Source organism: Hordeum vulgare, chromosome 6H (genome assembly GCF_904849725.1).
Source record: "Hordeum vulgare subsp. vulgare chromosome 6H, MorexV3_pseudomolecules_assembly, whole genome shotgun sequence".
NCBI lineage: Eukaryota > Viridiplantae > Streptophyta > Magnoliopsida > Poales > Poaceae > Hordeum > Hordeum vulgare.
Genome location: NC_058523.1, coordinates 202,705,551 through 202,777,639, shown reverse-complemented (window position 1 = coordinate 202,777,639; position 72,089 = coordinate 202,705,551). Strand labels below are relative to the sequence as shown.

Sequence of the window (72,089 nt, the reverse complement as noted above, 5' to 3'; positions counted from 1 at the left end):
GGCACACGACAAAGAGGTGCTAGCTCTTTGCCGTCCGCCGGCGGATGACAAAAAAAACCACGACAGACGACAAAGAGGTGCCCCCATGCGCTCCTAACGGCCGTTTTCTACCCCACCCCCACCTCTTTGCCGTCCGCACCCAGACGACAAAGGGCTCCCCTCCCACATGCTCCTAACGGCCGACGCTCCCCCCAATGCACCCCAACCCCTCTCTCTCTCACCCACTCCACCCCCCTCTCTCTCTCTCTCACCCACCCACCTGCGCCGCCGCTCCCTCCCACCTGCTCCCTCCCGGCCGCCGCCCAGCTCCACCTCCCTCGCGCCGGCGACCCCCTCCCCGTGTGCCCTCTGCCCAGCCCCACCTCCCTCCCGGCCGCCGCCCCCTCCCACCTGCTCCCTCCGGCCGCCGCCCTCCTCCCACCTCCCTCCCGGCCGCCGTCCCAGCCCCACCTCCCTCCCGGCCGCCGCCCCCTCCCACCTGCTCGCTCCGGCCGCCGCCCTCCTCCCACCTCCCTCCCGGCCGCCACCCCAGCCACACCTCCCTTGTCACGCCCAAAATGCGACCCTATCCTCAATTTGGCATGACGGCCTCGTCAGGGATAGAAGCGCATCTTGTCGTGTCGCAAGGATGGATATCGTTACAAGTACATGTACTAAAAAAAAGAAATATATAAAGAGTTGGCTTACACTCGCCACAAGCTACATCATAGGCACATCAATACATTACATAATCATCAAGAGTAAGAGCAGGGTCCGACTACGGACGAAAACAAACGAGAAAAACAAGAACGACGTCCATCCTTGCTATCCCAGGCTGCCGGCCTGGAACCCATCCTAGATCGATGAAGAAGAAGAAGAAGAAGCAACTCCAAATGATCAATCAACGCGCTCGCGTCAAGTAACCTTTACCTGTACCTGCAACTGGTGTTGTAGTAATCTGTGAGCCACAGGGGACTCAGCAATCTCATTTCCAAAGGTATCAAGACTAGCAAAGCTTAATGGGTGAGGCAAGGTTAAGTGGTGAGGTTGCAGCAATAGCTAAGCATATATTTGGTGGCTAAACTTGCGAGTACAAGAATAAGAGGGGGGGGGGGAAGATCTACGCATATCGGTCGTGAACTACTGGTGATCAAATGAATGATCCTGAACACCTACCTACGTCAGGCATAACCCCACCGTGTCCTCGATCGGAGAAGGAACTCACGAAAGAGACAGTCACGGTTACGCACACAGTTGGCATATTTTAATTAAGTTAACTTCAAGTTATCTAGAACTAGTGTTAAACAAAGTTTCCACGTTGCCACATAACCGCGGGTACGGCTTTCCGAAAGATTTAACCCCGCAGGGGTGCTCCAACTAGTCCATCACAAATTACCACAAGCCGCATAGAAATCCTCAATCACGAAGCTCGCGATCTCGTCGGATTCCCTAGTGAAAAACCTCAACTCTGAGATTACCCAAAGCATCATCGGAATCCCGATGCACAAGATATCTCGTCAAAGGTAAAACTAATCCAGCAAGGCCGCCCGACGTGTCGACGATCCCGATAGGAGCCGCGTATCTCGTTCTCAGGACACGACAGATAAGCACAGCGTACGGTGGCCTGATAGAAATCTCCCGAGTTGCTCCGGGTTGGCCCCGCAAACGGCTCTAGTTTTGGACCAACACTCATGAGGAGCACTGGCCCGGGGTTGATTAAAATAGTCCGCGGGTGCCGGCGGGTCCGTATGCATTTTTATTAGGTTATTAGGCAAATGTAGTACCAAGGTTGGGCCTTGCCAGACCAGTCTTAATCTAAAACGAATTATCAAGGGGGTTCCCATAACAACCCCGATCGTGTTAGGAGCGCTCATTATGGAACATAACACCGGTAGCCGAAACTAAGGGGGCAAAGGTGGAACAAAACACCAGGCTAGAAAAGCCGAGCCTTCCACCTTTTACCAAGTATATAGGTGCATTAAATTAAATAGCATTAAATATGGTGATATAACAAGGAACCCATGTTTTCACATGGAAGCAACTGCACCTGCAACTAGCAACGCTACACAGGGTTAGTAAGGAGTAACATAGCCAATCAGTGGTTTGCTAGGTCGAATAGGTTGATGGTAAACATGGCATTGTTGAGAGGCTGATATTTAACAGGTGGTAGGCAATGAGACATAAACGATAGAAGCGATAAAACTAGCATGGCAATGATAGTAATGGTATCTGGGGAAATGATTATCTTGCTTGAGATCCCACTTGGAAGAAGAATGCCTCCGTGAAGCAGACGAACCGACGTAGTCGAACGGGTCCTCACTTTCCGACACGCTTGCGGAACTCTATCGAGACGAAGCAAACTGGAAACACAAATCAACACACGATATTCACCACACGATGCACAACACATATGATGCATGAGCAGCTGAAAACATGCAAGTCACGGCATGGCAAATCACACAATCAAACACTACACATTAAGTGAAGTTCAATATGCAACGAGTTGCATATTGACGAAACTCCACATACGAGTTATTTAGTTCTATCCCGATTATCTACGCGGAAATATTAATGTTGTCAAACATGCAAGAGGTGAAGCAGAAATTAAACTACCTATCTAGACATTTTAAGTGAGGTCGGAAATGACATATAGCGCCTCCGAAACGACCTCACACGTTAATTTACAATTCTGTCCAGATCTGAATTAACACCTTTAATTAGTTGATAAACAGCAAAACAAATAGGTTCACATGATTCTACGCGTCAAGGCAAGCAATTTACACATAAAGAACATCTCCAACGGTGCTACGGTTCAAAAGATACAAGCATCGCAAGATATGATGGCATGAATGCAATATGTGTGCAACGACGGTCACGAGCACTTCAAAACTTACAAACAACAAGAGAACATGAAACTACACGAGATTCTAAGCAAGTTTCATGTAGGTCACGATCAAATCGGAGCTACGGTTCAACAACTACGAGCAAAACAAGAAATGACTACAATCTGCCAAAATCAGCCACATAACATATTCTACGGCCCACAACTACGAGCTACATAACTCCGAAATGCACAAGCAAGGCATGGCACGGAAGAGTGCAAGGAGCACTACTACGAACAACTAACAACAACTAGCATGGCAGCAAGGAGCACTAGGAAAAGAAGACACAAAATGGCATCCCACACCCTATTTCAGACTTAGTGAAAATTACACCTCATGAAAGTGCAGTTTCCGATCTGAAGCTATATTGACAGCAGCAAAACCTATAGCTACGGGGCTCCAAATGGCATGAAACTTCACGGCATGCTAGAAAAACACAAGGGATACAACTTACTCCATTGGACCAACCTCAAAAGAGCTACAGATCACAATATGCAAGCAAGACAAGACAACCACAAAATATAACAGATTCCAGACTTAGAAATATTTCAGCACGTCTAAAACAGCACTATTTCTAGCAACTTGAGGGCTATCGAAACACACCTAAACATGCATTTCTATTGCAACCAAAAAAAATAGGGGCTAGTATAAACACCCAAGATCAACTCTCTAGTTGACAACTCCGTCAAACCACACACGGAATAAATCCTACGAATTAAACAAAAGGGCATCACGGCAAAATATCTCGTGAACTAACTTCTTCAAAAGCTAAAACTAATTGCACAGAAAAATCCATGGGATTTTTCTACCCCGGAAACATATAAAATATGTGGGGTTTGCAACACAAAATAATGTCACACATTAATGCGAGATAAACACCTAGATACGGGAAAATAAACTACCGGCAAATCCCTACACGTAAAAAATGCAATGACCGCTCTATAATGCATGGAAAAAATGGTCCCTAAAACATGGGCATTTCTAAAACGGCATCCGGGCAACCCGGTCTTGCACAAAAAATAAATAAGGGTCGAAACCTATTAGGACAACACACTTATCTAGGCAAACAGCACGCTAAACAACGTCAAACAAATGTGCAAGTTTCAAATTCGGATTCTACGCGAAAAGTTACACGAGTTACATATCTAAATCTTCGCGATCCGACTTATGGATAATATTCTGCGGGCATTCTTATATAGTCTGAATACTAGAATTAATTAAATTCCTAAAATTCCTAAATGGGCCGAACAGGTGGGCGCGAGGTAACAGGCCAGTGCATGGGCGTAGAATAGCGGCTTGGGGGGGGGGTGCTCACCTCGGGCCTTGGCCCGGCTGGAGGAGCAGGCCGAGGGGCGCGCTGGGCCTGGCTCGGGCGCTGGCCAGGCGCTAGCTGGGCCGCGGCGCTCCTGGGCCTGGGGCGACGCAGCTGGATGAAGGGGCATGGGCGCGGGGAAGAGTGACTGGGCCTCGGGCCGCTCTGGGCCGGCGCGGGGCCCACGGGGCGGCGCTGGAGGGGTTGACCAGAGGAGATATGGGTCTCCTCGTTGCCCTCCTCTGGCCTGCCGCACGAGGCATGGCGGCGCCGACCTGGAACCGCCGGAGGGCGCCGACTACAGGGCGGGGACGGTCGGGACGGGGCCGGGGTCGGCCGGATCTGGCCGGCCTTCACCGGATCTGGCCGCCGGCAGGGCGAGGCAGCAAGGGTGGCGGTGCTGGCGGGGCAAGGCAGCAAGGGCTCGGCCGGCAGGGAGAGCGCGGTGCTCTGGCGGCTGCCGGTGGCCGGCGGGAGGCGGCGGGACCGAGTGTAGCAGGAGCTGCGAGGCTCCCCGGCAAGGGGCTGGCCAGCGGCGCAGGAGGTTCCGGTCAAGGAGGTGCGGCGGTGCCCTGGAGGAGGTGGCACGGGCAGGGAGCTCGAACGGGGCGGCGACGGCTCGGGCTTGCGCGACGGCGCGATGCGGGCTCGGGCGGGCTCCAGATGGGCCTGGCGGGCCCACGGCGGCTGGGGCTGGTGGGGGAGAGAGTGAGTGTGGGGAATTAGGGTTAGGTGGTGCGGATTTCGAGGAGGAGAGAGGAGTGGCTCTCTAATTAATGGCATGGGGCTATATATAGACAAACAGGGGGGGGGGCTCGGTTAACCGGAATCGCGTTCCGGATCCAACCGCGGGGTCGGATTCGGACGATTCCGAACGCGGGACGTGCTAAGTGGCCGTGTTGTGTAGATATTCGGAGACGAGAGGGGAACGGGCGGCGCAGCAACGGATTTTAAAAACACCGACAGACGTCCGACGGTGGACCGAATACGGTGCCGCTACGGACGACCGTTCGGGTACCAGACGATCTCCGATCGCGACGAAATTCATCAAGCGGCCTACCTATATATAAATAAAACCGCACGACAAATTCCAGCTCAATTGGAGAAAGTTTTATACACGCTTTAAAAACAGAGTTACGACGGTGCCGCGGGCGCGTGCATGTGCGGACAGGCTCGGAACGAACAACGACGCGAACCGACAACTAACAACGGATGCAAGTTTTGAAAACTGGCGGCAACGGAGATGCCGATGCAATGCTGATGATGCGCATGATGCGATGATGATGCGACCAATATAAATAGACACACGACGAAAACGGAAAGAGAGGGGAATCTTCTGGAACGTCGGCATCGGGCTGTCACATCCCTCCCGGCCGCCGCCCCAGCCCCACCTCCCTTCGGCCGCCGCCGCAACCCCACCTCCCCTACGCCGGTGACCCCCTCCCCGTGTGCCACCTCCCCTGCACCGGCGATCCCTCTCCCCGTGTGCCCCCTGCCCAGCGCCAGCGACCCCCTCCCCGACACCTAGGCGCCCTCCTTCGCACCGTGCCGCCCCGGCACCCCGGCGCCCTCCGGTATGTTTTTTTCTTCTTTTTTGTTTTTGTTTTATTCTGTTTGCTGTTTAATTGTTAGATTATATTATGTATGTAGTTTAGTGCTAGGTTTAGTGTTAGATAAGATTAGGTTAGTGCTAGGTTTAGTGCTAGATTAGTTTAGTGCTAGGTTTAGTGCTAGGAAGAATAAGTAGAAGGAGGATGAAGAAGATGAAGGAGAAGAAGAAAAAGTAGAATAAGTAGTGGCCGAACCCCGACGCCACTGACCCCCGACCCCCGACCCCCGATGCCCGACGCCACCGACCCCCAACCCCCGACACCCGATGCCACTGACACCCGACCCCTGACCCCCTACAACCGATGCCAATGACCCCCGACCCCCGACCCCCGACTCCCGACCCCCGACGCCACTGACCCCCGACCCCCGACGCCACTGACCCTCGACCCCCGACGCCACTGACCATCGACCCTCGACCCCCGACCCCCGACCCCCGACGCCACTGACCCTCGACCCTCAACCCCCGACCCCCGACGCCACTGACCCCCAACCCCCGACCCCCAACACCTCTTCGACCTCTTGTTGACCGAAAAGACCCCCGACCCCCGACACAAGTGACCCTCGACCCCCGACCCCCCGACACCACGGACCCTCGACCCTCAAGCCCCGACCCCCTACCCCCTACCCCCGACGCCACTGACCCCCAACCCCCGACCCCCAACACCTCTTCGACCTCTTGTTGACCGAAAAGACCCCCGACCCCGACGCTAGTGACCCTCGACCCCCGACTACCGACGCCACTAACCCCCGAGGCTGACGGGGTCATAGTTTTGTAAATTATGAGTTAGGTCACATATTTTCCCATTATGTTAATTATAAAAACATCATATTTGTGTTGATCACGTGAATTTCAATGTGCAGTTGTTCGACGACCTCCACGTGCGTTGGACAAGTTTCGCCCCTGCGTTTTTTGGTGAGCACAAATGACTTCTCCTCCTACCCCCTTAATTTGCTATGTTCCGGTCTTCGTGCCGATGAAACTTGCTAGCTATAGGTTTCTTCAATCATGAGTATGCGTGACCAGTATGAGAACGCGGAGGTACCTATCATGGTGATGTTCATCTATGAGAGGGATATCGGATCCATATACCCTTGTAGATCGCTAAGCGGGAAGTGTTAAGAAACGCGGTTGATGTAGTGGAACAGCTTCGTGATTCAAATCATCGTCGTCCCACGATCCGTTCCGATCTAGCGCCAAACGGACAACACCTCCGCGTTCAGCACACGTACAGCTCAATGACGATCTCTGCCTTCTTGATCCAGCAAGAGAGACGGGGAAGTAGATGAGTTCTCCGGCAGCATGACGGCGCGCCGGTGATGGTGATGATCTATTCCTGCAAGGCTCTGCCTGACCTCCGCAGAAAACCGATCCAAAGGAAAAAGTACGAAGTAGAGGTTTAGGGTTGCACGTGGCAAAGTTGTGTATCAAAAACCCTAAAACCTCTAGTATATATAGGAGGTGGGGAGGGGCTAGCCTTGGGGCTCAAGGGATCAGCTAGGGCACCGGCCAAGAGAGGAGGAGGAGACTCCAACTCCAATTCGGTTTGGGAATCCTTCCTTCCCACCTCCCTCTTTTTTTTTCCTTTTTTTCTTTCTCCTAGCCGACATAACCCACTTGGGCTGGCTTCACCAGCCCACTAAGGGCTGGTGCGCCACCCTTGGGCTATTAGGCTCACTCCCGGGTGGGTGGGCCCCTCCCGGTAAAAACTCGGAACCCATTCGTCACTCCCGGTACACTGCCGGTAATGCCCGAAATCTTTTCGGAGACCAAATGAAACAATCCTATATATCAACCTTCGTTTCCGGACCATTTCGAAAACCCTCATGACGTCCGTGATCTCATCCGGTACCCTGAACAACCTTCGGTCACCAACACCTATAACTCAACTATACCGAAACGTCACCGAACCTTAAGTGTACACACCCCGCGGGTTCGAGAACTATGCATACATGACCTCAGACACTTGTTGGAAACATGCCATAGAGGTAATAATAAAATGGTTATTATCATATTTCCTTGTTCATGATAATCGTCTATTGTTCATGCTATAATTGTATTAACAGGAAACGGTAATACATGTGTGAATAAATAGATCACAATGTGTCCCTAGCAAGCCTCTAGTTGGCTAGCTCATTGATCAATAGATGATCATGGTTTCCTGATCATGGACATTAGATGTCATTGATAACAGGATCACATCATTAGGAGAATGATGTGATGGACAAGACCCAATCCTAAGCATAGCACTAGATCGTGCTGTTCATATGCTAAAGCTTTTCTAATGTCAAGTGTCTTTTCCTTCGACCGTGAGATTGTGCAACTCCCGGATACCGTAGGAGTGCTTTGGGTGTATCAAACGTCACAACGTAACTGGGTGACTATAAAGGTGCACTATGGGTATCTCCAAAAGTGTGTTGGGTCGGTACGAATCGAGATCGGGATTTGTCACTCCGTGTGACGAAGAGGTATCTCTGGGCCCACTCGGTAGAACATCTTCATAATGAGGTCAGTGTGACTAAGTAGTTAGTCATGAGATGATGTGCTACGGAACGAGTAAAGAGACTTACCAGTAACGAGATTGAACAAGGTATGGGACACCGACGATCGAATCTCGGGTAAGTTCTATACCGACAGATAAAGGGAATTGTATACGGGATTGATTGAATCCTTGACATCGTGGTTCGTCCGATGAGATCATCGTGGAACATGTGGGAGACACCATGGGTATCCAGAGCCCGCTGATGCTTATTGGCCGGAGAGGTGTCTCGGTCATGTCTGCATGCCTCCCGAATCCGTAGGGTCTACACACTTAAGGTTCGATGACCCTAGGGTTATAGGGAATTGTTATACGAGATTACCGAAGGTTGTTCGGAGTCCCATATGAGATCCCGGACATCACGAGGAGCTCCGGAATGGTCCGGAGGTAAAGATTGATTTATAGGATCGATGGGTTTGGACGCCGGAAATGTTTGGGGCACCACCGGCAAAGTGCCGGGACCACCGGAAGGGTTCCGAAGGCCCACCGGGAGGGGCCACCAGCCCAAGGAGGCTACAGGGGCCAAGTGTGAGAGGGAACCAGCCCCTGGGTTGGCTGGTGCGCCCCTCACACCCAGCCCAAGGTGCCTAGAGAGGGAAGGGGGGGAACCCTAAGTCAGGTGGGCCTAAGGCCCACCAGGGGTGCGCTACCCCCTCTCCCCTCCTGGCCGCCACCTCCAGCCCCATCTAGGGCTGCCGCACCCCTTAAGGGTGGGAACCCTAGGGGGGTGCCACCCTTCCCTTCCCCCTATATATTGTGGGGTTTTTGGCCATTGGAGACACGACAATTTCTCCCTCTCTCGGTGTAGCCCTGCTCCTCTTCTTCCTCCTCTCCCATGGTGCTTGGCGAAGCCCTGTCGGGAGACCTCGTCGTTCCATCGCCACCACGCTGTCGTGCTGCCGGAGCTCTTCCCCAACCTCTCCCTCCTCCTTGCTGGATCAAGGTGCGGGAGACGTCACCGGGCTGCACGTGTGTTGAACGCGGATGTGCCGTGGTTCGGCACTAGATCGGAATCACACCGCGATCTGAATCGCCGCAAGTACGACTCCATCAACCGCGTTCTAGCAACGCTTCCGCTTAGCGATCTTCAAAGGTATGAAGATGCTCTCACCCTCTCTCGTTGCTGGTCTCTCCATAGGAAGATCTGAATATGGCGTAGGAAAATTTTGAATTTTTTCTACGTTTCCCAACAGTGGCATCCGAGCCAGGTTTTCTATGCGTAGATTCTTTGCACGAGTAGAACACAAAAAGGTTGTGGGCGCTGATTTTGTCAATTGCTTGCCGCTACTAGTATTATTCTTTTCCGGCGGGATTGTGGGATGAAGCGGCCCGGACCGACCTTAAACGTACGCTTACGTGAGACAAGTTCCACTGACTAACATGCACTAGGTGCATAAGGTGGCTAGCGGGTGTGTGTCTCTCCCACTCTAGTCGGATTGGATTTGATGAAAAGGGTCCTTATGAAGGGTAAATAGCTTTGGCATATCATCGTTGTGGATGTCACGTAGGTAAGAAGGCGTTCTTGCTAGAAACCCAAATCAACCACATAAAACTTGCAACAACAATTAGAGGACGTCTAACTTGTTTTTGCAGGGTTTGACATGTGATGTGATATGGCTAAAGGATGTGATGTTACATGTGTGATGTATGAGATGATCATGTTCTTGTAATAGGATTCACTACTTGCATGTCGATCAGTATGACAACGGGCAGGAGCCATATGAGTTGTCTTAATTTATTGTATGAGATGCAACGCCATGTGTTTACTACTTTTACTTCATTGCTAACGGTTAGCTGTAGTAGTAGTAGTAGTAGTTGGCGTGACGACTTCACGGAGACACGATGATGGAGATCATGGTGTCACGCCGGTGACGATGATGATCATACGATGCCCGAAGATGGAGATCGAAGGAGCAAAGATGACGATGGCCATATCATGTCACTATATGATTGCATGTGATGTTTATCATGTTTTTCATCTTCTTGCTTAGAACGACGGTAGCATAATAAGATGACACCTCATAAATTTTTGAAAACGTATTCCCCTAAGTGTGCACCGTTGTGAAGGATCGTTGTCTCGAAGCACCACGTGATGATCGGGTGTGATAGATTCTAACGTTCGCATACAACGGGTGTAAGCTAGATTTACACACGCGAAACACTTAGGTTGACTCGACGAGCTTAGCATGTATAGACATGACCTCGAATACTAGAGACCAAAAGGTCGAACATGAGTCATATGGTTGAATATGATTAGCATGAAGTTGCTCACCATGACGACTAGTCCGTCTCACGTGATGATCGGACACGGGTTAGTCGACATGGATCATGTATCACTTAGATGACTAGAGGGATGTCGATTTAAGTGGGAGTTCATACTTAACTTGATTAGATGAACTTAATTATCATGAACTTAGTCTAAAAGTTGTCTTTACAAATATTGTAGATCCAATGGCCAACACACCTGTCAACCTCAATTTCAACGCGTTCCTAGAGAAAAACAAGCTGAAAGATGATGGTAGCAACTATGTAGACTGGGTCCGCAACTTGAAGCTCATCCTCATTGCATCCAAGAAGGCTTATGTCCTTGATGCGCCGCTAGGTGACCCCCCTATTCCCGCGGTAGCCCAAGATGTTTAGAACGTCTAGCAAGCGCGGAGTGATGACTACTCTCTGGTTAGGTGTGGCATGCTATACAATTTAGAACCGGGGCTATTGCAAGGGAAAGGGTCACTCGAAGCGGAACTGCCCCAAGCACTTAGCGGATAAGAAGGCTGACAACGTTAAAGGTATATATAATATACATGTTATTGATGTGTACCTTACCAGCGCTCGTAGTAGCTCCTATGTATTTGATACCGGTGCCGTTGCTCACATTTGCAACTCAAAGCAGGAACTACGGAATAAACGTAGGCTGGCCAAGGACGAGGTGACGATGCGCGTCGGGAATGGCTCCAAGGTCGATGTGATCGCTGCCGGCACGCTGCCTCTACATCTACCTTCGGGATTAGTTTTAAACCTTAATAATTGTTATTTAGTTCCAGCTTTGAGCATGAATATTGTATCAGGGTCTTGCTTAATGCGAGACGGCTACTCATTTAAGTCAGAGAATAATGGTTGTTCTATTTATATGAGTGATATGTTTTATGGTCATGCTCCGCTGGTGAATGGTTTATTCTTGATGAATCTCGATCGTGATGTTACACATATTCATAGTGTGAATACCAAAAGATGCAAAGTTGATAATGATAGTCCCACATACTTGTGGCACTGCCGCCTTGGTCATATCGGTGTTAAGCGCATGAAAAAACTCCATACTGATGGACTCTTAGAGTCTCTTGACTTTGAATCATTTGACACATGCGAGCCGTGCCTCATGGGCAAGATGACTAAGACTCCATTCTCAGGAATAATGGAGAGAGCAACCGACTTATTGGAAATAATACATACTGTTGTGTGTGGTCCAATGAACGTTGAAGCTCGCGGTGGCTATCGTTATGTTCTCACTCTCACCGATGATTTGAGTAGGTATGGGTATATCTACTTGCTGAAGCACAAACCTGAAACATTTGAAAAGTTCTAGGAATTTTAGAGTGCGGTTGAGAATCAACGTGACAGAAAAATAAAATGTCTACGGTCTGATCGTGGAGGAGAATATTTGAGTCATGAGTTTGGCACACACCTAAGGAAGTGTGGAATTGTTTCACAACTGACGCCGCCTGGCAGACCGCAACGTAGCGGAGTGTTTGAATGTCGTAATCGCACTTTATTAGATATGGTACGATCTATGATGTCTCTTACCGACTTACCGCTATCATTTTGGGGATATGCATTGGAAACTGCAGTATTCACTCTAAATAGGGCTCCGTCTAAATCTGTTGAGACAACACCGTATGAACTATGGTTTGGCAAGAAACCTAAGCTGTCGTTTTTAAAAGTTTGGGGCTGCGATGCTTATGTGAAGAAACTTCAACCAGAAAAGTTTGAACCCAAAGCGAAGAAATGCGTACTCATAGGATACCCTAAGGAAACTATTGGGTATACCTTCTATCTTAGATCCGAAGGTAAAACCTTTGTTGCCAAGAACGGATCCTTTCTAGAGAAAGAGTTTCTCTTGAAAGAAGTAAGTGGAAGGAAAGTAGAACTTGATGAGGTAATTACACCCCCTCTCGAACCGTAGAGTAGCGCAGCGCGGGAAATTGTTCCTGTGGCGCCTACGCCAACTGGAGAGGAAGTTAATGATGATGATCATGAAGCTTCGGATCAAGTTGCTACTGAACCACGAAGGTCCACAAGGGCACGTTCCGCACCAGAGTGGTACGGCAACCCTGTGATGGAAATTATGTTGTTAGACAACGGTGAACCTTCAAACTATGAAGAAGCAATGGCGGGCCCGAATTCCAACAAATGGCTTGAGGCCATGAAATCCGAGATAGGATCCATGTATGAGAACAAAGTATGGACTTTGGTGGACTTGCCCGATGATCGGCGAGCCATAGAAAATAAATGGATCTTCAAGAAGAAGACTGACGCAAATGGTAACGTGACTGTTTACAAAGCTCGACTTGTCGCAAAGGGTTTTCGACAAATTCAAGGAGTTGACTACGATGAGACTTCCTCTCCCGTAGCGAAGCTAAAGTCAGTCTGAATCATGTTAGGAATTGCTGCTTTTCATGATTATGAAATTTGGCAAATGGACGTCAAAACAGTGTTCCTTAACGGGTATCTTAAGGAAGAGTTGTATATGATGCAACGAGAAGGTTTTGTCGATCCTAAGAGTGCTAACAAGGTATGCAAGCTCCAAAGCTCCATCTATGGGCTGGTGCAAGCATCTCGGAGTTGGAACATTCGCTTTAATGAGGTGATTAAAGCGTCTGGGTTCATACAGGTTTGTGGAGAAGCATGTCTGTACAAGAAAGTGAGTGGGAGCTCTGTAGCTTTTCTCATACTATATGTGGATGACATATTATTGATGGATAATAATATAGTTATTGGAGAGCATAAAGGCCTACTTGAACAAGAGTTTTTCAATGAAGGACCTTGGAGAAGCTGCATACATATTAGGCATCAAGATCTATAGAGATAGATCGAGACGCCTCATAGGTCTTTTGCAAAGTACATACCTTGACAAGATATTGAAGAAGTTCAATATGGAAAACTCAAAGAAGAGGTTCTTGCCAGTTTTGCAAGGTATGAGATTGAGTAAGACTCAGTCACTGACCACGGCAGCAGATAGACAGAAGATGAGTACTGTCCCCTATGCTTTAGCCGTGGGCTCTCTAATGTATGCCATGCTGTGTACCAGACCTGATATAAACCTTGCCATAAGTTTGGTAGGGAGGTACGAAAGTGATCCCGGTATGGAACACTGGACAACGGTCAAGAATATCCTTAAGTATCTGAAAAGGACTAAGGAGATGTTTCTCATTTATGGAGGTGACGAAGAGCTCGTCGTAACTCGTCGTAAAGGGTTACACCGATGCTAGCTTCGACACAGATCCGGATGACCCGAAGTCACAAACCGGATACGTGTATGTTTTGAATGGCGGGGCAGTGAGCTGGTGCAGCAGCAAGCAAGACCTCTTGGCAGCATCTACATGTGAAGCGGAGAACATAGCTGCTTCGGAAGCGGCTCATGAAGGGATCTAGATGAAGGAGTTCATCACCGACCTTGGAGTGGTTCCAAGCGCGTCAGGTCCGATGACACTCTTCTGGGATAACACTGGAGCCATTGCCATAGCCAAGGAGCCCAGATTTCACCGGAAGACCAAGCACATCCAACGCCGCTACAACTCCATCCTGGACCAGATCCAGAGAGGAGTCATAGATATTTGTAAAGTACACACGGTTCTGAATATTGCAGAGCCATTGACTAAACCTCTTCCTGGAGCAAAACATGATCAACATCACAATGCTATGGGTGTTTGATACATCACAATGTAACTAGATTATTGACTCTAGTGCAAGTGGGAGAGTGTTGGAAATATGCCCTTGAGGCAATAATAAAATGGTTATTATCATATTTCCTTGTTCATGATAATCATCTATTGTTCATGCTATAATTGTATTAACAGGAAACATTAATACATGTGTGAATAAATAGATCACAATGTGTTCCTAGCAAGCCTCTAGTTGGCTAGCTCGTTGATCAATAGATGATCATGGTTTCATGATGATGGACATTAGATGTCATTGATAAGGGGATCACATCATTAGGAGAATGATGTGATGGACAAGACCCAATCCTAAGCATAGCACTAGATCCTGTTGTTCGTATGCTAAAGCTTTTCTAATGTCAAGTGTCTTTTCCTTCGACCGTGAGATTGTTCAACTCCCGGATACCGTAGGAGTGCTTTGGGTGTATCAAACGTCACAACGTAACTGGGTGACTATAAAGGTGCACTACGGGTATCTCCGAAAGTGTCTGTTTGGTTGGTACGAATAGAGATCGGGATTTGTCACTCCGTGTGACGGAGAGGTATCTCTGGGCCCACTCGGTAGAACATCATCATAATGAGTTCAGTGTGACTAAGTAGTTAGTCACAATATGATGTGCTACGGAACGAGTAAAGAGACTTACGAGTAACGAGATTGAACAAGGTATGGGATACCGACGATCGATTCTCGGGCAAGTTCTATACCAACAGACAAAGGGAATTGTATACGGGATTGATTGAATCCTTGACATCGTGGTTCATCCGATGAGATCGTCGTGGAATATGTGGGAGACACCATGGGTATCCAGACTCCGCTAATGGTTATTGGCCGGAGAGGTGTCTCGGTCATGTCTGCATGCCTCCCGAACCCATAGGTTCTACACACTTAATTTTCGATGACGCTAGGGTTATAGGGAATTGCTATACGAGGTTACCGAAGGTTGTTCGAAGTTCCGAATGAGATCCTGGACGTCACGAGGAGCTCTGGAATGGTCCAGAGGTAAAGATTGATTTATAGGATGGATGGGTTTGGACGCCGGAAATGTTTCGGGCACCACCGGCAAAGTGCCGGGACCACCGGAAGGGTTCTGGAGGCCCACCGGGAGGGGCCACCAGCCCCAGGAGGCTACATGGGCCAAGTGCGAAGGGAACCAGCCCCTGGGTGGGCTGGTGCGCCCCCACACCGAGCCCAAGGCACCTAGAGAGGGAATGGGGGGGGACCCTATGTCAGGCGGGCCTAAGGCCTACCGGGGGTGCGCCACCCCCCTCTCCCCTCCTGGCCGCCACCTCCAGCCCCATCTAGGGCTGCCGCACCCCTTAGGGGTGGGAACCCTAGGGGGGCACCACTCTCCCCTTCCCCCTATATATAGTGGGGATTTTTGTCCATTGGAGACACGACAATTTCTCTCTCTCTCTCGGCGCAGCCCTGCTCCCCTTTTTCCTCCTCTCCAACGGAGCTTGGCGAAGCCTTGCCGGGAGACCTCGTCGCTCCATCACCACCACGCCGTCGTGCTGCTGGAGCTCTTCCCCAACCTCTCCCTCCTCCTTGGTGGATCAAGGTGCAAGAGACGTCACCGGGCTGCACGTGTGTTGAACGCGGAGGTGCCGTGGTTCGGCACTAGATCGGAATCACACCGCGATCTGAATCGTTGAGAGTACGACTCCATCAACCGCGTTCTAGCAATGCTTCCACTTAGCGATCTTCAAAGGTATGAAGATGCTCTCACCCCTCTCTCGTTGCTGGTCTCTCCATAGGAAGATCTGAACATGGCGTAGGAAAATTTTAAAATTTTGCTACGTTTCCCAACAACCCTCCCCGATCAATATCCAACAGCGGGACCTGTATTTTCATATTGGATCCTACATATTCCACGAAGATCTTATCGGTTGAACCTCTGTGCCAAGGATTCATATAATCCCGTATATCATTCCCTTTGTCCTTTGGTATGTTACTTGCCCGAGATTTGATCATCGGTATCCTATACCTTTTTCAATCTCGTTACGGGCAAGTCTCTTTACTCGTTCCATAATACAAGATCCCATGACTAACACATTAGCCACATTGCTTGCAAGGCTTATATGTGATGTTTTATTACCGAGTGGGCCCCGAGATACCTCTCTGTCACACGGAGTGAAAAATCCCAGTCTTGATCCATGCTAACTCAATGGACACCTTCGGAGATACCTGTAGAGCACCTTTATAGCCACCCAGTAACGTTGCGACGTTTGATACACACAAGGTATTCCTCCAGTGTCAGTGAGTTACATGATCTCATGGTCATAGGAATGAATACTTGACACGTAGAAAACAAGAGCAACAAAATGACACGATCACATGCTACGTTCATAGTTTGGGTCTTGTCCATCACATCATTCTCCTAATGATGTGATCCAGTCATCAAGTGAAAACACTTGCATATGGTCAGAAAACCTTAATCATCCTTGATCAATTGGCTAGTCAACTAGAGGCTTACTAGGGACATTGTTTTGTCTATATATCCACACATGTATCTAAGCTTTGATTCAATACAATTATAGGAGGGATGATAAACGATTATATTGAAACAGGAAATATAATAATAACTATTTTATCATTGCCTCTAGGGCATATTTCCAACAGTTTCCCACTTGCACTAGAGTCAATAATCTAGTCTCACATCGCTACGCGATTTACATTGGAATGAATCTAACACCCATACAGTTCTGGTGTTCATCATGCTTCGCTCGTGGAAGAGGTTTAGTCAACAGATCTGCAACATTCAGATCCGTGTGCACTTTGCAAATAATAACGTCCTCTCCTTTGATATAGTCGCGGATGAGGTTGAAGCGTCGTTTATATGTCTAGTCTTCTTGTGAAACCTTGGTCCCTTTGCTAGAGCAATGACACCAGTGTTGTCATAGAACAGAGTTATTGGATTTTGTGCGCTTGGCACAACTCCAAGATCCGTCATGAACTGCTTCATCCAGACACCCTCCTTAGTTGCCTCCGAGGCAGCCATGTACTCCGCCTCACATGTAGAATCTGATACGACGCTTTGGTTGGAACTGCACTAGCTTACTGCACCCCATTAAGAATAAACACGTATCCGGTTTGAGACTTTGAGTCATCCGGATCAGTGTCAAAGCTTCCATCGACGTAACCCTTTACGACGAGCTCTTCGTCACCTCCATAAATGAGAAATATTTCCTTAGTCCTTTTCACGCACTTCAGAATATTCTTGACCGCCGCCCAGTTTTCCACTCTTGGATCACTTTGAAACCCGCCTGCCATACTTACGGCTAGGCTGACGTTCATTCTTGTGCACAACATTCCATACATGATAGACCCTATGGCTGAAGCATAGGGGACGGTACTCATCTTTTCTCTATCTTCCGCAGTTACTGGACACTGAGTCTTACTCAACTTTGTACCTTGTAACACTGGCAAGAACCCCTTCCTGGACTGCTCCATTTTGAACTTCTTCAAAACTTTATCAAGGTATGTGCTTTGCGAAAGTCCTATTAGGCGCCTCGATCTATCCCTATAGATCTTAATGCCTAATATGTAAGCAACTTCTCGTAGGTGTTTCATTCAAAAACATTTCTTCAAGTAATCCTTTACGCTCACTAAAAACTCCACATTGTTTCCAATCAGCAATATGTCATCCACATATAATATTAGAAATGCTACAGAGCTCCCACTCACTTTCTTGTAAATACAAGATTCTCCAACAACTTGTATACACCAAAATGCCTTGATCACCTCATCAAAGCGCTTATTCCAACTCCGAGATGCTTGCACCAGTCCATAAATGGATCGCTGGAGATTGCATGCTTTGTTAGCATTCTTTGGATCGACAAAACCTTCAGGTTGCATCATATACAACTCTTCCTTAAGAAAACCATTAAGGAACGCCGTTTTGACATCCATCTGCCAGATTTCATAATCGAAAAATGCAGCTATTTCTAACATGATTCGGACGGACTTAAGCATCACTACCGGTGAGAACGTCTCATCGTAGTCAACTCCTTGAACTTGTGAAAAACCCTTTGCCACAAGTCGAGCTTTATAAACTGTCACATTACCGTTTGCATCCGTCTTCTTCTTAAAGATCCATTTGTTCTGAATAGCCTTGCGACCTTCAGGTAATACTTCCAAAGTCCATACTTTGTTTTTATACATAGTTCCCATCTCGAAATTCATGGCCTCTAACCATTTGTTGGAATCCGGGCCCACCATTGCTTCTTCATAATTCGCAGGCTCATTGTTGTCTAACAACATGATAAATAAGACAGGATTCCCGTACCACTCACGAGCAGTACGTGATCTTGTCGACCTGCGAGGTCCGATAGTAACTTGATCCAAAGCTTCATGATCATCATCATTACCTTCCTACACAACCGGTGTTGCCTCGACAGAGATTTCTCTCTGCCCTGCGCCACCATCCTGTTGGAGCAGAGGTTCCATAACCTCATCAAGTTCTATCTTCCTCCCACTCAATTCTTTCGAGAGAAACTCCTTCTCAAGAAAAGCTCCGTTCTTAGCTACAAACACTTTGCCCTCGGATCTGAGATAGAAGGTGTACCCAAATGTCTCTTTAGGGTAACCTATGAAGATGCACTTTTGTGCTTTGGGTTCCATCTTTTCATGCTGTAGCTTTTTGACATAAGCATCGCATCCCCAAACTTTAAGAAATGACAAGTTTGGCTTCTCGCCATGCCATAGCTCATATGGTGTCGTCTCAACGGATTTTTATGGTGCCCTATTTAAAGTGAATGCAACTGTCTCTAGTGCATAACCCCAAAATGATAATGGCAAATCGGTAAGAGACATCATAGATCGCACCATATCTAACAAAGTACGATTACAACATTCGCACACACCATTACGTTGTGGTGTTCCAGGCGGCGTCAACTGTGAAACGATTCCACATTGTCTTAAGTGAGCACGAAACTCGAAACTCATATATTCGCCCCCTTGATCAGATCGTAGGAACTTGATCTTCTTGTTACGATGATTTTCAACTTCACTCTGAAATTGCTTGAACTTTTCAAACGTTTCATACTTGTGCTTCATCAAGTATATATATCCATACCTACTCAAATCATTAGTGAAGGTGAGAAAATAACGATATCCGCCGCGTGCCTCCACACTCATTGGACCGCACACATCAGTATGTATGATCTCCAACAAGTCACTTGCACGCTCCATTGTTTCGGAGAACGGAGTCTTAGTCATCTTGCCCATGAGGCATGGTTCGCATGTGTCAAGTGACTCCAAAAGCCCATCAGCATGGAGTTTCTTCATGCGCTTTACACCAATATGACCTAAGCGGCAGTGCCACAAAAAGCTGGCGCTATCATTGTTAAGATTACATCTTTTGGTCTCAATGTTATGAATATGTGTGTCATCACAATCAAGATTCAATATGAACAAACCCCTCACATTGGGTGCATGACCATAAAAGATACTACTCATAAATATAGAACAACTATTATTCTCTGACTTAAATGAGTAACCGTGTCGCAATAAACAAGATCCAGATATAATGTTCATGCTTAACGCAGGAACTAAATAACAATTATTTAAGTTCGTAACTAATCCTAATGGTAACGGAAGTGAGACTGTGCCGACGATGATTGCATCAACCTTGGAACCATTTCCCGGCACATCGTCACTTCATCCTTCGCCAGCTTCGTTCATTCCGCAGTTCCTTCTTCGAGTTGCCAATATGAGCAACAGAACCGGTATCAAATACTCAGGCACTACTACGAGAGTTGGTTAGGTACACATCAATAACATGTATATCACATATACCTGGTTTGGCGTTGGCGCCTTCTTATCAGCCAAATACTTGAGGCAGTTGCGCTTCCAGTGACCCATCACCTTGCAATAATAGCACTCTATTTCCGGCTTAGGTCCAGCCTTGGGTTTCTTCGTCGGATTGGCAACAGTTTTGCCACTCTTCTTGGAGTTACCCTTATTGCCTTTGCCGTTTCTCTTGAAACCAGTGGTCTTATTAACCATCAACACTTGATGTTCTTTCCGGAGTTCTGACTCTGCGAATTTCAGCATCGCGAATAACTCACCGGGTGACTTGTTCATCCCTTGCATGTTATAGTTCAACACAAAGCTCTTATAGCTAGGTGGCAGTGATTGAAGAATTCTGTCAGGGATAGCCTCTTGCGGAAGTTCAACTCCCAGCTCAGCTAGACGGTTTGAGTACCCACACATTTTGAGCAGATGTTCATTGACAGACGAATTCTCCTCCATCTTGCAAGCATGGAATTTATCGGAGGTCTCATACCTCTCGATCCGAGCATTCTTCTGAAAGATAAACTTCAACTCCTGGAACATCTCATATGCTCCATGACGTTCAAAGCGTCGTTGAAGTCCTGGTTCTAAGCCATACAAGGCTGCACATTGAATTACTGAGTAGTCCTCCTTACGTGCTTGCCAAGCATTTAAAACATCTTAATTAGACGTAGCGGGTGGTTCATGTCCTAGCGCTGCATCAAGGACACAATTCTTTTTCCCAGCTTGTAGGATGAGCCTTAGAATATGATCCTAGTCTACAAAGTTGCCACCATCATCTTTCAGCTTAGCTTTCTCTAGGAACGTATTGAAATTCAGGGTTGCTACTGCGTGAACCATTGATCTACAACATAAAATATTGCAAAGTGGACTTAGACTATGTTCTTGATAATTAGAGCTTAACTAATCAAATTACGAATAAACTCCCACTCAAATAGACATCCCTCTAGTTACTTGAGTGTGGCATGATCCAAATTCACTAACTCAAGTCCGATCATCACGTGAGTTGAGTGTAGTTTTAGTGGTAAACATCTCTATGCTAATCATATCAACTATACGATTCATGCTCAACCTTTTGGTCTCTTGTGTTCCGAGGCCATGTCTGCACATGCTAGGCTCATCAAGTTTAACCCGAGTGTTCCACGTGTGGAATTATTTTGCACCCGTTGTATGTGAACGTTGAGTCTATCACACCCGATCATCACATGGTGTCTCGAAACGATGAACTATCACAGCGGTGCACAGTCGGGGAGAACAAAATTTTATCTTGAAATTTAGTGAGGGATGACCTTATAATGCTACAGTCGTTCTAAGCAAGATAAGGTGCATAAAAGGATTAACATCACATGCAATTCATAAGTGACATGATATGGCCATGATCTTGTGCTTCTTAATCTCCATCACCTAAGCACCGGCATGATCTTCATCGTCACCGGCGCCACACCATGGTCTCCATCATCGTGCCGCCATCGAGGTTGTCGTGCTATCTATGCTATTACTACTAAAGCTACAACCTAGCAATATAGTAAACGCATCTGCAAACACAAACGTTAGTTTAAAGACAACCCTATGGCTCATGCGGTTGCCGTAGCATCGACGTGCAAGTCAATATTTAACTATTACAACATGATCATCTCATACATCCAATATATCACATCATGTCTTTGGCCATATCACATCACATGCATACCCTGCAAAAACAAGTTAGACGTCCTCTAATTTGTTGTTGCATGTTTTACGTGGCTGCTATGGGTATCTAGTATGATTGTATCTTACTTACGTGGCTGCTATGGTTATCTATTTAACCTCTCTCCAAGGATCGCCTCGGTCAAATCCAATTCAACTAAAGTTGAAGAAACAGGCACCCGCCAGTCATCTTTATGCAATGAGTTGCATGTTAGTCGATGAAACCGGTCTCTCGTAAGCGTACGAGTAAGGTTGGTCCGGGCCGCTTCAATCCAACAATACCGCCGAATCGAGAAAATACTAAGGAGGGCAGCAAATAAAACATCAACACCCACAAAAACTTTTGTGTTCTACTCGAGATTACATCTACGCATGAACCTAGCTCATGATGCCCTTTTGTAGAACATTACATGGGAAACAAAAAAATTCCTACGCACACGAAGACCTATCATGGTGATGTTCATATACGAGAGGGAGATCGGATCCACATACCCTTGTAGATCGCTAAGAGGGAAGTATTAAGAAACACAGTTGATGTAGTGAAACATCTTCGTGATTCAAATCACCGTCGTCCCACGATCCGTTCCGATCTAGGGCCGAACGGACGACACCTCCGCGTTCAGCACACGTACAGCTCGATGACAATCTCCGCCTTCTTGATCCAGCAAGAGAGACGGGGAAGTAGATGAGTTCTCCGACAGCGTGACAACGCGCCGGTGATGGTGATGATCTATTCCTGCAAGGCTCCGCCCGAGCTCCACAGAAAACCGATCTAGAGGAAAACTACGAAGTAGAGGTTTAGGGTTGCACGTGGCAAAGTTGTGTCTCAAAAACCCTAAAACCTCTAGTATATATAGGAGGAGGGGAGGGGCTAGCCTTGGGGCTCAAGGGAGCACCTAGGGCGCCGACCGAGAGAGGAGGAGGAGACTCCAACTCCGATTCGGTTTGGGAATCCTTCCTTCCCACCTCCCTCTCTTTTTTTCTTTTCCTTTGTTTTTTTCTCCTAGCTGACATAGCCCACTTGGGATGGCCTCAACAGGCCACTAAGGGCTGATGCACCACCCTTGGGATATTAGGCTCATTCCCGGGTGGGTGGGCCCCTCCGGGTAAAAACTCGGAACCCATTCGTCACTCCTAGTACACTGCCGGTAATGCGTGAAATCTTTTGAGAGACCAAATGAAACAATCCTATATATCAATATTCGTTTCTGGACCATTCCAGAAACCCTTGTGACGTCCGTGATCTCATCCGGGACTACGAACAATCTTCGGTCACCAACACCTATAACTCAACTATACCGAAACGTCACCGAACATGAAGTGTGCAGACCGTGCGGGTTCGAGAACTATGCACACATGACCTGAGACACTCCCTGGTCAATATCCAACAGCGGGACCTGTATTTCCATATTGGATCCTACACATTCCACGAAGATCTTATCGGTTGAACCTCTGTGCCAAGGATTCATATAATCCCGTATATCATTCCCTTTGTCCTTTGGTATGTTACTTGCCCGAGATTTGATCATCGGTATCCTATACCTTTTTCAATCTCGTTACGGGCAAGTCTCTTTACTCGTTCCATAATACAAGATCCCATGACTAACACATTAGCCACATTGCTTGCAAGGCTTATATGTGATGTTTTATTACCGAGTGGGCCCCGAGATACCTCTCTGTCACACGGAGTGAAAAATCCCAGTCTTGATCCATGCTAACTCAATGGACACCTTCAGAGATACCTGTAGAGCACCTTTATAGCCACCCAGTAACGTTGCGACGTTTGATACACACAAGGTATTCCTCCAGTGTCAGTGAGTTACATGATCTCATGGTCATAGGAATGAATACTTGACACGTAGAAAACAAGAGCAACAAAATGACACGATCACATGCTACGTTCATAGTTTGGGTCTTGTCCATCACATCATTCTCCTAATGATGTGATCCAGTCATCAAGTGAAAACACTTGCATATGGTCAGAAAACCTTAATCATCCAGGATCAATTGGCTAGTCAACTAGAGGCTTACTAGGGACATTGTTTTTTCTAAGCTTTCATTCAATACAATTATATCATGGAGAATAAACGATTATTATATTGAAACAGGAAATATAATAATAACTATTTTATCATTGCCTCTAGGGCATATTTCCAACAGTCTCCCACTTGCACCAGAGTCAATAATATAGTCTCACATCGCTATGCGATTTACATTGGAATGAATCTAACACCCATACAGTTCTGGTGTTGATCATGCTTCACTCGTGTAAGAGGTTTAGTCAGCGGATCTGCAACATTCAGATCCGTGTGCACTTTGCAAATATTTACGTCCTCTCCTTCGACATAGTCGCGGGTGAGGTTGAAGCCTCGTTTGATGTGGCTGGTCTTCTTGTGAAACCTTGGTTCCTTTGCTAGAGCAATGGCACCAGTGTTGTCAGAGAACAAAGTTATTGGATTTAGTGCGCTTGGCACAACTCCAAGATCCGTCATGAACTGCTTCATCCAGACACCATCCTTAGTTGCCTCCGAGGCAGCCATGTACTCCGCCTCACATGTAGAATCTGCTACAACCCTTTGCTTGGAACTGCACCAACTTATCGCACCCCCATTAACAATAAATACGTATCCGCTTTGAGACTTAGAGTCATCCAGATTAGTGTCAAAGCTTGCATTGACATAACCCTTTACGACGAGCTCTTCGTCACCTCCATTAACGAGAAACATTTCCTTAGTCCTTTTGAGGTACTTCAGAATATTCTTGACCGTCGCCTAGTGTTCCACTCTTGGGTCACTTTGAAACCTGCCTGCCATACTTATGGCCAGGCTGACGTCCGGTCTTGTGCACAACATTGCATACACGATAGACCCTATGGCTAAAGCATAGGGGACGGTACTCATCTTTTCTCTATCTTCCGCAGTTACTGGACATAGAGTCTTACTGAACTTTGTACCTTGTAACACTGGCAAGAACCCCTTCTTGGACTGCTCCATTTTGAACTTCTTCAAAACTTTGTCAAGGTATGTGCTTTGTGAAAGTCCTATTAGGTGCCTCGATCTATCCCTATAGATCTTAATGCCTAATATGTAAGCAGCTTCTCCTAGGTCTTTCATTGAAAAACATTTGTTCAAGTAATCCTTTACGCTCTCTAAAAACTCCACATTGTTTCCAATCAGAAATCGCCACCTAATCTTCGCGGCATCCAAGCGGAAGAACTGGGTAGTTAGAGATGCCTTGTGGGACAATGCCTGGGTACACTAGATCAACCATTCTGTCAACCTCTCGATCAACCATAGTGTGCAGTTTGTTGATCTTTGGGTTCGTCTTGAGCAGTTTTAACTTATATCGTATGTGGAGGACGATATCTCTTGGAAGTTTGAGGCGAACGGGGAGTACTCTGTGTCCTCCGCTTACAGGATACAATTCCTGGGCTCCATGACAACCACCATGAACAAGACCATCTCGAAGGTTTGGGCCTCTCCAAAGGTCAAGTTTTTCTTCTGGTTAGCGATCCAAAACAGGATCTGGACGACGGATAGATTGGAGAAGCGAGGCTGGGAGAACTGCGGTCTGTGCACTTTGTGTAGAAGGGATAATGAAACAGCCGCACATCTATTCTATCGGTGCAGATTCATGCTGCACGTTTGGAGATTGGTAAAGGAGTGGCTTGGCCTTGAGTCCCTGGACACTCGCCAATGGTCGACAGAGCGGAACGTCAAGTATTGGTGGACAAGCATGTTGAAACCAAATACGATGAACAGGAAGGCCATTGCTTCACTGACTATGCTTGTCTGTTGGGTAATCTGGAATGAGAGAAACGCTAGAGTCTTCCGAAAAACCGATGCCACCCGTATACATCCTTAAGCTCATCCAGGACGAAGCAGAGCTTTGGGTCACGGTAGGAGCGAGGCACCTGAGCAGCATCATACCGCGAGAGTAGTTGCCGTTTACCGTGTGCTTGGACGGGCTAGGATGTAAGGCCATTCATCTATTCTGTATTACTCTCCTCCTTTATTAATATATGAGGCAAGTCTTTTGCCTCTGTTCAATTTTTTTATTACGTCCACCTTTCCTCACCACTCTTTCTCCCCTCTCTCCTTTCTTAACTCACCTATGGCGGCGACGACGTGCAGCAGATCAGAGAACAATAAGTCGACCTCCAGCCACCTTCAACGGCATCGGCGGCGCTGCACTTCAACAATGACGGTAATCAATTTTTTCCTCCTCCGCACCTACTACTTTGCATTTGATTTGAGTTTAGGTTTGATTTGCATTAGGGGAATGGAGAATCAGGGTATCATAACATCGTCATGACTACCGGTAAATAAAGAGGTTCCCGACCCGCATTGAGTACAATAGTGATGGGTATTAGGGTTCATATTACACAGTACACACATATCTTATCCTCGGGGATCCCGGAGGCGATTGGAGCACTGGGTGGCCTTGGCCTTGGTCTTGGTCTTGGTCTTCTCCGCCTCTTCTTCCTTGCCGGAGTCAAGCTCGGTGATGAGGCTTCGGTGTCCTGGCACCGCATCTTCTTCCACCTCCATAGCCACCTATTCTTGACTCTACTTCAGTGGCACCACCATAGTGTTTGTGGTGAAGTACACTGACGCACGATGGTCATGAGGACGCCGGTGCTGCGTGTACTTGGTCCACTTTTCCCTCTGTCCAGCAGCGCTGGAGTCGTCCTAATTCAAGGCCCAGCAAAGTATGTCCATTGACATAGCGCCCTTCGCTTGGTCATTAATCAGTCTCTTCAACTCCTCTGACGTGGCCTTCTTGACCATAACGTCTAACTTTTTGTGCAGCTCTTCCATGCTGCTCAAGTTTAAGCACACGTCATGGTGTTCTCAAACTTGATGCGGTTACTGTCGTGGTTTTGTCACGGCAGATGTCCTCGTGAAATGACTTAGTGTTGGAGCCATCGCACCTTGGTGGCGACTCAAAGGGGTTGAACGGGAGCGAGAGAGAGATTTACCCAGGTTCGGCCCCTCGTGAGGAGGTAAAAGCCTACGTCCTGCTTTGTGTTGTATTGATGATGTTTCGATTACAAGGAGGGCGTAACTCGCCTAACCTAGCTCTCGATGATTTCTAACCTGCCTTCTCCTTCCCCGGGACTCGCCTTTATATACAGGTCGAGCCCCTAAGGTTTACAAGAGTCCTTGCCATTACGCAAGTCATGATTCTTCCTATCTCTAAGTCGCCGTGCTTTCCAAGACTTGAAGACCTTCCCAATGATCGACTCTTCACCAAGATCTTGAACCGCCATCTAGCTCCTGGGCTTTATTGGGACAAGGCTTAAATCGCCAATGGACGAGTCGCCCGCTTGGTGACCCGGCCCAACCAGGGCAGGTCACACAACAGATAATATCCGCAACATTAGGCCCCAGATTGACTTGAACCTGTTCACGCCAATTCTTACCTAGTTAGGGGCGACTCACTCTGCTCTTTTTATGCATCATACGCTTAATCCGCCATCTTTCGTTGAAATATCCAAGTCGCTGAACCGTTTCTTGTTGACACCATCTTATCCCTTTAATCTCGGAAGAAATGATGACGCAATCTCCAACGGATCTTTCGGCACAGATATCCCGAAAATCTTGGCGCTATTAAAGTGAATCTTTTACCCTGTTTCAATTCCCACGCAAGGCGCCTTGATTCCAGCGCCCGACGCAATATATAGGCTCGGGGAAGAAGGCAGGGCGCATCCCCACCTACCCATTTCGCTGGTCTTCTTCTTCCTCGCGACCACATCGAGAGCTTCACCGCCGCCCGAGGGAAACTCCACCTCCGGCCAACTCGTCTGACGCGTCTCCAGGCCGCCCAAGGACGCTGCACTCACCGCAGATTTCTCTTGGTCGCCACCGAACACCACCATCAGGTCAGCCTTTCACCATTAGAAACAGATCTAAGCTCTTCGATGTTCATTGTCCGCCGGTTCCTTAGCGCACCTCGAATCCTTTCATTTACATACCGATTAATTTGTAGTAGTGCTAGGCGCGGTAATTTCAACCATACTCTCAACCGATTAACTCCTGCTAAGGAACTAAAAAGGCTTCTGTCAAATCAGCTTTACTGTTTTCATCCTAGCCATAGGCTGTTTTATTTATCGAGGCCTTTTTCCATTCATTTTCGCCTGCTCTGTAGATCTATGTTCTACTGTCTGCTGTATAAAACTTGTTTGTAGATCCATACTTCACCATTTTAGCTAAAATCTCTGAAGCTCTGAGTTGTCTCCCTTAAAGAGTAGGAAATTCCTAAATTGCCTTTGTATCCTGACCCGGTCCCTTGTTGGCGAGTCAACAGACTCCCTTAGTCACCTGACAAATGTTCGACAAGTTAATTGATCCTTTTAACCACTCAGTAAGCGCTCGGCGAGTTAATTTATCCGTAATCTTTTCCTTTGTAGCCATGGGTACCGTTTTCAAAGCCGATTGGCTCCCGACCAAAGTTGATGAAGCTTTTCTCAACGACTGTCTGAAGACACGAAATCTCGACCCGAAAGAGGTTATCGGATGGTTATCCGGGTTTGGAGAAGAAATTCCCAACCCGAAGGAAGGGGAAATAGTTGTCTTTGCTGAACACCTCGAACGGGGGTTTAAGCCGCGAGGGTCAAAATTACTCAGAGATGCCATGACTTTCATGAAGGTCCGCCTCCAAGACTTGGGACCCAACTCAATTAGTAACTTATGTGAGTTCCAAGTGTTCTGCGAAGCCTACTTGCGGATGGAACCTTCAGTTCCTTTGTTCTGGTATTTTTTTCATTTGAATCGCCAGACCGAATTTTCCAATGGCCCTAGCTTAGAACTTGGAGGCGTCAACGTTCAACGCCGCAGGGACAGCTCATTCCCATCACTCGCCATGCCAAGCCATCCCAAAGGCTGGGGCGAGTCTTGGTTTTATTGCCAAGAGACTTCTCCTGAGGGTGAAAACAAGCTCCTTGGCTATAGGGAAGAATGCCTTCCTACAAACTTTAAACTTCCAGACAAGCTCACTGAAGAAGAGGAGTCAGATTTTATTCCGGTGCTATCCGAGTTACGATCTTTGACAAACAATGGTCTCACTGGGATTGATTTGATCCGCTGCTGGGTAGAATGGTGCATCCTTACCTTAAGTCGCCGAGACGGCTTAATGTGTGAGTTTGATGACACCTTGGACCATCCCCAACGCTAGTTCCGTACAGCACTGACGGAAAATGATATCGTGACCATCATCAAGAAGCTGACCGGCGAGCCCTTGGCCAAGTGTAGCCAAATAGGGCTTAAGACATTATGCAAGATCAACCCGGCTCCTAAGGTAAATAACTTAACCCGCCTTTGATTTATTCTTTCCGACTTACTTGAATTCTGATCCGCATAATAAAAATTCCACTTTAGAAAGGTGACCGATTCTGGTCCAAGAGGTCGAAAAAGATGGCCCTGAAGCAAGCCAGGCCGCCTCCAAAAAATAAATCCAAGAGGAAAAGCAAAGCCGCCATCACTGAACCGTCTGATGTGGACGAATCCCAAATCGACGACGAATCTTCAGAGGTAAAATTCTCTCTTCTTTGTCTTGACACCCATTGCTATAATTTGTGTTTATACCTCTGTATCTCTTATGTATAGAATGATGGTAACGAAAGCCAAGAAGACTCCGTAGAGGTAATTTCTATTTCTTCCGACTCATCTTCTCCTCCGCCTAAGCCGGCCAGGCGAGTTTGTGGGAAGGTTCCCATGTCTCACCCAAATGCCTGTCTGGATCCTAATTTCTTTTTGAAGATAGCGCAACATGCTTCCTATCGGAAGACTCGGAGTCACTCTGGAGACTTGGTGTCCGGGTTACCAGCGAAAACTCCTACCAAGAAGAGGCAGAATGAGGTATCCGTCTAGCAGCGTCCCCCTTTGCTTCCTTTTGGATCATACTTATAACTTGCTCATATCTTGAGGTATTACTGTTGCAGAATTCTCCCCTTTCGTCAGGCGATTTAGTGATATCAGCCCTTCCACCAATGATCCGCGTTCCAGGGTAAGTCCTTATAATACTTACATTTGTCCCGATGATGATATTTGTTTTTAAGCATATCCTTTTCTCTTTTTAGAGCACAAGCGAAGAAAAAGAAAACTGGCGGATCAACTTCCACTACAGCTCCGGAACCTATTGAAAAACCAGCGCCGACTAAGGCTAACCCGGCAAAGGATAAACCTGATGACCAAGCGGACCTCCCAAGTTCTCCCAAGGAAGGCACGGAAACACCCAATCCGCCGATTCCGTTGAAAACGGTAGAGGATCGACATGCTGTAATCATCACTGGTACTAGCTTCTCTAAGCCAGCTTCAGCAGTCTTGTCGAAGCATGTATCAACATCAACCCAGCCTTCTACTGGACATGAGATTTCCAAGGCCAAACTATCCCAGTATGAAAATCTTGAATTTAAAGAGCTGTGCTCCGGCTTTGCAAGTCGCCTGGAGACGAGTTATGAAATGGAGAAGAATCTACTCCTTATGATAAAGAACGGACATGAGGTACGCCTTAATGCATACCATCCTTATTAGCCCCCAAGGGTCGGGTCATCTGTTGAAAGATGAGCCGGGTCTTGATATTAGAAAAATCTTGCGACCTGTAACCCCCAAGGGCCGGGTCATCTGTTGAAAGATGAGCCGGGTCTTGATATTATAAAAATCTTTCGACCTGTAACCCCCAAGGGCCGGGTCATCTGTTGAAAGATGAGCCGGGTCTTGATATTAGACAAATCTTGCGACCTGTAATCCCCAAGGGCCGGGTCATCTGTTGAAAGATGAGCCAGGTCTTGATATTAGAAAAAATCGTTCGACCTGTAACCCCCAAGGGCCGGGTCATCTGTTGAAAGATGAGCCGGGTCTTGATATTAGAAAAAAATCTTTTGACCTGTAACCCCCAAGGGCCGGGTCATCTGTTAAAAGATGAGCCGGGTCTTGATCTTGTATAATTTTGTCTAAAAAATTATACATTAGCCCCCAAGTGTCAGAGATGTTGCTTGCAATAATTATGAGACTTGCCCCTTGATAATATATTTTGACAGGAATCTCTTGCCCAAGCTGAGTCGGTGTTGGGCGACTTAAAGAAAAGTTTAGCCGACCAGCAAGACGCGCGGGCTAGATCAGAAGAAAAATGTCAAGTGATCTTATCTGAGATGGAGAAGCTGAAGGCCGCCCACAAGAAGGCTCAAGCTGATCAAGGCGCCGCGCTAAAGCGAGCGGAAAAAGCTGAAGCAAAACTGGAAACCATGCAACAAGAGCTAGTCGGCTTAAAGCAACATATCTCCAACATGGCACAGGCTATCTTTGGTAAGAAGCAAACCCTCATCTTGTATTTTGTATAAAAACTTAGTATGAAGAAGTTACTGACCATCATTATCCCTTATATAGGTCCGAGAGCCGCCAACCATCAAGATGACTGTATCTTGATGTTAAAGGCGATTTACACATTAACACATCAACTGTATACTGGAAGCGTGCTGACCGTGAAGGCAGTGATGGGCGCCAAGGAACCCATAACATCAATCAAAAAGATGCTTGGCTGCTTATCGACCCTTCCGCCTCAGATAGGTGAGCTAACCCGATCAGCTGCCCGGAAAGGGGTACTGACTACGTTGAGTCGGTGCTTAGCATATGCTCGAGAGCTAAAACCCGAACAAGTAGCAGCAGGCTTTCCCCAGCTCAAGGACGACGGGTCAGAATTTACTCAAGATGATTATCAGCGCGTTGTCAAAGAATCTCGCTCGGCGGCGACTCAGCTTGCAGCAAGTTTGGATTTATCAAAGTATCAAGCTGCTTATGATGACAAGAATAAGAAAATAAATCCGCCAACCTTTGTGACAACCAGCTTGACTCCGCATCAGCCGAAGAACCCTTTTGATTTGGAGGCGGACCTCTCAACATTTTTGAATGATGAAGATGAATTCGCCGCCTTATCCAAGTGTAATTGGGTGTTGGGCAACTTACAACTTGAAGTTGGCCAGAGCTCAAAGCAAGCTGACCCGGGGACATCAGCGGAGTAGTTCTTCATGAAATTGGCCATCAGAGCCATGTAATAGGTTATTGTAGAAAACAACCTTGTTCTGCGATTTCTTTAAAACACTTGTGTCACCCTCAGGGCGCCTTATGATGCTTGACCCGCAATGTCAGTAGAGATTTTGATCATCAATCTGTTAGGCTAAAAACATACATCAAACCACCTAAGTGAGTAATGGATGATAATAAATGATAGCCGACTCAAGATGTTTCGGCGAGTCGGAAAAATTTGCAAAACCTTGTGGCAGTGCCAGGAAGGTGAAGGTAAGAATTTTTTCGGCTCATTCAAGTCGCGACAGGATAGGACGAGTTATATAAACTCAAGTGCTACCCGAGGGAGACTTTTTGTGTAAAAAAGCTCAAGTATTTAGACCGGCTGATCAGGCACGAGTCAAGCTTCAGTGAACCAATGGTTTCTCTATTTTCCATGTGGGGCGCTAGCCGGTACCATGCATGTTTTAACCAAGGCAAGTTCAGGATCCATAAAGCGGAGTAACTCGCCAAGAGTTCATGGGTCCATATGGCGATTCGGCCAACACACAGTCCAGTATAACCATTTGTAATGCGGTAATTTTTCGCAGGCCAAATGGGTAGTAAGGCTGATCTCAATGAGAGGAAGCCCCCAAGTGACCTATGATTAGGGGAAAGACCGGTCATAGGATTGTAGAAGCGTATACGCTCTTACCACAAAACGACTTGGGAGCAAACAACCCCCAAGTAAGCCGACCTAATCCACAGAATCATATAAGACACCTATGTTTGGATCGTGCGCTAGTAGCGACTTGATCCTCTTTGGCTTATCGATACCCAGTGTTGTAATAAGTGCAGCGTGGCGACTTATGCTCTCTGGTATGGATAGCGTCCATGCTTGGGCGACTTGTTGAAGAGCAATAAAAATCCATACTTTCAATAAGATGAAATAGCAGGAAAGCCCCCAGAATTCGTGGGCATCAATTTCATTGCTTTACAAAATTAAAAACTTACAATTTTCAAGAGAAGAAAAAAACAGAGCCAATAGCTCAAGTGTAATAAGGCCGCAAGTGGGCTATGTTCCAGGGGCGAGTTGACTCAGCCTCCGTGGTTGGCCGATCAGGCCGAAGATCCACCAGAATGTATGACCCGTTGCGAAGGCTTTTGCTGACGACGAATGATCCTTCCCATGGTGGTGATAACTTATGCATGCCAGTGCGGTCTTGGATCAATCGAAGCACTAAGTCGCCCTCCTGAAAAGTTCAGCTCTTGACCCGACGGCTATGGTAACACCGCAAGTCCTGCTGGTAAATAGCCGATCGGGCGGCAGCCAAGTCGCGTGCTTCCTCCAAAGCGTCCAAAGAATGTTGACGTGCCAACTCGTTATCCTGTTCCACATAAGCAGCAACTATGGGCGAGTCATGCCTAATGTCAGTGGGAAGAACAACTTCTACTCCGTATACCAGGAAAAAGGGAGTAAAACCCGTAGAACGGTTTGGGGTGGTTCGGATGCTCCACAGTACTAAAGGCAACTCCTCAACCCAACACCCTGGGGTGCGCTCCAGGGGAACCATAAGTCGGGGCTTGATTACTCGCAAAACTTCCTGATTCGCCCGTTCCGCTTGCCCATTAGATTGTGGATGAGCAACCACAGATATATCAAGCCGAATCTGCTCACGGTGGAAAACTCCTGCATCGCTCCTTGTGATAGATAAGTACCATTATCAGTAATAATGCTGTGTGGATATCCGAACCGGAAGATCAGTTTTTTCAAGAATTTGACCGCTATTTCCGCATCGCAAGCACCAACAGGTTCTGCTTCGACCCACTTGGTGAATTTATCAATCGCCACCACTAGATGAGTTTTTTTGTTGGATGACATCTTAAAGGGACCAACCATGTCTAGCCCCCAGACCGCAAAAGGCCAAGTAATAGGTATCATCCTTAGTTCTTGAGCCGGCACATGAGCCTGTCGTCCGTAATGCTAGCAGCCATCACATCGACGAACTATCTCTTCTGCGTCTACATGAGCCGTCAACCAAAAGAATCCGTGACGGAACGCCTTTGAGACCAGGGAACGTGACCCGGCGTGATGCCCACAATCTCCGGCATGGATGTCGTTCAGAATTACACATCCTTCTTCGGAAGAAACACATCGTTGGAATACCCTAGAAGTGCTTCGCTTATATAACTCGCCATTGATGATGACCATAGATTTGCTCCGACGAACGATTTGGCGAGCCAACACCTCATCCGAAGGTAACTCGCCTCGTGCAAGATATGCCAAATAAGGAAGAACCCAATCCGGCGTACGGAGAGCCGCCACAAACTGGGACTCAGGGTCTGGTATTGCCAACTCCTCTTCTGAGGGCAACCTTACGAAAGGATTATGCAAAATATCCAGAAAAACATTGGGAGGAACCGACTTACGTTGTGAGCCGAGATGTGAAAGGGCGTCATTTGCTTCGTTAAGGCGCCGGTCGATATGATCAACTTGATAGCCATGGAAATGACCCGCCACGTCAGACACAGCCCTTCTATAAGCCGCCATCAGGGGGTCCCGAGAATCCCAAGTACCTGAAACTTGTTGGGCCACCAGATCAGAATCGCCAAGACATCTGACACGCGTGAGGTTCATCTCCTTGGCGAGTCGCAAACCATGAAGCAAGGCTTCATACTCTGCAGCGTTGTTGGTGCATGGAAACATGAGTCGGAGCACATAACAAAATTTGTCTCCCTGGGGCGAAATCAACACCACGCCAGCCCCCGAGCCTTATAATTGCCTAGACCCATCAAAGTAGATAGTCCAGTACGTGAGGTCAGGCCTGTCTTCCGGAATCTGCAATTCGGTCCAATCGTTGACGAAGTCGACCAATGCCTGGGATTTGATGGCCGTGCGAGGGGTGTACCGCACGTGGTGCGGCCCAAGTTCGATTGCCCATTTGGCGATCCGCCCCGTCGCTTCTCGGTTTTGGATGATGCCCCCGAGAGGAGCGGAGCTATCCACCATGATGGGATGCTCTTGGAAATAGTGTTTGAGCTTCCGACTCGCCATAAAGACCCCATAGACCAGCTTCTGCCAGTGCGGGTAACGTTGCTTGGAGAGGGTTAGCACCTCGCTAATGAAGTACACTGTGCGTTGTACCGGATATTCCTTCCCTTCTTCGTTCCGTTCGATAGCTAGTGCCACGCTCACCGCCTTGGAATTCGCCGCGATGTACAGAAGCATAGGTTCTTTTTCAGTCGGGGCGGCCAAAACTGGCGGGTTGACCAGCTGCTGCTTCAAGGCTTCAAAAGCTTCATTGGCCTCGTTTGTCCAAACAAAACGGTCAGATTTCTTAAGCAACTGATAGAGGGGAATAGCTTTCTCCCCCAGGCGGCTTATGAAGTAACTTAAAGCCGTTGAACTTGATTGATATTCGTTGGTTTCCCAAGAGAAGTAACTACCTCAATTTTGTCCGGGTTGGCCTCAATGCCGCATTCGGACACCAGGAAACCCAACAACTTTCCTGCGGGAACGCCAAAGACACATTTGGTGGGATTAAGGTTCATTTAATATACCCGCAGGTTGTCAAAAGTTTCCCTTAAATCTTCCAAGAGCGTCTCCCTCCTATGAGTTTTAAGCACAATGTCATCAACGTAAGCGTGGACGTTGCGTCTGGCCACAAAGACAATTTTGGATGCAACGCTGGTAAGTCGCCCCAACGCTTTTGAGCCCGAACGGCATGGACACATAACAAAAAGCCCCGATTGGGGTTATAAAAGCTGTCTTCTCCTGATCTTCCACAGCCATCTTGATTTGTTGATATCCGGAATAAGCGTCCAGGAAACACAGACGCTCGCAGCCCGCCACTGAATCAATGATTTGATCGATGCGGGGAAGGGCGAAAGGGTCCTTTGGACAAGCTCTGTTAAGATATGTGTAATCAATGCACATGCGGAAGGTGCCGTTCTTCTTGAGCACCAGGACCGGGTTAGCCAACCACTTGGGGTGGAAGACCTCTACGATGAATCCAGCGGCCAAAAGACGGGCACCTTCTTCCCCGATTGCCTTGCGTCGTTCCTCATTGAACCTGCGAAGATATTGCTGAATCGGCTTTGATTTTGGGTCAACATTAAGATGGTGCTCAGCGAATTCTCTCGGTACACCAGGCATGTCAGAAGGTTTCCATGCGAAGATGTCCCGATTCTCACGGATGAATTCGATGAGCGCGCTTTCCTATTTAGGATCCAGACCCGTCCCGATAGTAAACTGCTTGGATGAGTCGCCAGGAACGAAATCCACCATCTTAGTGTCATCCGTTGGTTTGAACTTGAGGGGCGGCTCAGAGTCTGTTGTTGGCTTCTTGAGAGGTGACATATCTGCTGGATCAACATTGGCCTGGTGATACTTGAGCTCTTCTGCAGCACAGGCGATTTCTGCGTAAGCCACATCCCCTTCCTCGCACTCTCTTGCTATCCTCCTGTCACCATCAACCGTGATGGGTCCTTTAGGACCAGGCCTCTTGAGTTTAAGGTAAACATAGCAGGGCGAGCCATGAAACGGGCATAAGCGGGTCGCCCAAACAACGCATGATAAGGGCTCTTTAACTTGACCACCTCAAATATAAGTGACTCACTCCTGTAATTGGATGTTGTTCCAAACGCCACTGTGAGTTTAACCCGGCCTATGGGGTATGCCGACTTACCTGGGACAATTCCATGGAATACCATGGTTGACGGCATTAGGTCTTTCTCCAGCAGGTTCATCCTTCGAAAAGTGTCGAAGTATAGTATGTTGATGCTGCTACCACCATCCATTAGCACCTTCGATAGGGTGTATCCCCCGACTTGAGGAGCCACGACCAATGCTAAGTCACCGGGGTTGTCAATTCTGGGCGGGTGATCCTCCCTACTCCACGAGATAGTATGCTCGGACCAGTGGAGGTACCTGGGGAGCGCCGGCTCAGATACACTGTACGCTCGGTGACTCACCTTCTTATCACGCTTGCAGGCATTGATGGTGAACATGTGGTATTGGCCGTTGCTTGGGATTGTTGCGGAACCCGCCATGATCGTCTTGCCCCTGTGGAGCCCCCTGCGGGGGTGGCTGCTGAAATACTCCGGGCGGGTTATACCGCTGTTGGTTATGCACTGGATACTGGCCGCTGCTTGGCTGCGAGCCGCCCTGAGCCCCCGGTTCGGGGAAGCCGCCGAACGGGTTCTGGCGTTGATTAGGTGCACCGAACTGTTCCTGCCATTGGCCCTGGTCACCGTTTTGGCCCTTTTTGATTGCCTCCACCCGAAATTCCTACATCACGTAACAGTCCTCCCAAGAGTGAGTCGCCGGCCCGTCCGCCATGGCATGGTGCGGGCAGGGGCCCTTGAGTATCTCATTATAATTGCGCGGCTTCTTGCCACTGTAACCCCTCTTCTTGTGGCGCTGGTTTCCGTTGTTGGCATTGGTGTTGGCGACGAAGTCCGTGGACCCTTCCTGTTGCCTTCTTTGGCCGTTCCCCCCATGACTATGGTGGGCGCGTCCCTGAAGCCGGGTATAATTTTTGGATGACTCGCCTTTCCTCGGCGAGTTGGCCTTGCTGCCATCCTCTCCTGGATCTTTGGTATCATCCGCTTCGGCGTACCTAGTGAGGGTGTCCATCAGTTCCCCCATATCCTGGACCTTTCGGTTGAGTCGCCCCTACTTCTGTACCAGGGGTTCATAGTGGCTGTTTTGATCCAAGATCAGCACAACTTGAGCCGCTGTGATGCCGTCCGACGAGTGGATGATTTCTGCGACCCGCCGCGTCCAGTGGTGAGCCGACTCATCGGGGCGCTGAACGCAGTGCTGTAAATCGACTATTGTCATTGGGCGCTTGCAAGTTCCCCATAAATTTTTGATGAAACACTCTTTCAGTTCAGCCCAAGTTTGGATGGAGTTGGGTGGCAGGTTTTTCAACCAAGTACGCGCCGTCCCCTTGAGCATCATTGTGAAGTACCTGGCCCAGACTGCTTCATTTACATCGAGCATGTCCATGGCGATTTCGTAACTTCCAGCCCATGATGCCGGCTCAAGGTCTAGGGTGTAATTAGGCTCCTTCCTTGGTCCTTTGAAATCCTTCGGCATCCGCTCATTGCGAAGGGCGGGGGCCAAGCATGGCACCCCTACCTGGCTGCCGCCTCCAACAAGTGGTGCTGGGCCGGTTTGAATGTCCGGTGATCCCGACCCGGCGGGTCCCGATGGACAGGCGGGTTAACCTGGGGCAGGGGTCACGGTCCGCTGGTTATGGCGGGCTGGTCCTCTGGCCGGCTCCTGGTGCGGCTTGCTTGGGGGGTAGAGTGTAGCCGATCGAGGCTGTGCGATAACTGGGTGTTTTGAACCACCGCCGTCTTCAACATCTCAATGGCGTTTCTTGCTTCTATTTCGGTCGGGGTGGTGCCATGAATCAGAAGGGATTCTAAATGGCGAGTCGCAGCGAGCACGTTGTCCACGGGGTTGGAAAAGTGACCCCGTGGTGTCTGGAAACGGGGAATGCGATCAAGGGCTGGCTGAAGCGGCGGGTTTGGTGGCTGACCCGGCCCTCCTCCTGGAGCGTCTCCTGCCCCGGGGGTGCGTGGAGTGTCGAAAAGGCGTGTAGGGTTGAGATCAGGGGGGTAAACGCCCCTGGTGCCTCCTCTGATGAACAACGTCGGATGCGCGCTGATGCCTCTCAAGCCGCCAATTTTCGGTGTTCAAGCGGGCTGTCTCAGCGGTGATCTAAGCTTGCCGGGTCTCGATCCTGGCGGCTTCTGCTTCAGCATCTCGCTGAGCCTTTGCCACCCCATCTCTTAGTTTTGCCAACTCGGCATTTATTGTGCCCTGGTTTTCTACTGTTACACGGGTCGCCATGATCCTTGTTATCTCTACCGTCAAGTCCACCAAGATCGCAGCTGGGCTCCTGGATGTTTCGCCAGTCCCGTCATTGCCCGCAGGATTTTGCTGGGGCTGAGTCGCCCCTACCATGTACATGGCGATCTGACGGCGGGTCCGGTCGAGGACCTCGGGGTCCATTGCCAGTGACAGGCCTCCGAGGCAGCCCCCGTGTAGAGACTGAATTGAATCTGAGTCGCCCATGGATGATTCGTCATCAGTGTTGACCGGCGTAGTCTCCTGAGTCGTCGATCATTACGGTTCCTCAGATCCCTGTGTGAAACCAACAAAAACCGGGCGGGTTAGGTTTGGCGTCACAACAGGGCGGACATACCTGGCCGGCTCGACGATGTCGGTGAAGATGTCCGGCTCAGGCGCAGGCGATCCAACCATGCCGACAAAGATGTTGATCTTGCCGAAGGGGACTCTGTAGCTGGATTCGATTGAATCGGCCTCGGCCCCCCACAGCGAGTTGTTGATGTAGTACTTTCCGCGGCGGCTCCGAGTCATGAGCCCCGCCGCATAGCTCCCTGACCCTGGTAGGGCTCCCTTTGAGAACTCAACTCCATCGTGCGCAGGCCCCACGGTGGGCACCAACTGTCATGGTTTTGTCACAGCAGATGTCCTCGTGAAAGGACTTAGTGTTGGAGCCATCGCACCTTGGTGGCGACTCAACGGGGTTGAACGGCAGCGAGGCAGAGATTTAGCAAGGTTCGACCCCTCGTGAGGAGGTAAAAGCCTACGTCCTGCTTTGTGTTGTATTGATGATGTTTCGATTACAAGGAGGGCGTAACTCGCCTGACCTAGCTCTCGATGATTTATAACCTGCCTTCTCTTTCCCCGGGACTCGCCTTTATATACAGGTCGAGTCCCTAAGGTGTACAAGAGTCCTTGCCATTACGCAAGTCATGGTTCTTCCTATCTCTAAGTCGCCGTGCTTTCCAAGACTTGAAGACCTTCCCAATGATCGACTCTTCACCAAGATCCTGAACCGCCATCTAGCTCCTGGGCTTTATTGGGCCAAGGCTTAAATCGCCAATGGATGAGTCGCCCGCTTGGTGACCCGGCCCAACCAGGGCGGGTCACATAACAGATAATTTCCCCAACAGTTATCGAGTGAGCACCCTAGGAAGAATGCCCTCCATCCAATGCCCCAAGGGAAGGGGTTGGAGTTGGAGTCCATGTCGACGGGTTGGAGAAAGAGTGAGAGACAGATATGTGGGGTGGTGGAGTGGTGACCAGAGTTTAGGCTGGGTAAATAAAGGGATTCTGGGCGATAGTTGTTAATGACGATGTTGCTACGTTCATATTGCAGATCCTAGCCATTTGAATCTCTTCGTAATGCAGATCGACACATAGAGCAAGGGGAAGGAGGCGGTTCCACCAAAGGAGAAAGAAAAGGGCAAGGACGTGGTGCCACCATCGTAGGTGATGCCCGTCCGGACCCGTGGCTGGGACAACGACCAGTCGGAGGAGCCCCCGAGCAGCAAGCGCCAGAACTACGACCACTACCATGAGGTGGGAGGGCCAACCAACTTCTACAAGGTGATCATGGCCCCACGGTTGGAGGCCATACCTATGCCGCTGGATTTCATGAAGCACTTCTCGTGTGCCATAGGAGTTCAAGCTGAAGACGAACATTGGCTTCCCCAGGAGGGTGACTGTCTGGTTGTTGAATGGCAGGGCCACCCTCGATCAGGGTTGGGTCACCTTCGCCGTCGTGCAGCATATCGAGATAGACTTCATGGTGACCTTCAAGCTGCTAAGTCGTGACACACTCAAGGTCACCGTGTTCAATGATGATGGCATTGAAGTGGTGACCAGATGTGGGAAGCACCACGAAGCCTTCTGTGATAGCCTAGCTTATTAGGGATGGTAAACTACTCATATCGATAAGGAATTCCTTCTTTTCCGGGAGCCCATTCGAACAGAACTCCCAGGTTAAGCGTGCTTGGCTTGGAGTAGTTCTAGGATGGGTGATCGGGAAGTTGATCCCGTGTGTGCATGAGTGAGGACAAAGTGCATAGAAAAGAGTAGTATTGATATGTGGGGCCAGTCTAGATCCCGCCAGGAGTAACGACCGTCGGCGGGTGTGTTCAGGGCGTTACACCTTCGCCGTGAACACCTAGGACAACCCTGACAAGCTCCAACTCCTTTTAGTTTAATCTCAAACTGCTTTACATTTAAACTGGTGTGCTTTAATTCTGGCACAATATTACTATTATGTTCAGTTATGTGTGTTCTTTCTGAGACCGTTGTGTGCTGGTAACATCACCATCACGCTAGAAAGGTTACCAGACAATAGGCGGTGCATGTCACCAAACAACAGGCTGTGTGTTTGCACATACACAAGTGGACAACCAAACAACATGCCTTGAGTGACACCTCATGCAGTCTAGAGTGTATGCATGCAACCAAACTAAGTGCAGATATTAGTTTTTTACCTATTTTACCTTAATCGAGCCTTCTTTACCCGGGTTCCATGGGCCAGCCCCTGCAACTACACCTACCAAATGCGCACATAACAGCGCCAAGCATTCATTCATGAGCCAAGAAAACATCTTTCGTTGGACGCACTGAATGGTTCAATTATCAAAGAGAAAGGACCAACACAGCAAACACCAAAGAGAATCATATCAACAATATTATCATAGACTAGACATGCACAAATTTCTCCATTTAAGACAAAAACTAAAATCTGGCCAAAACTCTTTTAACACCACAAAAAATTAACTGAAGTAAGCACTGTATTATATTGCAGATCTCCTATTAGAATCCATAATCTTTAACTATATTAACTAATTATGATCAAAATATAAACAACTCATCTCCTGAGTCTCGCAACCTAAAGAGCACATATCATTTGAAGCATTTCGCATCCAACAACGTCCTGCCCTCGAACGGCTCTAGGTCCTCAATCATGGTGCTCGCGCGCTCCTTCTGCGCCGCATCACAGAGATCAACCTTTGTCCAGTCATAGAGGGCCATGTCATACACCTCGTCCATGAAAAACTTGGGATACCAAGGTCTTGGAAGAGCCAAAGCCCCTTGCCCTTGAAAGGTGGTTCGGAGCCCATCACAAGCATCTTCCAAAAAGCGTACTTGCGGCACAAGTCCATCAGTTGCAGGAATCCACGCACCTTGTGTTAGAAATATGCCCTAGAGGCAATGATAAAATAGTTATTATTATATTTCCTGTTTCAAGATAATCGTTTATTATCCATGCTATAATTGTATTGAATGAAAGCTTAGCTACATGTGTGGATATATAGACAAAACAATGCCCTAGTAAGCCTCTAGTTGACTAGCCAGTTGATCAAGGATGGTTAAGGTTTTCTGACCATATACAAGTGTTGCCACTTGATGACTGGATCACATCATTAGGAGAATGATGTGATGGACAAGACCCAAACTATGAACGTAGCATATGATCGTGTCATTTTGTTGCCATTGTTTTCTGCGTGTCAAGTATTCATTCCTATGACCATGAGATCATGTAACTCACTGACACTGGAGGAATACCTTGTGTGTATCAAACGTCGCAACGTTACTGGGTGACTATAAAGGTGCTCTACAGGTATCCCCGAAGGTGTCCGTTGAGTTAGCATGGATCAAGACTCGGATTTGTCACTCCGTATGACGGAGAGGTATCTCGGGGCCCACTCGGTAATACAACATCACATATAAGCCTTACAAGCAAAGTGGCTAATGTGTTAGTCATGGGATATTGTATTATGGAACGAGTAAAGAGACTTGCCGGTAATGAGATTGAAATAGGTATAGGGATACCGACGATCAAATCTCGGGCAAGTAACATACCGAAGGTCAAAGGGAATGATATACAGAATTATATGAATCCTTGGCACAAAGGTTCAACCGATAAGATCTTCATGGAATATGTAGGATCCAATATGGACATACAGGTCCCGCTGTTGGATATTGACTGGGGAGTGTCTCAGGTCATGTCTGCATAGTTCTCGAAACCGCAGGGTTTGCACACTTAAGGTTCGATGATGTTTCGGTATAGTTGAGTTATAGGTGTTGGTGACCGAAGGTTGTTCGGATTCTCGGATGAGATCACGGACGTCATGAGGGTTTACGGAATGGTCCGGAAACGAAGATTGATATATAGGATTGTTTCATTTGGTCTTCGGAAAGATTTCGGGCATTACCGACAGTGTACCGGGAGTGACGAATAGGTTCCGAGTTTTTGCCGGGAGGGGCCCACCCACCCGGGAGTGAGCCTAATAGCCCAAGGGTGGCGCACCAGCCCTTAGTGGGCTGGTGAGTCGAGCCCAAGTGGGCTATGTCGGCTAGGAGAAAAAAACAAAGGAAAAGAAAAGAAAAAAGAGAGGGAGGTGGGAAGGAAGGAGGGACTCCTCCTTCCCAAACCGAATTGGAGTTGGAGTCTCCTCCTCGTCTCTCGGCCGGTGCCCTAGGGGCTCCCTTGAGCCCCAAGGCTAGCCCCTCCCCTCCTCCTATATATACTAGAGGTTTTAGGGTTTTTGAAAAACAACTTTGCCACGTGCAACCCTAGACTTCTACTTCGTAGTTTTTCCTCTAGATCGGTTTTTTGCTGAGCTCGGGCGGAGCCCTGCAGGAATAGATCATCACCATCACCGGCGCACCGTCACACTTCCGGAGAACTGATCTACCTCCCCATCTCTCTTACTGGATCAAGAAGGCGGAGATTGTCATCAAGCTGTACGTGTGTTGAACGCAGAGGTGCCGTCCGTTCGGCGCTAGATCGAAACGTATCGTGGGACGGTGCTGATTTGAATCACGAAGCTGTTCCACTACATCAACTGCGTTTCTTAACGCTTCTTGCTTAGCTATCTACAATGGTATGTGGACCCGATCTCCCTCTCGTAGATGAATATCAGCATGATAGGTCTTCGTGTGCGTAGGAAATTTTTAGTTTCCCATGCAACATTCCCCAATAGTGGCATCATGAGCTAGGTTCATGCGTAGATGTAATCTCGAGTAGAACACAAAAGTTTTTGTGGGCGTTGATGTTTGATTTGTTGCATTCCTTAGTATTTTCTCGATTCGGCGGTATTGTTGGATTGAAGCGGCCCGGACCAACCATACTCGTACGCTTACAAGAGACCGGTTTCATCGACTAACATGCAACTCGTTGCATAAAGATGAATGGCGGGTGCCTGTTTTCTTCAACTTTAGTTGAATTGGATTTGACCGAGGCGATCCTTGGAGAAAGGTTAAATAGCAATCTGCACATCTCCATTGTGGTTTTGCGTAAGTAAGATACGATCATACTAGATACCCATAGCAGCCACGTAAAACATGCAACAACAAATTAGAGGACGTCTAACTTGTTTTTGTAGGGTATGCATGTGATGTGATATGGTCAAAGACATGATGTGATATATTGGATGTATGAGAAGATCATGTTGTAATATTTAAATATCGACTTGCACGTCGATGCTACGGCAACCGGCAGGAGCCATAGGGTTGTCTTTAAACTAACGTTTGTGTTTGCAGATGCGTTTACTATATTGCTAGGTTGTAGCTTTAGTAGTAATAGCATACATAGCACGACAACCTCGATGGTGGCATGATGATGGAGATCATGATGATGGAGATCATGGTGTGGCGCCGGTGACGATGAAGATCATGCCAGTGCTTTGGTGATGGAGATTAAGAAGCACAAGATCATGGCCATATCATGTCACTTATGAATTGCATGTGATGTTAATCCTTTTATGCACCTTATCTTGCTTAGAACGATGGTAGCATTATAAGGTGATCCCTCACTAAATTTCAAGATAAAATTTTGTTCTCCCCGACTGTGCACCGCTATGAAAGTTCGTCGTTTCGAGACACCACGTGATGATCGGGTGTGATAGACTCAACGTTCACATACAACGGGTGCAAAATAGTTGCACACGCGGAACACTCGGGTTAAAATTGACGAGTCTAGAATGTGCGGACATGGCCTGAGAACACAAGAGACCGAAAGGTCGAGCATGAACCGTATAGTTGATATGATTAGCATAGAGATGTTTACCACTGAAACTACACTCAACTCACGTGATGATCGGACTTGAGTTAGTGAATTTGGATCATGCCACACTCAAGTAACTAGAGGGATATCTACTTGAGTGGGAGTTTATTAGTAATTTGATTAGTTAAGCTCTAATTATATTGAACATAGTCTAAGTCCACTTTGCAATATTTTATGTTGAAGATCAATGCCTCACGCAGTAGCAACCCTGATCAGTCTATGCTTGCAAGATGTAGGAGAATTCGTCTGTCACTGAACATGTGCTCAAAACGTCTGGGTACTCAAACCGTCTAGCTGAGCTGGGAGTTGAACTTCCACAAGAGGCTATCACTGACAGAATTCTTCAATCACTGCCACCTAGCTATAAGAGCTTTGTGTTGAACTATAACATGCAAGGGATGAACAAGTCACCGACGAGTTATTCGCGATGCTGAAAGTCGCAGAGTCAGAACTCCGGAAAGAACACCAAGTGTTGATGATCAATAAGACCACTGGTTTCAAGAGAAACGGCAAAGGCAAGAAGGGTAACTCCAAGAAGAGCGGCAAAACTATTCCCAATCCAACGAAGAAACCCAAGGCTGGACCTAAGCCGGAAACAGAGTGCTATTATTGTAAGGGCATGGGTCACTGGAATCGCAACTGCCCCAAGTATTTGGCTGAGAAGAAGGCGGCCAACGCCAAACTAGGTATATGTGATATACATGTTATTGATGTGTACCTAACCAACTCTCGTAGTAGTGCCTGGGTATTTGATATCAGTTCTATTTCTCATATTCGCAACTCAAAGCAGGAACTGTGGAATAAACGAAGGCTGGCAAAGGATGAAGTGATGATGCGCGTGGGAAATGGTTCCAAGGTTGATGCAATCGCCATCGGCACAATCTCACTTCGGTTACCATTTGGATTAGTTACGAACTTAAATAATTGTTATTTAGTTCCTGCGTTAAGCATGAACATTATATGTGGATCTTGTTTATTGCGAGACAGTTACTCATTTAAGTCAGAGAATAATGGTTGTTCTATTTTATGAGTAATATCTTTTATGGTCATGCACCCAGTGTGAGGGGTTTGTTCATATTGAATCTTGATTGTGATGATACACATATACATAACATTGAGACCAAAAGATGTAGGGTTAACAATGATAGCGCCACCTTTTTGTGCCACTGCCGCTTAGGTCATATTGGTGTAAAGCGCATGAAGAAGCTCCATGCTGATGGACTTTTGGAGTCACTTGATTTTGAATCACTTGACACGTGTGAACCATGCCTCATGGGCAAGATGACTAAGACTCCGTTCTCCGGAACAATGGAGCATGCAAGTGACTTGTTGGAGATCATACATACTTATGTGTTCGGTCCAATGAGTGTGGAGGCACGCGGCGAATATCATTATTTTCTCACCTTCACTGATGATTTGAGTAGGTATGGATATATATACTTGATGAAGCACATGTTTGAAACGTTTGAAAAGTTCAAGCAATTTTAGAGTGAAGTTGAAAACCATCGTAACAAGAAGATCAACGTCCTACGATCTGCTCGAGGGGGCGAATATCTGAGTAGAGTTTGGTGCTCACTTAAGACAATGTGGAATCGTTTCACAGTTGACACCGCCTGGAACACCACATCGTAATGGTGTGTCCGAACGTCGTAATCGTACTTTGTTATATATGGTGCGATCTATGATGCCTCTTATCATTTGCTATTATCGTTTTGGGGTTATGCATTAGAGACAGCTGCATTCACTTTAAATAGGGCACCATCAAAATCCGTTGAGACGACACCATATGAGCTATGGCATGGCAAGAAGCCAAAGTTGTCGTTTCTTAAAGTTTGGGGATGCGATGCTTATGTCAAAAAGCTTTAGCCTGAAAAGCTGGAACCCAAAGCGGAAAAGTGCGTCTTCATAGGTTACCCAAAAGAGATACTTGGGTACACCTTCTATCTCAGTCCGAGAGCAAACTGTTTGTTGCTAAGAACAAAGCTTTGCTTGAGAAGGAGTTTCTCTCGAAAGAATTGAGTGGGAGGAAGATAGAACTTGATGAGGTTGTGGAACCTGTGCTCCAACAGGATGGTGGCACAGGGCAGAGAGAAATCTCTGTCGAGGCAACACCTGTTGTAGAGGAATGTAATGGTGATGATCATGAAGCTTCGAATCATGTTACTATCGGACTTCGTAGGTTCACAAGATCACGTACTGCTCCTGAGTGGTACGGGAATCCTGTCTTATCTATCTTGTTGTTAGACAACAATGAGCCTGCGAATTATGAAGAAGCAATGGTGGGCCTAGATTCCAACAAATGGTTAGAGGCCATGAAGTCCGAGATAGGATCTATGTATGAAAACAAAGTATGAACTTTGGAAGTATTACCTGAAGGTCGCAAGGCTATTTAGAACAAATGGATCTTTAAGAAGAAGACGAACGCGGACGGTAGTGCAACCGTTTATAAAGCTCGTATTGTGGCAAAGGGTTTTTCACAAGTTCAAGGAGTTGACTACGATGAGACGTTCTCACTGGTAGCGATGCTTAAGTCCGTTCGAATCATGTTAGCAATAGCTGAGATGGATGTCAAAACAACATTCCTTAATGGTTTTCTTAAGGAAGAGTTGTGTATGATGCAACCTGAAGGTTTTGTCGATCCAAAGAATGCTAACAAAGTATGCAAGCTCCGTCGAGCCATTTATGGACTGGTGCAAGCATCTCGGAGTTGGAATAAGCGCTTTGATGAGGTGATCAAGGCATTTGGGTTTATACAAGTTGTTGGAGAATCTTGTATTTACAAGAAAATGAGTGGGAGCTCTGTAGCGTTTCTAATATTATATGTGGATGACATATTACTGATTGGAAACAATGTGGAGTTTTTAGAGAGCGTAAAGGATTACTTGAACAAATGTTTTTCAATGAAAGACCTAGGAGAAGCTGCTTACTTATTAGGCATTAAGATCTATAGGGATAGATCGAGGCGCCTAATAGGACTTTCACAAAGCACATACCTTGATAAAGTTTTGAATAAGTTCAAAATGGAGCATTCCAAGAAGGGGTTCTTGCCAGTGTTACAAGGTATAAAGTTGAGTAATACTCAGTGTCCAGTAACTGCGGAAGATAGAGAAAATATGAGTACCGTCCCCTATGCTTCAGCCATAGGGTCTATCATGTATGGAATGTTGAGCACTAGACCGGACGTCAGCCTGGCCATAAGTATGGCAGGCAGGTTTAAAAGTGATCCAGGAGTGGAACACTGGGCGGCGGTCAAGAATATTCTGAAGTACCTCAAAAGGACTAAGGAAATGTTTCTCGTTTATGAAGGTGACGAAGAGCTCGTCGTAAAGGGTTACGTTGATGCAAGCTTTAACACTGATCCGGATGACTCTAAGTCTCACACTGGATACATATTTATTCTTAATGGCGGTGTGGTAAGCTGGTGCAGTTCCAAGCAAAGCGTCGTAGCAGCTTCTACATGTGACGTGGAGTACATGGCTATCTTGGAGGCAGCTAAGGAGGGTGTCTGGATGAAGAAAATCCAATAACTCTGTTCTGTGACAACACTGGTGCCATTTCTCTAGCAAAGGAACCAAGGTTTCACAAGAAGACTAGACACATCAAACAACACTTCAACCTCATCCGCGACTATGTCGATGGAGAGGATGTAAATATTTGCAAAGTGCACACAGATCTGAGTGTTGTAGATCCTCTGACTAAACCTCTTCCACGAGCGAAGCATGAAACTGTATGGGTGTTAGATTCATTCCTATGTAAATCGCATAGCGATGTGAGACTAGATTATTGAATCTAGTGCAAGTGAGAGACTGTTGGAAATATGCCCTAGAGGCAATGATAAAATAGTTATTATTATATTTCCTTTTTCAATATAATAGTTTATTATCCATGCTATAATTGTATTGAATGAAAGCTTAGATACATGTGTGGATATATGGACAAAACAATGTCCATAGTAAGCCTCTAGTTGACTAGCAAGTTGATCAAGGATGGTTAAGGTTTTCTGACCATATGCAAGCGTTGTCACTTGATGACTAGATCACATCATCACGAGAATGATGTGATGGACAAGACCCAAACTATGAACGTAGCTTGTGATCGTGTCATTTTGTTGCTATTGTTTTCTGCGTGTCAAGTGTTCATTCCTATGACCATGAGATCATGTAACTCACTGACACCGAAGGAATACCTTGTGTGTATCTGTCACAACGTTACTGGGTGACTATAAAGCTGCTCTATAGGTATCTCCGAAGGTGTCCGTTGAGTTAGCATGGATCACGATTAGGATTTGTCACTCCGTGTGACGTTGAGGTATCTCGGGGCCCACTCGGTAATACAACATCACATACAAGCCTTGCAAGCAATGTGGCTAATGTGTTATTCATGGGATCTTGTATTACGGAACAAGTAGAGACTTGCCAGTAACGAGATTCAAATAGGTATAGGGATACCGACGATCAAATCTCGGGCAAGTAACATACCGAAGGACAAAGGGAATGATATACGGGATTATATGAATCCTTGGCGCAGAGGTTCAACCGATAAGATCTTCGGGGAATATGTAGGATCCAATATGGACATCCAGGTACCGTTGTTGGATATTGACCAGGGAGTGTCTCAGGTCATGTCTGCATAGTTCTCGAACCCGCAGGGTCTGCACACTTAAGGTTCGATGACGTTTCGGTATAGTTGAGTTATAGGTGTTGGTGACCGAAGGTTGTTCGGAGTCCCGAATGAGATCACGGACATCACGAGGGTTTCCGGAATGGTCCGGAAACGAAGATTGACATATTGGATTGTTTCATTTGGTCTCCGGAAAGATTTTGGACATTACCAGCAGTGTACCGGGAGTGACGAATGAGTTCTGAGTTTTTACCGGGAGGGGCCCACCCACCCGGCAGTGAGCCTAATATCCCAAGGGTGGCGCACCAGCCCTTAGTGGGCTGTTGAGTCCAGCCCACGTGGGTTATGTCGGCTAGGATAAAAAAACCAAAGGAAAAAAAGAGAGGGAGGTGGGAAGGAAGGAGGGGACTCCTCCTTCCCAAACCGAATTGGAGTTGGAGTCTCCTCCTCCTCTCTGGGCCAGCGCCCTAGGTGCTCCCTTGAGCCCCAAGGCTAGCCCCTCCCCTCCTCCTATATATACTAGAGGTTTTAGGGTTTTTGAAAAACAACTTTTCCACGTGCAAGCCTAAACCTCTACTTCTTAGTTTTTCCTCTAGATCGGTTTTTGCGGAGCTCGGGCGGAGCCGTGCAGGAATAGATCGTCACCATCATCGGCGCGCCGTCACGCTGCCGGAGAACTCATCTACTTCCCTGTCTCTCTTGCTGGATCAAGAAGGTAGAGATCATCATCGAGCTGTACGTGTGCTGAACGCGGAGGTGCCGTCTGTTCGGCGCTAGATCAGAACGGATCGTGAGACAACGGTGATTTGAATCACGAAGCTGTTTCACTACATCAACCGCGTTTCTTAATGCTTCCCGCTTAGTGATCTACAAGGGTATGTGGATCTGATCTCCCTCTCGTAGATTAACATCACCATGATATGTCTTCGTGTGTGTAGGAAATTTTTTGTTTCCCATGCAACGTTCCCCAATACCTTGTTCATCGTCACAAAGGACACGGTGTTCTCCTCGTTGTACTTGAAGTCGCGAAACCACATGGAGTAGCTCTCCAGGTCATACATGTCATAGAAACCTGCAACACAAAGAGATTATGATTGATGAGTAACTTGATGTGGTTGCAATTTTTTACTGGATTTTACTCCAATGTGAAAGCACAATTTCTCCCTAAGGCGGTTTTGGTAATTAATAACAACATACGTGTCATTGAACTAATGATTCTATCCAAGTATATTTCAAAGATGCATTGGCTAAAGGATTGTGAGGAGATACCCCTTGATGCAAGAAAAGGAATATGATTGGCCAATATTCAAGCTTCAAGACTCTACATTTTATATTTGTGAGAAATCACATTTGAGTCCATAGGAAAGACAATACTATTAAAAGTGGGTGAGGTATGTATGATGAAATGGTTGCTCAAGTGCTTAGAGATAGCCACCAAAAATACTCACCATTCCCTACAAAATTCTTTGTCCAAAGCCTAAAAATAAAATCATTCCACCAACAATTTCCACTCGACCCTACCTATTTTTCGAGAGACACAACCTATGCCAAACCCTAGAATATCGGTACCACCAACTTTCACTTTGGTGCCACCAAAAATCAGTGACCAACTTTCTGGTATGTCGATTTCAAGAATCAGAATTTCCGAGTTCTGAAATCGGTCTCACCGAGATTTGGAAACTGTCTTAGGTCACCATATTGATACTACCGAGATTCCTGTATCGGTCTCACCGAGAATTCAAAAGTTACAACATTTAGTGCAACTCGGTGCCACCGAGATTCATTTCTGTTTCACCAAGTTGGGCAATAACGTTGTAACGTTTGGATTTTAGGATATGTCTATATATACCCATCCACGACCTCTCATTCGCAAAGGAAGCACTCAGAACACACACACACACACTTGCCATATCCATTTTTTTTAGAGAGAGCCACCTACTCATATGTTGAGATCAAGATATTCCAATCCATCCATTATAAACTTGATCTCTACCCTCCCCAATTTCCTTTCCACCAAATCAATCTCTTCCACCCGTGCCAAATCCGTGAGAGAATGATTGAGTGTTGAGGAGACTATCTTTTGAAGCACGAGAGCAACGAGTTCATCGTTCTACCGCATCTATTACCTTTTGGAGGGTGGTGCCTCCTAGATTGGTTAGTCTCACTTAGAAGACTCCTACTTCGTGTTGTGGAGTTGAGTTAAGAAGTTTGTAAGAGCAAGGAGATCGCTACCTCGTGAAGATCTACCCCAAGTGAGGCTAGTCATGTGTGGACGTAAGCCATGGTGGAATAGACAAGGCCACTTCTTCATGGACCCCTTGTGGGTGGAGCCTTCCGCGGACTCTCACACCATTACCCTCCGTGGGTTGAAGTCTCCACTAACATGGACGCGATAGCACCACGTATCAGAACCACACCAAAAATCATCGTGTCAACCTTTGTGTTTCATCTTCCTAACCCTACCCTTTAATTATATTTGCATGTCTTTACTTTTCGTTGCAATACTATTAGATATACATGTGTAGGGTGTGCTTGACTTGCTACAACTGCTAAAAGTGGCCCACAACTAAAATTGGGAAAATGCTAAGTTTTTATTTGGTCAAGTAGTCTAATCATCCTCCCTCTCGATATACTTCGGATCCTACAAGTGGTATCCGAGATTTGGTCTCCATTGCATTGGTTTCATAACCTAGAAGAGTATTGCATCTAGTGAGGGAAATTACCACTGTAGAGGTCCATATTTTGATGGTACAAACTTTGCTAGTTGGAAGCATAAGATGAAAATGCATATTCTTGGCCATAACCCTGCCGTTTGGGTTGTTGTTCGTGTTTGATTGCAAGGTGATTTCTTCGCGATGGAAAGGAACGAGATCCCGAAACGATTGCGTAAGAATTGAAGATGTTGCAATACAACGCTCAAGCATGCGACATTCTATTCAAGTGCATGTGCCCCAAAGAATTCAACAAAATAAGTAGTCTTGAGAATGCCAAGGAAATTTGGGACACTTTTATTGATATGCACGAAGGTACCAAATCCGTTAGGGAATCTAAGTTCGATGTGCTACAAAGCCATCTTGACAAGTTCAAGATGAAGGATGGTGAAGGAGTCGCTAAGATGTACTCTAGGCTAGCTCTCATCACATATGAGATCGTTGGCTTAGGAAGCAAAGAGACGACCGACAAATTCATCATCAAGAAGATACTTAGACCCTTGGATGGATAGTACGACATCGTGTGCACATTTATCCAAATGATGCCAAGCTACAAGGATCTCAAGCCAACAGAAGCCATTGGAAGGATTGTCGCTCATGAAATGTCACTCAAGTGTTGGAATTATGCCCTAGAGACAATAATAAATGTATAGTTATTATTATAATTCCTGTATCAAGATAATAGTTTATTATCCATGCTATAAGTGTATTGAATGAAGACTCATTTACATGTGTGGATACATAGAAAAAACACCGTCCCTAGCATGCCTCTAGTTGGCTAGCCAGTTGATCAATGATAGTCAGTGTCTTCTGATTATGAACAAGGTGTTGTTGCTTGATAACTGGATCACGTCATTGGGAGAATCACGTGATGGACTAGACCCAAACTAATAGACCTAGCATGTTGATCGTGTCATTTTGTTGCTACTGTTTTCTGCGTGTCAAGTATTTATTCCTATGACCATGAGATCATGTAACTTACTGACACCGGAGGAATGCTTTGTGTGTATCAAACGTCGCAACGTAACTGGGTGACTATAAAGATACTCTACAGGTATCTCCAAAGGTGTTAGTTGAGTTAGTATGGATCAAGACTGGGATTTGTCACTCCGTGTGACGGAGAGGTATCTCGGGGCCCACTCGGTAATGCAACATCACACACAAGCCTTGCAAGCAATGTAACTTAGTGTAAGTTGCGGGATCTTGTATTACAGAACGAGTAAAGAGACTTGCCGGTAAACGAGATTGAAATAGGTATGCGGATACTGACGATCGAATCTCGGGCAAGTAACATACCGAAGGACAAAGGGAATGGCATACGGGATTAGACGAATCCTTGGCACTGAGGTTCAAACGATAAGATCTTCGTAGAATATGTAGGATCCAATATGGGCATCCAGGTCCCGCTATTGGATATTGACCGAGGTGTCTCCCGGGTCATGTCTACATAGTTCTCGAACCCGCAGGGTCTGCACACTTAAGGTTCGACGTTGTTTTATGCGTATTTGAGTTATATGGTTGGTTACCGAATGTTGTTCGGAGTCCCGGATGAGATCACGGACGTCACGAAGGTTTCCGGAATGGTCCGGAAACGAAGATTGATATATAGGATGACCTCATTTGATTACCGGAAGGTTTTCGGAGTTACCGGGAATGTACCGGGAATGACAAATGGGTTCCGGGAGTTCACCGGGGGGGGGGGGGGCAACCCACCCCGGGGAAGCCCATATGCATTGGGGGAGGCACACCAGCCCTTAGTTCGCTGGTGGGACAGCCCACAAGTGCCCAATGCGCCAAGAGAAGAAAAATCAAGAGGAAAGAAAAAAAGGGAAGGAGGTGGGAAGGAAGGGGGACTCCTCCCACCAAACCAAGTCCAACTCGGTTTGGGGGGGGGGGAGTCCTCCCCCCCTTTGGCTCGGCCGACTCCTTGGGGGTCCTTGGACCCCAAGGCAAGGCCCCCCTCCCTCCTCCTATATATATGGAGCAATTAGGGCTGATTTGAGACGACTTTCTCACGGCTGCCCGACCACATACCTCCACGGTTTTTCCTCTAGATCGCGTTTCTGCGGAGCTCGGGCGGAGCCCTGCTGAGACAAGGTCATCACCAACCTCCGGAGCGCCGTCACGCTGCCGGAGAACTCTTCTACCTCTCCGTCTCTCTTGCTGGATCAAGAAGGCCGAGGTCATCGTCGAGCTGTACGTGTGCTGAACGCGGAGGTGCCGTCCGTTCGGTACTAGATCGTGGGACTCATCGCGGGATTGTTCGCGGGGCGGATCGAGGGACGTGAGGACGTTCCACGACATCAACCGCGTTCTCTAACGCTTCTGCTGTACGATCTACAAGGGTACGTAGATCACTCATCCTCTCTCGTAGATGGACATCACCATGATAGGTCTTCGTGCGCGTAGGAAATTTTTTGTTTCCCATGCGACGTTCCCCAACAGTGGCATCATGAGCTAGGTTCATGCATAGATGTCTTCTCGAGTAGAACACAAAAGGTTTTGTGGGCGGTGATGTGCGCTTTGCTGCCCTCCTTAGTCTTTTCTTGATTCCGCGGTATTGTTGGATTGAAGCGGCTTGGACCGACATTACTCGTACGCTTACGAGAGACTGGTTTCATCGTTACGAGTAACCCCCTTTGCTCAAAGATGACTGGCAAGTGACGGTTTCTCCAACTTTAGTTGAATCGGATTTGACCGAGGAGGTCCTTGGATGAGGTTAAATAGCAACTCATATATCTCCGTTGTGGTGTTTGCGTAAGTAAGATGCGATCCTACTAGATACCCTTGGTCACCACGTAAAATATGCAACAACAATATTAGAGGACGTCTAACTTGTTTTTGCAGGGTATGATTGTGATGTGATATGGCCAACGATGTGATGTGATATATTGGATGTATGAGATGATCATGTTGTAATAGAAATATCGACTTGCATGTCGATGGTACGGCAACCGGTAGGAGCCATAGGGTTGTCTTTATACTAACGTTTGTGCTTGCAGATGCGTTTACTATTTTGCTAGGATGTAGCTTTAGTAGTAATAGCATGAGTAGCACGACAACCCCGATGGCAACACGTTGATGGATGATCATGGTGTGGCGCCGGTGACAAGAAGATCGTGCCGGTGCTTTGGTGATGGAGATCAAGAAGCACGTGATGATGGCCATATCATGTCACTTATGAATTGCATGTGATGTTAATCCTTTTATGCACCTTATCTTGCTTAGAACGACGGTAGCATTATGAGGTGATCTCTCACTAAAATTTCAAGACGAAATTGTGTTCTCCCCGACTGTGCACCGTTGCTACAGTTCGTCGTTTCGAGACACCACGTGATGATCGGGTGTGATAGACTCAACGTTCACATACAACGGGTGCAAAACAGTTGCGCACGCGGAACACTCGGGTTAAGCTTGACGAGCCTAGCATGTGCAGACATGGCCTCGGAACACATGGGACCGAAAGGTCGATCGTGAATCATATAGTTGATATGATTAGCATAGGGATGCTTACCACTGAAACTATACCCAACTCACGTGATGATCGGACTTGGGATAGTGTAAGTGGATCATGAACCACTCAAATGACTAGAGAGATGTACTTTTTGAGTGGGAGTTTAGCATATAATTTGATTAAGTTGAACTCTAATTATCTTGAACATAGTCTAAGTCCACTTTGAATATATTTGTGTTGTAGATCATGGCTCACGCGACAGTCATCCTGAATTTTAATACGTTCCTAGAGAAAGCTAAGTTGAAAGATGATGGAAGCAACTTTGTAGACTGGGCTCGTAATCTTAAGCTAATCTTACAAGCTGGGAAGAAGGATTATGTCCTTAATGCTGCGCTAGGAGATGAACCACCCGCTACGGCTGATCAGGATGTTAAGAACGCTTGGTTAGCATGTAAGGAGGACTACTCAATAGTTCAATGTGCAGTCTTGTATGGCTTAGAACCGGGACTTCAACGTCACTTTGAGCGTCATGGAGCATTTGAGATGTTCCAGGAGTTGGAGTTTATCTTTCAGAAGAACGCCCGGATCGAGAGGTATGAGACCTCTGATAAATTCTATGCTTGCAAGATGGTGGAAAACTCGTCTGTCAGTGAACATGTGCTCAAAATGTCTGGGTACTCAAAACGTCTAGCTGAGCTGGGGATTGAACTTCCGCAAGAGGCTATCACTGACAGAATCCTACAATCACTGCCGCCAAGCTATAAAGGCTTTGTGTTGAACTACAACATGCAAGGGATGAACAAGTCTCCCGGCGAGTTGTTTGCGATGCTGAAAGTCGCAGAGTCTGAACTCCGTAAAGAGCATCAAGTGTTGATGGTGAGCAAGACCACTAGTTTCAAGAGAAACGGCAAAGGCAAGAAGGGCAATTCGAAGAAGAGCGGCAAGCCTGTTGCCAATCCGCCGAAGAAACCCAAGGCTGGACCTAAGCCTGAAACAGAGTGCTTCTATTGCAAGGGTATGGGTCACTGGAAGCGCAATTGCCCCAAGTATCTGGCAGATAAGAAGGCGGGCAAAGAAAAATCAGGTATATTTGATATACATGTTATTGATGTGTACTTAACCGGCTCTCGTAGTAGTGCCTGGGTATTCGATACCGGTTCTGTTGCTCACATTTGCAACTCGAAACAGGAACTGCGGAATAGACAAAGGCTGGCGAAAGACGAAGTGACGATGCGCGTAGGAAATGGTTCCAAGGTTGATGCAATCGCCGTCGGCACAGTGTCACTTCAGCTATCATCGGGATTAGTGATGAACTTAAATCATTGTTATTTAGTGCCTGCGTTGAGCATGAACATTATATCTGGATCTTGTTTATTGCGAGACGGTTACTCTTTTAAGTCTGAGAATAATGGTTGTTCTATTTCTATGAGTAACATCTTTTATGGTCATGCACCAAATGTGAGAGGATTGTTCATATTGAATCTTGATAGCGATACGCATATACATAACATTGAGACCAAAAGAGTTAGAGTAAACAATGATAGCGCCATATTTTTGTGGCACTGCCGCTTGGGTCATATTGGTGTAAAGCGCATGAAGAAACTCCATGCTGATGGACTTTTGGAGTCACTAGACTTTGATTCACTTGACACGTGCGAACCATGCCTCATGGGCAAGATGACTAAAACTCCCTTCTCCGGAACAATGGAGCGTGCAAGTGACTTGTTGGAAATCATACATACCGATGTATGTGGTCCAATGAGCGTAGAGGCACGCGGCGGATATCGTTATTTTCTCACCTTCACTGACGTTTTGAGTAGATATGGTTATGTCTACTTGATGAAGCACAAGTCTGAAACATTTGAAAAGTTCAAGCAATTTCAGAGTGAAGTGGAAAATCATCGTAACAAGAAGATCAAGTTCCTGCGATCTGATCGTGGGGGTGAATATCTGAGTTTCGAGTTTGGTGCTCACTTAAGACAATGTGGAATTGTTTCGCAGTTAGCACCGCCTGGAACACCACAGCGTAATGGTGTGTCCGAACGTCGTAATCGTACTTTGTTAGAGATGGTGCGATCTATGATGTCTCTTAGTGATTTGCCGTTATCATTTTGGGGTTATGCATTAGAAACAGCTGCATTCACTTTAAATAGGGCACCATCAAAATCCGTTGAGACGACACCATACGAACTGTGGTATGGCAAAAGGCCAAAGTTGTCGTTACTTAAAGTTTGGGGATGTGATGCTTATGTCAAAAAGCTTCAGCCTGAAAAGCTGGAACCCAAAGCGGAAAAATGCGTCTTCATAGGTTACCCAAAAGAGACAGTTGGGTACACCTTCTCTCTCAAATCCGAGGGCAAAGTGTTTGTTGCTAAGAACGGAACTTTTCTCGAGAGGGAGTTTCTCTCGAGAGAATTGAGTGGGAGGAAGTCATTGCAACGCCGGTTGAGGAGGAAGTTAATGATGATGATCATGAAACTCCAGTTCAAGTTTCTGTTGAACCATGCAGGTCGACGAGATCACGCGCTGCTCCAGAGTGGTACGGTAATCCCGTCTTATCAATCATGTTGTTAGACAACAATGAACCTGCAAATTATGAAGAAGCAATGGTGGGCCCAGATTCCAACAAATGGCTAGAAGCCATGATATCCGAGATAGGATCCATGTATGAGAACAAAGTGTGGACTTTGGAGATACTACCTGAGGGCCGCAAGGCTATTCAAAACAAATGGATCTTTAATAAGAAGACGGACGCTGACGGTAATGTGACCGTTTATAAAGCTCGACTTGTGGCAAAGGGTTTTTCACAAGTTCCAGGAATTGATTACGATGAGACTTTCTCTCCCGTGGCAATGCTTAAGTCCGTCAGAATCATGTTAGCAATAGCTGCATTTTTCGATTATGAAATCTGGCAGATGGATGTCAAAACGGCGTTCCTTAACGGTTTCCTTAAGGAAGAGTTGTATATGATGCAACCCGAAGGTTTTGTCGATCCTAAAAGTGCTAACAAGGTGTGCAAGCTCCAGCGATCCATTTATGGACTGGTGCAAGCATCTCGGAGTTGGAACAAACGCTTTGATGAGGTGATCAAAGCATTTGGGTTTATACAAGTGGTTGGAGAATCTTGTATTTACAAGAAAGTGAGTGGGAGCTCTGTGGCGTTTCTAATATTATATGTAGATGACATATTACTGATTGGAAACAACGTAGAGCTTTTGGAGAGCATAAAAGGTTACTTGAATAAAAGTCTCTCTATGAAGGACCTAGGAGAAGCTGCTTACATTCTAGGCATTAAGATCTATAGGGATAGATCAAAACGCCTGATAGGACTTTCACAAAGCACATACCTTGATAAAGTTTTGAAGAGGTTCAAAATGGAACAGTCCAAGAAAGGGTTCTTGCCAGTGTTACAAGGTACGAGATTGAGTAAGACTCAGTGCCCAGCAACTGATGAAGATAGAGAGCATATGCGCTCCGTCCCCTATGCTTCAGCCATAGGTTCTATCATGTATGCAATGCTGTGCACTAGACCGGATGTTAGCCTGGCCATAAGTATGGCAGGTAGGTTCCAGAGTAATCCAGGAGTGGATCACTGGACAGCGGTCAAGAATATCCTGAAGTACCTGAAAAGGACTAAGGAGATGTTTCTCGTGTATGGAGGTGACGAAGAGCTCACCGTAAAAGGTTACGTCGATGCAAGCTTTGACACAGATCCGGACGACTCTAAGTCGCAAACCGGATACGTATTTATTCTTAATGGGGTGCAGTAAGCTGGTGCAGTTCCAAGCAAAGCGTCGTAGCAGATTCTACATGTGAAGCGGAGTACATGGCTGCCTCGGAGGCGGCTAAGGAGGGTGTCTGGATGAAACAGTTCATGACGGATCTTGGAGTGGTGCCAAGTGCACTGGATCCAATAACCTTGTTTTGTGACAACACTGGTGCCATTGCCTTAGCAAAGGAACCAAGGTTTCACAAGAAGACCAGACACATCAAACGACACTTCAACCTCATCCGCGACTACGTCGAGGAGGAGGACGTAAATATATGCAAAGTGCACACGGATCTGAATGTAGCAGACCCGCTGACTAAACCTCTTCCACGGCCAAAACATGATCGACACCAGAACTGTATGGGTGTTAGATTTATTACAATGTAATTCACATGGTGATGTGAGGGCTAGATTATTGACTCTAGTGCAAGTGGGAGACTGTTGGAATTATGCCCTAGAGACAATAATAAATGTATAGTTATTATTATAATTCCTGTATCAAGATAATAGTTTATTATCCATGCTATAATTGTATTGAATGAAGACTCATTTACATGTGTGGATACATAGACAAAACACCGTCCCTACCATGCCTCTAGTTGGCTAGCAGTTGATCAATGATAGTCAGTGTCTTCTGATTATGAACAAGGTGTTGTTGCTTGATAACTGGATCACGTCATTGGGAGAATCACGTGATGGACTAGACCCAAACTAATAGACCTAGCATGTTGATCGTGTCATTTTGTTGCTACTGTTTTCTGCGTGTCAAGTATTTATTCCTATGACCATGAGATCATGTAACTTACTGACACCGGAGGAATGCTTTGTGTGTATCAAACGTCGCAACGTAACTGGGTGACTATAAAGATACTCTACAGGTATCTCCAAATGTGTTAATTTAGTTAGTATGGATCAAGACTGAGATTTGTCACTCCGTGTGACGGAGAGGTATCTCGGGGCCCACTCGGTAATGCAACATCACACACAATCCTTGCAAGCAATGTAACTTAGTGTAAGTTGCGGGATCTTGTATTACGGAACGAGTAAAGAGACTTGCCGGTAAACGAGATTGAAATAGGTATGCGGATACTGACGATCGAATCTCGGGCAAGTAACATACCGAAGGACAAAGGGAATGACATACGGGATTATACGAATCCTTGGCACTGATGTTCAAATGAAAAGATCTTCGTAGAATATGTAGGATCCAATATGGGCATCCAGGTCCCGCTATTGGATATTGACCGAGGAGTCTCTCGGGTCATGTCTACATAGTTCTCGAACCCGCAGGGTCTGCACACTTAAGGTTCGACGTTGTTTTATGCGTATTTGAGTTATATGGTTGGTTACCGAATGTTGTTCGGAGTCCCGGATGAGATCACGGACGTCACGAGGGTTTCCGGAATGGTCCGGAAACAAAGATTGATATATAGGATGACCTCATTTGATTACCGGAAGGTTTTCGGAGTTACCGGGAATGTACCGGGAATGACGAATGGGTTCCGGGAGTTCACGGGGGGGGGGGGGGGGGGGGCAACCCACCCCGGGAAAGCCCATAGGCATTGGGGGAGCGACACCAGCCCTTAGTGGGCTGGTGGGACAGCCCACAAGTGCCCAATGCGCCAAGAGAAGAAAAATCAAGAGGAAAGAAAAAAAAGGGAAGGAGGTGGGAAGGAAGGGGGACTCCTCCCACCAAACCAAGTCCAACTCGGTTTGGGGGGGGGGCAGTCCTCCCCCCCTTTGGCTCGGCCGACTCCTTGGGGGTCCTTGGACCCCAAGGCAAGGCCCCCCTCCCTTCTCCTATATATATGGAGCAATTAGGGCTGATTTGAGATGACTTTCTCACGGCTGCCCGACCACATACCTCCACGGTTTTTCCTCTAGATCGCGTTTCTGCGGAGCTCGGGCGGAGCCCTGCTGAGACAAGGTCATCACCAACCTCCGGAGCGCCGTCACGCTGCCGGAGAACTCTTCTACCTCTCCGTATCTCTTGCTGGATCAAGAAGGCCAAGGTCATCGTCGAGCTGTACGTGTGCTGAACGCGGAGGTGCCGTCCGTTCGGTACTAGATCGTGGGACTCATCGCGGGATTGTTCGCGGGGCGGATCGAGGGACGTGAGGACGTTCCACTACATCAACCGCGTTCTCTAACGCTTCTGCTGTACGATCTACAAGGGTACGTAGATCACTCATCCTCTCTCGTAGATGGACATCACCATGATAGGTCTTCGTGCGCGTAGGAAATTTTTTGTTTCCCATGCGACGTTCCCCAACATCAAGGAGAAAGAAGAGATGAACAACAAGTCAAGCGATGCTTGCAAAGCTTCAAGTGATGCTCCCGCTACTTTAAATGAAAACCTTGTCACCAATGAAGAGATAAGCCTCATGGTCAGGAAATTCAACAAGTTCTACAAGAGTAGAGGCAAACAGAGAAGCTCTAGCTCAAGATACGAAGAGAAGCGTTCATCTAGTCATGACAGAAACTGCTACAATTGTGGAAAGCCCGGTGAAAGGATCAATATGGTTGACTAGAGGGGAGTGGTGGTGAATAGGCAACTAACAAATTTTAAAATTTTCTTTAAGAAAAATTAGATTTTGCAACAAATAGGTTGTCTAGATATGCAACTAAGTGAGCAACCTATATGATGCTAACAACAACAATAATAAGCAAGAAGTAAATGCAAGTAAAGGTAATAAATAACCACAAGTGGAACCGATGAAGATGAGGATGTGTTTCCGAAGTTCCTTCTCTTTGAGGGGAAGTACGTCTTCGTTGGAGAGGTGTGGAGGCACAATGCTCCCTAAGATGCCACTAAGGCCACCGTATTCTCCTCACACCCTCACACAATGCGAGGTGTCGTGATTCCACTAAGTGGTGCCCTTGAAGGAGGCGACCGGAACTTTACAAAAAAGGTTGGGGAAATCTCCACAACTTAATTGGAGGCTCCCAACAAGACCACGAAGCTTGACCACAATGGAATATGGCTTCAAGGTGACCTCTTCTGTCTAGGGTGCTCAAACACCCAAGAGTAACAAGATCCGTGGGGGATTAACGGGGGTGGGGCAACTTTTCCCTTGGTGGAAGTGTGAGGGAAGGCCTTCTCCTCCAAACCCTAGATAATCAACAAGAGTTTATGGCTAGATAGGGAGATCGGGCAAGTTTGAGCTTTTGGAGGAACAATGGAGCTAGAGAGGAAAAAGGTAGGATCTCCTCGGGGAAGAAGACCCCTATTTATAGTGGGGGGGATCTGGTAGTTACCAGCCCCTACTGGCCCAGGTAAGCGGTAGTACCGTGCACTAGGGCGGTACTTACGTTAGGGCGGTACTACCATCTTGTAGGAGCGGTTCTTCCGCTCAGCCTGGTTGAGGAGAGGTAAGACACCGGAGAAAAATACTAAGTGGAAGTGGGCGCGACAAAAGGGGGCGACAGTACCACTGGAGCGGTACTACCGCTCCCCCTGGGCGGTACTTTCGCCAAAATAAAGAAAAAGCCCCCAAACACCAGAGAAATAAAACAAGCGGTAGAGAGCCCGTCTCTGGTGGGCGGCGGTATCGCTGAAGCAGTACTACCGCTTGTGCAATTTCCTGGGCACTATTTCAGGGCACCTCCTTTGCTCTGGAAAAGGTATGGGGAGCAAGAATGAGAGATAGTGTTCCACCCAACTTTTCCAAATGCGGATCCCCTCTTGATAGCATGGGATTGTCTATGACTCGATTCCACCAACCCTAAGTCAATAGCTAAGCACCGTCTTCACTTTCACTTACCGAGGGGAATATAACCGTCTCGTTCCACCTGATAATCCTATGAAAGCATATCACACATGATTATTCCGCTAAGGGTATCGTCATCAACCACCAAAATTACTAAGGAGAAACCGTGTTCTTACAATCTTCCCCTTTTTGGTGGGTTGATGACAATATGGGATTTGCCAAAAAATTGAACTAAGAAGTCTTAGTCATTCCCAAAACCTACAAAATATAGACGCCCCCTAGATGTGTGCTCTATTTGAATATGCTTTTGGAGTGCAAAGAACACACACTAAGATCAATACCCCCCCTATATTTATAGACAAGGAAATATACTTGCGTGAACAGAATATAGTAAAATAGATAAGCAAGCATATCATAAAGGTAAAGACATAGCCGGATAGATGGGGTAGCATATGTCTTACACCATACATAAGTTCACACAAGTCTTGGACAAATGCAAATCAAAGCAAGCAATAGACGACTTCACGAGATAGAGAAAACAAATGCAAATAAACACACTCGTGACTCAACAAGGCAAATCCATCTTAAACTAAGATACTTTCTCCCCCTTTGGCATCAAGACACCAAAAAGAGGAGATAGGAAAAGCTCAATAGTCCTCGTCATCATCTCCCTCAGACTCATCTGAAGCAGCAAACACCTCCTCAGCACACACCTCCTCATCAGAATTCGTCCACTGGTAGTTGGCCTTTATCCAGTCCTCCTCATCATTGATCTTGTCCTCTGAACCGCTCTGGACATGAAGGCCAATCTTCCGCATGATCATCTTGTCATGGCCGCATGCCTTCTTGGCATTGATATGTGCCTTGTACTGACCCTTCGCCTGGAAGCAGAGAAGAGCCATCATCTTCTTCCTGAGCTTGGAGACCCAAGAAGGTTTAGTCTCGGATCTGGGAACAAACTCACAATTAGGCTCAAGCTCGTAATCCGAGTCAGTAGCAGCAATCTGTGGAACAGCACGTGGAATGCCCCAATTCTCCTTCACACGGAGCTTGAGCACACCATGAGTGACGATGTGATCAGTCACCAATAGCTCAGTAGGAAAGGCAACATTCCAGGTGTCCTCAATCAGCTTGAACAAATACAGAGCATAGATGGGCACCTTCTTCTTGTCGAACATAGCAGACCTCAACTCCATCCACATAATGTGGGAAACATCCTAGGTGGACTGGCTGTCTCACTCCTTCTGGCAAAAAAGAAGGAGGTTGACAAGGTAGGAGTGCACCTGGTCCTTGTTCCCAACACAAGGAAACAAAGTGTTGTGAAAGATCCTATGCATGATGTCCATAAAAGGAATGAGCTCGATACGGTCACCCTTGGTAGTCTTCACAATCCTCGAGTGACAAATGAGCTTGGACTTGTGAATAACAGGAATACCCTCAGTGTGAGGCCTCAGGCCAACAGGAACATCTAGATCCCTATCAGCAATGCCGAGAGAGTTCATAAACGTCTTCCAATTAGAGTGTAGCACATGTGCACTGGTCATCCAGGTCAAGCGCCTTTCATCACCATCATGGAAGTGAGCAGTGGCATATAATTGAGCCATGATCTCACCATCAAATTCCTTGTTGAAGGCGATGATAGGACCAAGACCCCACTTCTTGCGGAGAGCATAAGCTTCAGAAAAATGAGCAATATGAGGATTAGAGGTCATGTGACCCATATCAATGCTCTTGACGTCCACAAAGAGATTGGTCCATGTCTTGATGATCCTTGAATAGATAAGAGATTGAGTCTTGTTCCAAAATGGACGCCTTGCAAGAGCACCATCCTAAGGGAGACAATATGGATTCTTCTTGCGAAGCACATCAAACTCTTCTTGAGGCAAATCCTGGGGCTCTTTGGGGCCCTTCTTCTTGCTGACCGTCCTCCTCAGAGGCTGCTTTTGTGCCTAGGCACTAGAACTATCAGCTACCTCCTCAAATGCACGTGGGCGCTTGGAGCTATGCTTGGGGTTCATGCGATGAGTCATAGGAATAGAGCCATCACCTGGAACTCACAAGAAGAATGGCAAGAAAACATGTGTAAACAGACTGCAATAGTCAAATAGGAAACCAAAACAAAGATGTGCACATGCAGGAAAGAAAGTGGGTGCACGTGCGAGGGCAGTAGTACCGCTGTGTAGGAGCGGTACTTCCGTTCCAGCGGTAGTACCGCTGAGCAGGAGAAGTACTTCCGTTGCAGCGGTAGTACCGCTATGAGGGAGCGGTACTTCCGTCGAAGCGGTAGTACCGGCCATGCACAGGTGGTAGTACTGTCCTGGAGCAGACAACTGATGTCAATGGAGGCGGAAGTGCGAGATCTCTCCATCCCACAAATCTCTAATGCAAGTACCAAAATTAGCGCAACAAAAGATCATCCTCACATCCTACGCATGCCATGGAAAAACAAGCTAAACAGGGAATTCACATGCATTGCCCTAGATCAAGATCCAACAAAATACCATGAGAGAGACGGAGATCGAGGGCAGTATCGGGTTCTATGGCATGAGGGAAATGGGGGGGGGGAGAGATCCCTCCGGACAAAAAAGTGGAGGGCCACACGGAGAGAGGAATCCGGAGCCGGCCTCCGGTGATGTTCTTGTTTGCCACAAAGAGGGAGAGGCGTGGGGATAGGGAGGGAATGGGTATTGGGGAGTTAGAACTCCCCTGCCCGGATCTTAACTTCCCACAAAGTCCCGGAGGTGGTAGTACCGCCCATCAACACGGTAGTACCGCTGGAGCGGTAGTACCGGCTTGGGAGCGGTAGTACCGCGTGTGACCCAAGCAACAGCCACCTTAAAAGATGGAGAGAATAAAGTCACAAAATTGGGTTCTATTTGACTATGCACAGGAGAGAATAAAGGCACAAAGTTAAGAAGGTACTTGATACGTCCCAAACGTATCTATAATTTCTGCTTGTTCCATGATCTTTTGGGTGACATTGTTATATGTTTTGCTACACTTTTATATCTTTTTACACATATTTGGACTAACCTACTAACTCAGTGCACTCAGTGCCAGTTCCTGTCTGCTGATGTCTTTTTTGCAGGGGCTTTTACCAAAATTTACAAAGTCCCAAAAACCCGAGAAAAATATATAAAAATCGGCGTGACGGAAGCTTCCAGACGCCCGAAGGAGAGCCGGAGGGGGCCACCTATCACCCAGGCGGCCTGCCCGCGTGGCCTAGGGGAGGCCGCGCCAAGAGGCCGCCTGAGTGACTGGGTGCCCTCTTTGGCCTATATTTAGCCCCCTTTGAGGAAACCCTGATTCGAGAACCCTTTTCTCCAGAAGCAATTCCGATCTCCGCCGCCATCGCCGACAAGTTTCGGGGGACAAACTCCTGTGCCGGCACCCTGCCGGGACGGGGAAGTACCCCCGGATTCATCTCCACCGACCTTGCTTCCTCCCTCCATGAAGCGGGAGTAGTTCCTCCTCGGGGCTGAGGTCTTCTACAGTAGCTATGTGGTTAATTGTCTGTCTCATGATGTGATCTTGATTGTGATCATGGGCTATGTTAATCTAGGGTGATCCCATGATGTTTCCCCTTCTGCTATGTATTGGATTGATGTACTCACTTGATCTTATCTAGTATAATCCCCGAGACCATGGTGCCATCGGTTTATTGGACATGGGTTAGAAGAATATTTTCATGAGTGATTTCCTCTTCTGTGAATTGATTAAAGATTGAGAGTCTCTTGGTGCTTGTCTTTGACTATCCTTGAGATATGTTGTGGTGATTGTGGTACTCTCTTTGGATGGCTGCGGTGACATTGGGAAATCCATAGATGAGAACTACAAACTCTGAGGTGTGCTTTTGTAGCCCTACATAATTCTCGTCCTCTCTTGATCACAATGGAATGACCTCCAAGTACGTCTCCATTGCATGTTTTAGTGGAAATATCATGTGATTGGATTATGTTAATGTTGTTGGGAGTTGCCACTAGTGAAAGCATGAAGCCTAGGCCCTGTTTCTCACCATTGTTACACCGTTTATGCTCACTTTTATCACTTGCTACCTTGCTGCCATTTTTATTTCAGATTTATATTACCTTGCTTTGCCACACCTATCACCCATATTTTACCATCTCTTCGCCGAACTAGTGCACCTAAACAACTGACGATTGTATTAGGTGTGTTGGGGACACAAAAGACTTCTTGTATCTTATTTGCAGGGTTGCTTGAGAGAGACCATATTCAACCTCTAATTCCCTGAGTTCGATAAACCTTAGGTGTCACATCCCTAACCCTTAAGCAAGATAGCATTGTGCTCATGTCTTCTTTGCATTTGCATCTAAGAAGTTTCAACAAAAACAACAAAGTGGCAAAGGAAAAACTCAAAACCCTAGCCACCATTTCAGTTAAAGAAAATTTCAAACTAGTTCAAATCAATGAACCCAAAATGGCCTCAAGAAATGTTCAAACTTTCTGATAAATCATGAAAGTAAATGAGCATTGGAGAAAACTATTTTTCTTGACACTTTAAGCATTTTAAATAAATGCAAAAGCCACTGGTTTCAAATTTAAAATTTGAAATCAGAAACTATAATTTTCCAAAAATGTTGAAAGTCTTGGAAATGAGTGGGGATATTATAACAATTATTTCAGGAGGTCTAAAATAGTTTTTACCTTTTGTTTTGGAGCTGAATTAATTAGCAATACAATAATTAGCAAAACAGAAAAACAAAAACAGAGGAAATGGAAAAAGACTTACCTGTCGCCCTAGCCTGGCCCGTCCCATCTCCCTGCTCGTCCCCTCCCTCGCGCCAGTAGGCAGCACGAGGTGGCCGCCGCCTCCTCCGGCGCGGCCACGCACCTGCGTGCCTGCCTGGCCGCCGGTTCGCGCTGGCGACGACGGGGATAAGCTCCCCAGAGCCTCCCCTATCCATTCCCCGCCTCGGTTCTCCTCCTCCTCCCGGATCCCCTCCTTCTCCCTGCTGCCGCCATTAGAGCCGAGCTCGAGCTCGAGCTGCCCGTGGCCCTGGCCATAGGATCCCCTCCCAGAGCACGCCATTAGCTCCGCCTCGTCGCCCTGGTCGTCTCTGCAGAAGCCAAAGCTTCCTCGAGCCCTGCAACGCCCGCAACGCCGTCGTCTTCCTCCTCCGGCCGCCGGACCTCTCACGTCGATTCGTCGCCCCCAGGCCTTCCCCGAGCCGTCTAAGATCTGCTCTGCACTCCCTGTGAGCATGCGGTCATTTTCCCTAAGTTTTCACCGTCGATCCCCTCCTCTAGCCCTAGTTTCACCGGAGCCCGACGAGGACCGCCGCTGCCGCTCGTTGCCGGTAGCCCTCCGATGTCCAGCTCGTCCTTCCGATGGCACCAACAGCTCCAGGACGACGCGGAGATGCTGTAGCAGCTAAGAACCGAGCGTAGACCCCCCTATTTCAAAGACCCCGAGGACGCCCGAGCTTCGGCCGCCGCTCCGGCTCGTCGCCGACGCCTTTTCCGGCGACCCTAGCCTCCCCAGTTGGTCCTGCCAGATCGGCCACTTCGCGAGCATGCTGTAGCTGCCAACCGCGTGCGTTTTGGTGCTGTGCAGCGCCGTCTAGGTCGTCTCCGGCGAGCCCTCCGCCGCGGGTCTGGTCGCCGGTGACCACCCTCCGGTGGGCGTCGACGTGGCCGACCATTAGGGCGTAATCGCCCTCCCCTCAGTCGCTGACAGAGGGCCCCACGCCTGGTCAAACCCCAATTAGGGGCTGGTCAGCGCGGGATTAATCCCAGAGAGGCTGACCAGTGGGGCCCCCCTGTCAGGTTTGACCTGAACAGGTCGGCTGACCTGCTGACGTCAGCCTGATGCAATAAATGGAATTTCCAGTTTAAAACTAATACAGGAAATTGCTAAAAATTGCAAAAATCATAGAAATTAATCTGTAACTCCAATGAAAATAAATTATATATGAAAAAGTATTAGAAAAATTCAAGGATTCTGATTATGCTATTTTCAACTATGTTTGAAAAATTTAAAGGACCCTAAATTGTGAAATAAGGAATAATTCAATTCTTTAATCACTTCATAAATGGAATTTGCAAAAATATCCAAATTTCATTATAAATGCAATGATCTCACACTGCCCTAGATATAAATCAGTACCATAACATGACATTTCATGCATGTTAACATTAGGTTGATCTGAGCATCAGGTCGAATCAATTAAACCGGTATCCGAGAATATCCGTTTGAATTGCTATTCGAATGTGATTCAAATCAACTCTAAACCTAAAACATCTTGATTATAATAACTTATCACTTTGCATTCTCATGCCATGCTCATGCATCATTTTGATTGCATATGTTTGTTATTGAATGTTGCCATTCATTTCGGTAGGCTCCGCACCCCCGGATTCCACCGAATATCCGTCTGACGGATATCATTCCTCCTCTGAGCAACAAGGCAAGCAACCCTTTTGATCATCCCGATAAATCCCATGTTCTTGCTCCTGCACCTAATTATTGCATTAGGATCAAATGCTTCAACTGCTTTTGCCACGATAGTTGGACCCACTTCCTTTGCATGACCTAACCTTGTCACAGTAAATAGCCAAACCTTGCAACCTAGCATACCTGGTAGTTGCTTGAGCTATGATGTGCCTTATCCTGCTATGCATGCTATGCTTAGAGTTGTGTATGGTCTGTCATCTGGGAGATGAACAGAAATGTGGAATGTGTTCGGTGAGCAAAGGTCGTGTGTTGAACTTGATTTGGTAAAGGTACCGGTGAAAGGCTGTGTAGGAGTACATGGCGGGTTGTTTCATTGGAACCGTCCATAGGAACTGAGTTCCATGTATGTAATCCAAGTCTAGATACTACCACATGCTGGGCCCTGAAGTATGACCCCGCTCGGCCTATTAATCGCTTAGTACTCGGTCCAGGAGTTGCAAGTAGTTTCTGGTGTTTATAGTAATGCTGGAGGCCGTGCATGGTGCTGACCTGAGAGGTGGACCGTGATGCGGTAGGCAGTGGCACGGTGTACCAAGTGGCACCCGGATGGTGGGCTTGGGAACCCTGCGCACATCGTTTGAGGCCGTGGCGGAAACCTCGGCCAGACTTCCGTACAGGTTACTCTCAGATAGGCGATAAACCTGGACTAGGTACTAGTGTGGTTAACGGTCGTGGCCGACTCCCTCGCCGGGCTTCCACTTGAAGGTTGCCGAGGTGCATGACGTGCACTTGGCGATAAGTGGCGAGAGCGTGTGTGACGAAGTACACCCCTGCAGGGTTATGATCTATTCGAATAGCCGCGTCCGCGGATATGGACTACTTGGAGACATATGTTGTTCATAGATAACTTCAATGGCTACTCATAAAATTGTCAAGATAAGCGTGAGTGTCGTGGACGGCATTTCCGCATGGAGACGGAATGATTCCACGATAGTGTATTGTTGTGGTGTTAGTGGACTCGTGTGCGAGAAATCAAGTTGTCAAAACTAATTTCAAAGAGCAAGTTGTCTAGCCACGAGTCAAATGCTGGCTTCCCGCATGAAACCCCACAGTACCTTTTGATACCTTGCATGAGTAGTTAGTTCTCCTAAAGTCTTGCTGAGTACCTTCGTACTCATGTTTGCTTAATAATGTTGCACAAGTTGCTAATGACCCTAATGGAGGGTTCTTCGTAGACATCGACGACGACGAGTAGCTGGTGTCCCAGCTACGATCTGGCCCTACGTCGGCTCTGTAGTATAGTCAGGCCATGTGCCTTCTAGTTGCCCTGTCTGTGCCCAGACAGTTTATAACTCTTCCGCTGGCTTGTAATTGTATGACTGCTATTAAGGGTCATGAGACCCTTGATGTATAATATTATGTGTGTGGCTCTTCCGAGCCTCTTAAATAAAGGTTGTATGTTTATGGTTATGTTGTGATGCCATCGATGTATCTATACATATCGGTATGCCATGCGTACGTGTGTCGTACTTGATATGTATGGGGTTCGATTACCTAGTCGTGAACTTTAGTAGCACCCCTTACAAGGAAATGCCCCATTGTGATCCAACGAGCCTTGGTAGTTCGCTACTGCTCCGGACACATTGGTTGACCGGCATGTGTCCTTCTTAGCTGCTGTGTCTGTCCCCTTTGGGGAAATGTCACGCGATGTAATGGAGTCCTTCTAGCTTGCTATGATTCGTCTACATTCGCTGATGACCGACACCTGCTTTGTTGGCTCATGTATGCCTGTCCTTGTGCGGTACTGCCACTTTGGTTTATGACTAGACATGTCGATCCGGGTTCTTTGACATTGGATTGCTAGCAACACTATCGCATACGTGAGTCAAAAGACGCAAACGGTCCCGGCTAAGGTAAGGCTGCAGCCGTGGAGTTAACCGTGCGTGAGACCACAAAGGGATGCGATGTGTTACAGGCTGGATTCCTATGGCTTAGGATCGGGGTCCCGACATCGTTGGTATCAGAGCCTGACTGACTGTAGGATTACTAAGCCAAACTGGTCGAAGTTGAGTCTAGAATTTCTTAGTTATATATAAGGGAATTGTTTGTGGAAGGGAACGTAACACTCTTGTTCTCTTCTCAAGATATTCTATCCTGGTCATCCTCGTCTTTTCCGCGGGAATTAAGGACTAGATTTCTCATCTTCTCCTAGGCTCGTGTTTCCGATCGGTAGCTTATAGGATTACGGGTCGAGAGATATTGGGTTTCTTTTATTCCTAGGAAGCAGGAAGTAAGTTTGGTGACCAGAGAGTTGAACTTGATAGTTGAGTGGTTACGCTATTCTATTTTGGGTTGTCTCAAAATTTGTGTTTGAGCATTTACAGCCGTTATGCTGCCCAATTTTGCATTCAGAGCTCTAATGCTTTTGCATTACTCTCTACTTACAGATGCCTGGCCGTCCTTCTCGTCAGGTGGTACGTTTGACCAGGTGCATTGATGTACCGGGTCATACGGCCATGCTGGTCAGGGTGATGTCGGTGTGCGGTTATCGCTGGTACCCCGAGTACACGGTAGAGGAACAGTACCGAGACTTCAACCAGAGCCAGTACATCTGCACTGTTAGGGTATTTCCAGACTACCCTGGAGCGGAGAAGCCAATCCATTGGTCCTATGGGTTGGGAGTCACTGTTGACATGGCAGTACAAGATGCTGCCTATTCAATGCTGACCATTATGAGAGCGAGACATGCACTGTTGCAGAA

At 47.2% G+C, this 72,089-nt stretch overlaps 1 pseudogene; it reads right to left on the bottom strand.

Moving 5' to 3' along the window:
- Window positions 1-41,483: 41,483 nt before the first annotated feature.
- Window positions 41,484-51,122, bottom strand: LOC123405304 (annotated as a pseudogene).
- Window positions 51,123-72,089: the final 20,967 nt, after the last annotated feature.